Source organism: Cheilinus undulatus, linkage group 17 (assembly GCF_018320785.1).
Source record: "Cheilinus undulatus linkage group 17, ASM1832078v1, whole genome shotgun sequence".
NCBI classification, from domain to species: Eukaryota; Metazoa; Chordata; class Actinopteri; order Labriformes; family Labridae; genus Cheilinus; species Cheilinus undulatus.
In genome coordinates this window covers 42,725,210-42,786,157 of record NC_054881.1, presented here as the reverse complement: position 1 = coordinate 42,786,157, position 60,948 = coordinate 42,725,210, and the positions used below count along the sequence as shown (strand labels likewise).

The window sequence follows — 60,948 nt, the reverse complement described above, 5'->3', positions numbered from 1 at the left end:
GACTTTAAATGTCTGCAGCTGTTAAATCCACCCCAAATGAAATTCATATTCAAATAGTTTTAGAATGACTTCACATTTGATCTGTTTTACAGGAATTCACTTGTCATCCATTATTAGTAAATGTTTTTTAAAAAATGTGTTAAAACTGGCAAAAATGTCCAGATAAAGTGGTGAAAATGGGTTAGAGATTGGCAAAAATGGGCCATAAGATCCAAATGGGTTGTGGAGTGGCACAAAGGGACAAAAACTTGCAGCAAAAGTGGTGAGAAGAGGTTAAAATGTGGCAAACCATCAGTATAAAAGGATAAAAGGGGCAAAAGTAAATCAAAAATGGGTGAAAAGTGGCAAAAATGGTGACAACAGTGATGACAAGTGGCAAAAAATGGTGACAAATGTGATGAAAAGGGGCAAAAATGGAAAGAGGAGGGACAAGACAGGCAAGAAAAATGGTTTAAAGGAGTTAAAGAATGGCAAGAAGTTGTGTTATAGGGCAAAAATGGTCAAAAGTATCAAAAATGGGTGAAAAGTGGCAAAATGGTGCAAAAATGGCCAGTGGCAAAGTAGTGAAACTGCAGAAAAGTGGGTTAAAGAGTGATTAAATAGCAAAAATGGGTTAGACATGGCACAAAATGTTGCAGAAATGGCAGAATGAAGCAGTGAAGTGGTGAAAGTGTTAGTGTTAGTGTATAGATTTAATTTTTCTTTATTTAGAAGTCTGCCCCCCCAGAGACTCTGTCAAGAATAAATCTGGCCCTTGTGCAGATGGACTTGATGACCCCTGCACTAGACTGACAGTAGAGAGGAAGAAACTGTTCTAGTGGCAGGAAGTTTTGGTCCTGATGTACCTCAGACTCCTTCCACAGGGGAGGAATCCATGTCTTGGGTGAGAGGTTACCTGCATGCCAGTCACCCTCTCTGCAGAGCAAATAGTCCGCTGCAACCACGGCCAGGGACAGACACAGGCTGCAGCACACCAGACTCCAATGGATAAAGTGAGAGCTACCTAATTTCAAAAAGAAACACATAATATAGCATCATTTCACATTTCAGACAGACAGACAGACAGATAGGTAGACAGACAGAGAGACAGACAGACAGAGAGACAGACAGACAGATAGGTAGACAGACAGACAGACAGACAGACAGACAGACAGATAGGTAGACAGACAGAGAGACAGACAGACAGACAGACAGACAGACAGATAGGTAGACAGACAGAGAGACAGACAGACAGAGAGACAGACAGACAGATAGGTAGACAGACAGACAGACAGACAGACAGACAGACAGATAGGTAGACAGACAGACAGACAGACAGATAGGTAGACAGACAGACAGACAGACAGACAGATAGGTAGACAGACAGACAGACAGACAGACAGACAGACAGACAGACAGATAGGTAGACAGACAGACAGACAGACAGATAGGTAGACAGACAGACAGACAGACAGAGAGACAGACAGACAGAGAGACAGACAGACAGACAGACAGATAGGTAGACAGACAGAGAGACAGACAGACAGAGAGACAGACAGACAGAGAGACAGACAGAGAGAGAGACAGACAGACAGATAGGTAGACAGACAGACAGACAGACAGAGAGACAGACAGACAGACAGACAGATAGGTAGACAGACAGACAGATTTTATCCATCCTGGCAAACTGGGAAATTGTTTTTCTTACAGTAACTACTTATTGAGGAAATAAAGCAACAGAGAAATAAACACAGTGTTAACAAATACAACGTTTAGGGGAAAACTATCAGCCTTATATCAGCCCAACAAAGAGCAAGAACAGCTAAGATCAACTAGGCCATCAATTTACAAATAGAATTCAATTAAAAATTGGCATAAAAATGTTTTTATTAATACTTTCTGCAGAAACACAGATTAAAAAGTGGTTTATATTGTTTAAATGTGGTTAAAGTGTGAGTAATCACAAATTAATGCTGAAAAATAACGTGAGAAAACAGTTTTGTTTGGGTCTTGAATCACATAGTTTGTTTGGCCAGCTGGATGATTGAGTTTCCATCCGACCAATAGGAGCACGGTATTCAGCGTGACCGCGTAATGGGCAGCCAATGGGATCTCGAGGGGCGGGGCTTCACGCCCAGCTAACGTAAGCGTCGTTGGTAGGAAGAAGAAAGCCGATTCTGGAAGCCATTACGTTGCGCACATCAGTTAAGTAAATCTTACTATTTTTGCGTACAATACGCACAATTACAGCTCCAAAAGAGGAATTAGTGCAGTTATGGCATCGGCCGCCAAAAAGCGTAAAATGAATTTCTCGGAGCGAGAGGTGGAAATAATAGTGGAGGAAATAGAGAAACAAAAGCACACTCTGGTTAACCATTTCAATGCTGGAGTCACTCACATGGCCAAGAATAACGCGTGGGCAGACATCCTGAAGAAGGTGAACGCCGTCACCACCTGTCCCAGAGAGCTGCCCGAGGTCAAGAAGAAGTGGTCCGACATGAAGACCGAGGTCCGCAGGAAGGTGGCCCAGGCTCGGGCTGCCATCGAGGGGAACTCCTCGGACTGCACCCCGGTTCACGTCATCCTAACGGCGATGCAGCAGCGGATCTGTAACCTTCTGGGAGAGGCCACCATCATCAGCTTACCTGCTGGAGACTCTGATGCTGAGATCACCCTACCTGTGTCCGTGAACGCCAGCAGCACCGTCACTCTGACAGAGAGTAAGTAGAGTCAAGACTGCACACTGAGCATGCTCAGAACATCATCACAACACTGAGAGACTTAAACATGAAATTAATGAGAATAAATATATTAGCTTTGACAGCACTGTCTGACTGAGAGGTATAAACTCTTAATTAATAAAAATAAATATTATATTATTCTTTACAACACTCTGTCTGTCAGAGAGACTTAAACACCTGACATATAATGAAAATATTAGAGATATTCTTTGCAACACTCTCTGTCTGAGAGGCATTAACACCTTATTAATGAATAAAATAATAATGCTATTATATATGTCAGTCAGTCTGACTAAGAGACATTAATGCCTGATTAAAAAGAGAAATGTTACTAATATTCTCCATAGTCCTCTGTCTGACTGAGTGACATAAACACCTGATTAATAAGAATAAATATGAATAATATTTTCTCCTGGGTCCATCTGCAGAGCTCACAAAGTGAAAGCTAACAGTCCGTTAAATGCTGTGTTTCTGTTCATCGTGAGGTAAACTTCTCTAACCTATCAGCTACGGTGGCCTTTAAAGTGTAACAGATTTGTACCAGAAAACAGTAAATATAATCCCTAACCTCTGTCTCTGCCCTGGCACAGAGTCAGGCAGCTGAGCTCTGATCAGAAGCTTTTCTTTATTTGAGAGGATTGTATTCCTCGTCAGTGGGCGTGGCTTCTGCTCATTCAACGGACACACCCACACCATCCAAAAGCAGATTTACCGGCTAATTTTTTTTATGATTATGAAACTTAATTTATAAACTTAGAAATGTTTTTAATAACTGAAATTTGGCCTGGTGGTCCAGAACACAGTTGCCTGTCGAACAACAAACCTAAATACAGATTTTTATTTTGCATCACTTTACAGGGACTTTAATGAAATACAAAAACAATTTTTGAAATGCTAAAACTTTTCATAAAATGCTGCAGCATCTAGTGAACTGAAGAAATGTTCAATAAAACTCAGAAACATTTGTTTTTTGGGGGGAAATTTTTATAAAAAAATGCAGAAACAATTGTTGAAACTGTAAGACATTGAATGAAAGGTGAAGATTATTTACATTTTTTACTTTTATAATCCAGCTCTATTTGACATTTTTCTCCCTTTTTCTTTGTCATCTTTTTGCTCTTTTTGTTTCTATTTCTCAGCTCTGCCAGCTGCTGCCACAGTGTGTGATGACGCAAAAAATGGTACGTTTCTGTAAAAATACTCTGTAACAGGGTTGGAAATGAACTGTCACTTTGGCTGCTGGATTCAAAAATCTACCGGCCACTCACGTTTCTTACCAGCCACTTAATTTTAACTAGCAGCACCATGAGACGAGGTTTGACATGAAAATCAAGAAATATTTACTATTACAGTATTCAGGATCTTGTTTCTCAGGTAAGATCAGTGGGAGTTAGAGCACCAATGATCCAAACTTTTGCTCATTTTTAATGTTTTAGCCAGTTTGTTCTGTTCTGTCCATGCAAACATTTGCTGCACTGCAAATCCATGCAGCATTTTCCTGCATTCTGAGTGTCAGACTGAAAGAATTAAAGATTTTTGCACAGTTACTACAGTCTCACACCAGTATGCAGGCCTTGTTTAACTATCTTGGACTCAACCCTCAGGCATCAATAGGGGCATTTTTGTCCATTTGGTCTAATTTTTCCTCATTCTCTGCTCACCATGTTGGCTGTGTTAGTGCGTGTGGTCTCATTTTTTGCAACAAAGTTCCTTTCTAAGCAAATTTTTGAATTCAAATTTGAATTGCTCTGATAGGTCAGGGGAACACTGTGAAACAAATTTACTACCCTTTAAAGCCATTAAGGACAAAAATGTCCACTTCCAAAACACTGCTATAAAAACTTTAAAGATTCATATTTCTCTGCTTTTTTTGCATAAATCTCTTGAACAACTTCAGCTGTGCTTAAAACTACCAAACATTCAATCATTTTGAGCATTTTAACCCTTTAAATGCCAGTTTAATTACATAAAGTCAATGTTGTTTTTAATGAAAACAAGGGGAAAAAAGTGAAATCTTCCTTAAACCAAATGTTGGATGGCTGGGGCATTATTTCTTAATCCAGCTCTGACATGTCAGTGATTAGCCAAAATATTGACTTTGATGCTTTTTTAGTTTTTGTGTAGCATCAGATTTAAAATTTACTACCCTTTAGAGTCATTAAGGACGAAAACGTCCGCTTCCAAAAAGGACAATAAAAATAGCATACATTAGTGTTTTTTTCCTGTTTTTTTGGGTCAGATCTTTCAATCAGCTTCAGTTCTAATCAAAACAATCAAATAATTAATAATTTTGAGGATTTTAACCCTTGAAATGCCAGTTTGATTACAGGATGGTCATATTTTTTCTAAAAAAACACACAAAACAGTAATTATTTTCCAGATAACTAATGTATGGGGGTGGGGTGTGTGTCTGTAAATCAGTCCTGGGTATGTCAAACATTAGCCAAAATACTGACTTTCATGCATTATTAGTTTTTGTGTAGCATCTGATTTGAAATTTACTACCCTTTCCAGTCATTAAGGACAAAAACGTCCCATTGACTCCCATTCAAACCACATTTTTTGATCTTTAAGTAATCAAACTGGCATTTAAAGGGTTAAAATCCTCAAAATGATTGAATGTTTGGTCGTTTTTAGCACAGCTGAAGTTGTTTCAGAGATTCATGCAAAAAAAAAGCAGAAAAAATATGAATCTGTTAAGTTTTCATAGCAGTTTTGGGAAGTGGACATTTTTGTCCTTGATGGCTTTAAAGGGTGGTAAATTAAAGTGATGGCTGAGGGTTAAAATGAGTGAAACATCAGTGAGAAGACTCCTTTAGCGGGCAGAGCAGCTGCAGCATTACTCTAATGATACTATGATGGGGGTACGTGACTGCTGTTCTCCGGTAAAAGTACCGTTACTTTGGTTAAAGTGACCTAAGCCGAAGGACAATCCTGGTCTATAAAACTCAGAATAACTTGCTAGGGCTCTCTCTGCTCCTCACTTAAATAAAAGTGAGAGCTGTTTTGGTGGGAGGCAGAGCACAGGCTGGGCTGTAAAGGAACAGTGGCTGTTAAATCTCAGTTATCTCGTTTTCATGATGGTTCCATGATACTTAAACCTGCTGAATTGCCCAGCTCTATTTAAGACTCTCCATCCTGCCCTGTCTCCAGCTGACACCATGTACACCACCCTGGAGGACGGCGGCGTGGTGGAGTACTGTACCACCACCGTTGGTGACTCCACCCCCACCGTGGTGGCGGCCGTCGAGGCTCCGGTGGAAATGCTCGCGTCGTCCTCAGCGTCCCCGCCCCCGCCCCAGGGCCAGGCCAAACCTCAGGAGCTGAAGAGCCGCATCGCCCTGAACTCGGCCCGCCTGCTGCAGGAGCAGAGAGTCACCAACGTCCACATCCGCCAGATCGCCCAGCACCTGGAGGGCCAGAACGAGCTGCTGCAGCTGATGCGGCGCTCCCAGGAGGCTCAGGCGTTCGCTCAGGAGAGGCAGGCTCAGGCTCTGGAGGGGATGCAGGCCGCTCTGCTCGCTCTGGTTCAGATGCTCCGACCGGCGCTCAAAGACCTCAGGAAGTTCCTGCAGAGCGGGACTGAAGCCGCTCCGGCAAACTCCAGCAGCTCTGCAGGAACCACAGAAGAGCAGAACCGAGCTAAAACGCCGCCGCCGGCTCCACAGCCAGACGAGACGCAGTGACTCTGTGTGTCAGGACTCATCAGAAGTTGCCTTAGAGAGAGCATGTACAGGATCTGACTTTGTTTTATGATTTGGATGCTCACGGACGCTCACAGTAGTGTTTTTTGTTATTTAATACTGTTGATTTCAATCATGTTTTTAATGATGCACATTTATTTTAGTCTCCACTCACCCAGCAGTATCTGTCCTGTTTTTAAGAGCAGACCTTGTGTGCGTCACGTCCTCACAGCTCAATAAAGTTTGAGGAAAAGTCCTGAGCTCTCTGCAGGCTGTGTTACTAGTAACCAACCACAAGAGGGCAGTAGTTACCAGGATTCACCAGTGATGGAGCAGCAGAGGGCTGATTCTTTTACAAGTGTGCGATAATTGATGACAGCAATAAAGAAATCCAGTTAAATGTGCTGTTTATAATTCACAGCCAGGGGACTATCAGTCAAAACACTAATGAAATGTGAAGTGGGAGTGGTGAAACTCTGACTAAACCACAGTAAAATTGAGAGGTGGGCGACAGGACATGCAGCTGATGTCAGAGCATAATTACACTCCATCACAAGTAGCGGCCAGATCAGACTGCACAAGTTTAGAGACTTTGACCCAGATGCATCGTTGCGTGACCTAATCAAGGATGGCCCACAACCTGATTGGACAAGGCTGGCTTGTCAGAATTGCTCATGCATCGTGGGTCTACTCCGACGCCCTGACCTGAAGTCATGAATGTACAACCTCACACCAACCAATAGGAGAGCATCTGCTCTCAGGGGGGCACAATATTGGATTCTTGCAGACATATGCAAATATTCTCAAACTCATTTTAGCTAAAGCACACATACATCATTATAAAGAACACCAGGTGTGTCCTGTTCAGACACAGGCTGAGAGGATCAGAGCTGAGAAGCGAGGAAGCAGACGGCCTGGTAGTTAATTCATCAGCTGTGAATAATGTTAGACTTCATAGCTAAGACACGATGTGCACACATGTCAGGATGCCAGGGAACTGAAATAACCAAGGGAAAGATAATGAAATAATGGGACAAAGAAAAAAATAAAATGGGTTAAAAGAGCCAAAATTGTGTCAAGGAAGGAAAAGAGCAGCAAATGGGCAGGAAAATTGTACAGTGGCTAAAAGGTGGCAAAAATGGGTCAAGACAGGCACAAAAGGGCAACATGGTTAAGAAAAATACAGGAAAGTACTTAAAAAGTGGCTAAAGTGGGCTGAAAGTGGAAGAAATTAGCAAAGAAAGGCAAAATGTGTGGGAAATGGTCAAAAGTGGGTCAAAATAGGCACAAAGGGGAAACATAGTTCTTAAAGTGCTGGAAAGTACAGAAAAAGTGGCTAAAGTGGGCCAAAAGTGGAAAATATGGGCAGGAAACCGGGGCAAAGTGTATAAAACTGGGTCAAAGAATAGTAAAGAACAGCAAAAATGGGAACAAAAATGGTGAAAAGTGGCTAAAATGTGGCAAAAAAAATGGGTCAAGACAGGCACAAAGGGGTAATGTGGTTGAAAAAAATACGGGAAAGTACAGAAAAAGTGGCTAAAGTGGGCTAAAAAATCGAAAATATGGGCAAGAAACTGAGGCAAAGTGTATAAAACTGGGTCAAGGAATGGTAAAGAAAGGCAAAAATGGGCAGGAAAATGGTGAAAAGTGGCTAAAAGGTGGTAAAAATGTGTCAAGACAGGCACAAAGGGGCAACATGGTTAAAGAAAAATACGGGAAAGTCTTTAAAAAGCAGCTAAAGTTGGCTCGAAGTGGAAGAAATTGGCAAAGAAAGGCAAAATGTGTGAGAAATGGTGAAAAGCGGCAAAAATTGGTCAAAATAGGCACAAAGGGGAAACATGGTTCGGAAAGTGCTGGAAAAGTGGCTAAAGTGGAGAAAAAATGGGTAAAGAAAGGCAAAATGTGTGGGAAATGGTGGAAGTGGTTAAAAAGTGGCAAAATGAGCTAAAATGTGGGGAAAAAATCAGCAGAAACAGTGAAGAAAAGCGGTTAAAGAGTGGTGTGAATGGGTTATCTGACTATCATAACCTAGCGATAGCCTCACATACTTTTCAACTCCAAAATGAGCTAACTGTTAGCCAGCATGCTAGCACCAGTGCTCTGACCCAGTATTAATATGCTAATGAATCACAGCTGGAAAGGGCCCACTCACTGGGGGTTTTCAGGGGTCCAGTTCTGCTTCAGAATCTAAATCCACTATGTAGTCCTGGCATGTTGGTGTAAAACAATTATTTTTTTAACAGTACAATTAAGGATATATAGTTCCCTCCATGTTTGCATGGTCTTTATGCTGAAACGATCATAAACTGAATTTGTTCACCCCTTATAAATGATTAAAATTTCTATTATTAGCTTTTCGTTGATTTTCCCACTCCTACCCCTGCTGACACTTTGTTGACGGTCCCTAGCTTCCCCATGGTGCGTTCACGGCCCCTCTGTGACTGCCGGAGTGACTCTTGAACTCTCCGTTGGGGAGGGAAAACTGGCTCAGGATGAAGTCAAGCTGAGAAAACCTGTCAGAAGTCTCAGTCCGGATCTGTGCAGCGGGTCTCCGCTCGTCTGTTTCACCGAGGATGAGCAGCCAAAGCCGGACTGAACCGTGAGTTAGTCTGGAAGTTTCTACGAGAAAGTTTGAGGAGAGAGAGTCGGGGTGAGTGTTTGCGTGGCAGCTGTCTGAGAGAAGGGCCGATAATGTTGGAGCAAACTCACGGATTTATGGAAACAGAAGCTCAAACAGGAAGAATATTCCTTTATTATCGTGTGTTTGGAGTGATTTAGGAGGAAAGCCCTATCATGCAGGATTCCTGTAGCTCTAAATAATGCATTCACGTGTTTTCAAAGCTTACAGCTTTAAAAAATGTCTGTTTTTGTGACTTCCAGGGCCAAAGATCTCTCCAAACATGATTCACCTCGAAGCCAAAGCGGATTGTAACCCCCCACTGTGAACCCGGACTGTCCCGTGTTTTTTGAGAACCATGAGCACCCTGCAGCAGCTGGGCTCCATGACTTTCCTCATGAAGAAGAAGAAGTTTAAGTTCCAGGTGTCTTTCACCTTAGAGGAGCTGACAGCTGTGCCTTTTGTTAACGGAGTCCTTTTCTGTAAGATCCGCCTCATGGATGGAGGGGACTTTGCCATCCTGTCCTCCAGGTATGTCAGAACACCTGGGCACTTCCTTGTTGTCTGCAGTCACCTGCTCCGTGGTAAAGAGCTGCTATGGGGCTTTTTCTCTGCAGTAGTGGAGTATAAAGTTAATTTTTCTACTCTTTAAGCACCACTAGTCTCTGACATAGAGCTCTGAATAGCTGGCACGTCTTTGTTGGTAGTTTCGTCCTCAGATTGAGGAGATAGAGCTCTGGTTTTAAACAGGAACCAAACTGCATGTGTGAGGCAGTATTTCACCCTCATGTCTCCTGGGAAAGGCTGTACTGATGTTGTGTTGCTCCACCCTGGGAACTGGCCAACATGTTTCACCCATGACTGATAAAGCTGCTGATCAGCCAGTTTATGTGTTCAGTCTTTATTTAAGTGGATTTTTGCACAAGTAAGTAAATGCAGGAGTATGATGGGAGTGGCGTGTTTAAAACAGATCTATATCAGCTTTAAAGCACCACACTCTTCTCTCTGAGTAGTCATCATCACTGCCTTATTCTGTACATGTTTCAAAGTCAAAGCGGCTTATATCTAGGGCTGGGTATTTTTCACCGCTTCAGGATACAATCTGGACACAAGACATGTTGATTTTTTTTTTTTAAAGATTTATTTTTGGCCTTTATTGGATAGGACAGTGGATAGAGTCGGAAACAGGGAAGAGAGTGGGGAGAGACATGCAGGAAACAGTGCCACGGGCCAGATTTGAACCCAGGTCACCTGCGTATATGGCGCACGCCTTAACCACTCGACTACCAGCGCGCTGAGACATATTGATTTTTGATAAGAAACGCAGCGTCCACTACAGCAGCTGGTCTTTGTTTAACAGAATAACAGCTACGGCTGTTTTTTAGGGTAAAGCAACACACTTCAAATCAGATCTCGCTGGCAGCTGTTAGACTTTCTCATCCACGTGACCGGCAGTTTGTTTTGATCTGAAGTGAGCGCTGCACCATGCACGTTAGCCTCTGCTGCCACCTACTGGCTGTTTTTGCGGGTTGTGTATTTAACAGAGCGTATTCTATGGTGCACCATCGCTGTCAAAAGTCTGTATGCATAACTTTGACTCTATAGCCGTGTTTCCATCGGGGGTCCGGTTTGATTCAGTTCGGTTTGGTATGGTTTGGTACGCTAAACCCCCAAATAGTTAGTGTTTCCACAGACACCCGTGCTCTCACTTGGTGGGCGGGGCTGTAAAAGCATGCATGTAAAGTCACAGACAGCCCGAGTCAGCTGTTGCAGCAGCAGAGATATAGAGAGGATGAGTGACAGAAGTCAGTCAGGAATAAGCAGTAAACAGCTTTATTTCAGCTGAAAGTGCTTTTAAAAAAATAACTACATCTTAATGATGTTAACCGCTGTCAGTACAGCTCCTCAGCTGATGGAATATGTGTACAGAGATGGTTTGAGTCGTAACGCTACGTTAATATGTGAATATTTCTAGTCTAGAACAGTTTATACAACAAAATATGAAAGTTTAGAGCTGTACTGTGAGAATTCGCCGCATTAAAAATAAAGTAAAAGTTCAGCTGGTAAATCAAGCTAGATTAAGTCAGAAATCTGGGGTGCGCTGATCTCGTTGTAAAATAGTCTGCAGCCTGAAGTTTTTCGAGCCCGTTCAACAACCACAGAGTGATGTTTTCACAGGTTATCTAACATAAGACGTAGATTAATAACTAGTTACTGATGAGAATGAACTGTTCAAAGGCTTCGTATTCACCAAACGTCTGCATTCATTTAGTTTCTCATCCATCGCGGATGGATCAGGCTGATGTGAGCCTTTGGGCTCTGCTTTGTGTTCTTAAAATCATCCAGATAAACGTCAGCAAACTTGATTTGTGGTCAGATACCAACATCCATAGACTAGGAAACAGTCTGGATCTCCGTTGAGTCCAAATATTTCCCATTTAGGCAGATATTAGTCCATTTTTCTCTGGTTTTCACCCGCTTCTCACAGCACAGACTTCCGTGTTTGAAGCCTGGAGGCGAGCAGCTGAGTCGCGCGCTGACATGACGTCAGTGCAGCCCCTATTGTTGTGTGTGTAGCTCCAACTTTTTGGTACGGTTAGGTAAGATTGATACCCCTACGGAAGGGTGCAGAAAAGTGGGACGGTACGGGTCGTTTTTTTGGCACCCTTTCTCTATGGAAACGCCAAAAAAAGCGTGCCGTACTGCACCAAACTGAGCCGGACCGCTTGGTGGGAATGACCTATTTGTATCCGTGTTTGAAAACTTTGTGTCTAAATAAATGCTTTGTACCCCCTAAAAAAAGGTTTTGTATATATGAGTCAGCAAATTATGAGTGTTTTTATGTGAGTATGAATCTGAAAGCTATGAGTAGTCATGAATACGAATGTGATTTCTACACGTATAAACTCGAGTCCTTGGGTATGAGGCGAAAAACGTTGAAATGACATCACCGGGGTGACAGGCAGGGAGACTAATCGAGCCCCGATTCTGCCGGTCGCACATGTGCAATGATGGCTGACAACATCTGACACTTCACCATATATTCTACCAGCGACTCTCGTGTGCTGGAGTGGATGGTTGAATGAATCTACTCACAGATGGCTTTAGAGTTTTGTGAGTTGATTTCTTCGCTGAAGAAAAACACACAGCCACATGCAAATGTCAGAAATCAGTCAGGCTATGAATGCTGGCTCTGGAGGTGTTGAAACTTGTGAACTCTTTGGTGTGGTCTTTAAGGTTTGTCTGATAGTCTTTGAACCTGCAGACCAGCCTCAACATTTCTCCACGGCTGACTCACAGAGCAGTTATTATCTGTGATTATAAAGAGGGTGTAGAAACGGACCAGGGTGTGTGGTTTCTCAGCCTTTTAACTGGGATGTCAGAGCTAATTCTTACATAATCAAAGAGTTAGTTCACACAAACTAACAACAGCAGACTTTCAATGCTATCAGTAGGAAGTCAGCGTGTTTATAAAGGTGTTGAGCTCACTAGAGTTCACATTTCTGACTCTTTGCTTTTAGAAACCTGCTCATGTTTCATAATCCAAGGACCTTAAGGTGACCAAACGACTTCCTACCAGATGTTTTTGTGTAACATCTGTTTCTGTTATGTTTCTGTCTACATTTGCTCTCACTGAAATGTCAAATTCTGGTTTGGGGACATCTGCAGTGAGTTTATTGGAGTCCAAAGGTTGTTTTTGTTGTTGTGTGGTGTCTAATAAAATCTCAGAGGTGAACTTCTCTCCGTCTGTAGCGTTGTGGCTGACTAACTTTGGCCTCAGGAGAAGATGTGATGTTGCTGCAGTGATGAGATTCACAGCCAGGAATCTGTGCGTTATGAAGCTGGCTGGATGCTTTGTGTTGACTTGTTCCTGTTTGAAACATGTTGGCGGCGTCCTCGACTGCTAACAGACCGTGCAGAGTGGCGTGGTGCTTCTGGCACACGCCACAGCCTGGACGAGTGTTGTGGTTTTGCAAAGACTGACTTGAAAGGGAGCAACGTGGTCTGGAGCTCACAGTTCAGCTCACCGATCGACCGCGGTCCCCCTGTGATGTAGAAGAAAACATAGACGACATTTTCATCATGAACATGTGCTTTCACACTATTCTGAACACGTTCTCAGCATAGATACAAAGCTGAGCGTGTCCCGGGTTAAACTCCAGTCTGCAGTCATGATGGATTTGTAACAGGACATAAAGCCTCCAGACTCAATAAAGACATGAATGAAATAAAACAGAGTTTAAGAAGACACAATTATCCAGAACGGGAGAAAGCAAACACAGAAAATGAAAACCGAAACTGTCAGGCTCTTCGCACTGCTGATTAGATGTTCTGTGACCTTTGACCTGAGGTTTTAACATTCTGAGTGGATAACTGAGCCGACAGTTCTCACTGAACCCTGCAGACCTCGGCACATTTACCTGCATGCAAATCACCAAACTCTCTTACCACTGACCGTTCGCTCACTGCTCCTCACGTTTCTGAGATTTTTCTCTCGCAGGAGACTCAAACACGCCAGAGAGCGGCGTTACAATGACTGACCACTGATACTCAACGTGTGGCTTTTTTATGTCTTATTTTAAATGTTATTCCCCCAGAAAACCTTAAAAAAAGGAAACTTTTTGCCCTTTTTCACCATTTTTTGCTAATTTTTATCCATTTAAGCTACCTTTTACCACTTTTTCCTACTTTTTTGCTCATTTTTGCCACTTTTTCCAATTTTTGCCACTTTTATCCCATTTTTGCCCCTTTAAGTTACCTTTTACCAGTAAACACCAATTTTTTCCCTACTTTTTGCCAATTTTTCACATTTGTTTTGCAATTTTTACCCATTCTTTAAAAACTTTTATACCATTTTGTCCTTTTTCACCATTTTCTCCCCATTGAAGCTACCTTTTGTCATTAAATACCACATTCTTCCTTGTTTTTGCCAATTTTAGCCACTTTGTTTTGGGAATTTTTTAAAATTATTTTTGCCCTTTTTCTCAATTTTTTTGCCACTTTTCACCCATTTAAGCTACCTTTTGCCACTAAATACCACTTGTTTCCTTTTTTTTCTGCCCATTTTTTATTTTTTATTTCTGTTTTTTGACACTTTTACCCCATTTTTGCCCATTTAAGCTACCTTTTACCATTAAATACCACTTGTTTCCTTTTTTTTCTGCCCATTTTTTATTTTTTTTTTCTGTTTTTTGACACTTTTACCCCATTTTTGCCCATTTAAGCTACCTTTTACCATTAAATACCACTTTTTCCCCCTGCTTTTTGCCCATTTTTGAATTTTTTTTCCAATTTTTGCTACTTTTATCCCATTTTTTTTTGCTACCTGTAACTAATTTTTTTGTCACTTTTAATCCATTTTTACCACTTTCATCCATTTAAGCTACCCTTTGTGATTAACCACCACTTTTTTTTTCCCTATTTTTTTTTTGCCAATTTTTGTTACTTTTTTTGCAATTTTTACCCATTTTTTTTAAACACTTTTATTCCATTTTGCCTTTTTTCACAATTTTTTTCTCCCCATTTCACCCATTTAAACTATCTTTAGTCATTGAATACCACTTTCTTCCTCGTTTTGCCCATTTTAACCACTTCTTTTTGGCAATTTTATACATTTTTTTGCCTTTTTCACCATTTTCTGCCACTTTTTTCCTATTTAAGCTACCACTCTTGACTGCTTTTTGCCCATTTTAGTCACTTTTTGTTCACTTTTGGACCATTTTCTGCTACCTGTAACTCATTTTTTGTCACCTTTCACCCATTGTTACCACTTTCTGACCCTTTTTTCCACATTTTTCTCCCCACTTTCACCACTTTCATCCATTTTAGCTACCCTTTGCAAGAAATACTACTTTCCCCCCTACTGTTTTGCCAATTTTTGACACTTGCATTTTTTACCCATTTTTTAAACACTTTTATCACATTTTTGCCCTTTTTCACAATTTTTTCTCCCCATTTCACCCATTTAAGCTATCTTTTGTCATTGAATACCACTTTCTTCCTCGCTTTGCCCATTTTAACCACTTCTTTTTGGCAATTTTATACAATTTTTTGCCCTTTTTCACCATTTTTTTGCCACTTTTTGCCCATTTAAGCTAACCTTTGCCCCTTAGTACCTCTTGCTTCCTTTTTTTTGCCCATTTTTGCCACTCTTGACTGCTTTTTGCCCATTTTAGTCATTTTTCACTAATTTTTGCCACTTTTGGACCATTTTTTGCCACCTGTAACTCAAGTTTTTGTCACTTCTCACCCATTTTTGCCACTTTCTGTCCCTTTTTTCCACATTTTCTCCCCACTTTCACAGCTTTTCATCCATTTAATCTACCTTTGTGATTAAACACCACTTTTTTTTTCTAATTTTTGCCACTTTTATCCAATTTTTGCCCATTTAAGCTACCTTTTACCATTAAATACCACTTTTTCCCTACTTTTTTGCCACTTTCACCACTTAGATTGTGGCTCTTGCAAAGGTAATTTTCAGCAGTTGTCACTTTTAATCCATTTTTACCACTTTCATCCATTTAAGCTACCCTAAAATCAGGATCAGCACCAGCTGAATGCAGTCTGCCTCATGCTGCTGTCTCTGCAGGAGCTCATAAATAATAACCCCGAGTATAAGAGACTAAAACAGAAAGGGTTTGTAGCTAAAAACAAGAAAATAATCATAGAAAATAAAGATAAATAACAACAGAGATGAAGATGGATTTATTTCAGACCTCAGTGGTTAAACAATCCTGATCATATGATCTTGTTTCCTTTTTCAATCAGAGATCATTTCATGAAACATCATGGCACTTTTCTCTTTAAGGACAGGTTTTTCTTAAAGACTTAAATGTGAAAGGAGGAAGTGAACCAACAGGCTGATTAAATCAAATCTAATGAACTTTTTAGGCCCAGATTTCTGTCAGACATCCTCCTTCTGCACGGATTTATGTCTGCAGACACACAGACGTGTGTGAGCGTTGGACAAACCCTAAAGAAGGACAAAGACTGACCAAATCTGCACCAGAGAAGTTTGCACAGAAATCAGTCCACTCTTCTTGAATGTGTCTGCAGAGAAAGCCTCACCTCACCTCCACCCATCCTCCTCCTTTCTGACCCTTTTTCCACATTTTTCTCCCTCCACTTTCACCACCTCATCCATTTTAGCTACCCTTTGCAAGAAATACTACTTTCCCTACTGTTTTGCCAATTTTTGACACTTGCATTTTTTACCCATTTTTTAAACACTTTTATCACATTTTTGCCCTTTTTCACAATTTTTTCTCCCCAGTTCTCCCATTTAAGCTATCTTTTGTCATTGAATACCACTTTCTCCTCGCCCCATTTTAACCACTCCTTTTGGCAATTTTATACAAGCCCTTTTTCACCATGCCACTTTTTGCCCATTTAAGCTAACCTTTGCCCCTTAGTACCTCTTGCTTCCTTTTTTTTGCCCATTTTTGCCACTCTTGACTGCTTTTTGCCCATTTTAGTCATTTTTCACTAATTTTTGCCACTTTTGGACCATTTTTTGCCACCTGTAACTCAAGTTTTTGTCACTTCTCACCCATTTTTGCCACTTTCTGTCCCTTTTTTCCACATTTTCTCCCCACTTTCACAGCTTTTCATCCATTTAATCTACCTTTGTGATTAAACACCACTTTTTTTTTCTAATTTTTGCCACTTTTATCCAATTTTTGCCCATTTAAGCTACCTTTTACCATTAAATACCACTTTTTCCCTACTTTTTTGCCACTTTCACCACTTAGATTGTGGCTCTTGCAAAGGTAATTTTCAGCAGTTTGGCTGTTTGGTTGTGTAGGGTTGAGTAACACTGATATAGACAAATAACCGATACCAGCCCATGATCATAGGGGGTCAGATCGGGCCTAAAATCAGGATCAGCACCAGCTGAATGCAGTCTGCCTCATGCTGCTGTCTCTGCAGGAGCTCATAAATAATAACCCCGAGTATAAGAGACTAAAACAGAAAGGGTTTGTAGCTAAAAACAAGAAAATAATCATAGAAAATAAAGATAAATAACAACAGAGATGAAGATGGATTTATTTCTGTCCTCAGTGGTTAAACAATCCTGATCATGTGATCTCCTAGTGTTTGGTTTCCTCTTCAATCAGAGATCATTTCATGAAACATCATGGCACTTTTCTCTTTAAGGACAGGTTTTTCTTAAAGACTTAAATGTGAAAGGAGGAAGTGAACCAACAGGCTGATTAAATCAAATCTAATGAACTTTTTAGGCCCAGATTTCTGTCAGACATCCTCCTTCTGCACGGATTTATGTCTGCAGACACACAGACGTGTGTGAGCGTTGGACAAACCCTAAAGAAGGACAAAGACTGACCAAATCTGCACCAGAGAAGTTTGCACAGAAATCAGTCCACTCTTCTTGAATGTGTCTGCAGAGAATGAATCTTTCCTCTCCCTGCAGACACTCCGCTGTTGGCCAGATTCCTCCTAAACCAAATAATAAGAGGCAGGCATTGTCAGTGCTGTCCCACCACGGACGCATAGCAGAGAGAGTTTGAATTAAGACAGAAAGTCAGTCCCAGCAGGATAGTTCACTCAAGTCCGCATCTGAAGAATATTTCTGTTTTCGTAGGCTCGGACCAGCCTTAGTGATCAGGAGATGATAGGCTTCATTTTGCTCTTTCTTTTATTGATTCATTTTAACCGGTAAAGATGTTAAAATGAAGCAGCTGAGTCAGACACAGTCATATCAGACACCCAGGCTTTAAACCTAACATGCATACACTTACTCTGAAGCAGCAGAGGATCCAGGAGAGTCAGAGGTACTAGCACATGTGAAGGAGAGAGACTATCAGTCTCCTCTACCACAGCCTCCTCCTTTATGGACTAAAGCTTCACCTCCTCCACCCCAGCCTCCTCCTTTATGGACTAAAGCTTCACCTCCTCCACCCCAGCCTCCTCCTTTATGGACTAAAGCTTCACCTCCTCCACCCCAGCCTCCTCCTTTATGGACTAAAGCTTCACCTCCTCCACCCCAGCCTCCTCCTTTATGGACTAAAGCTTCACCTCCTCCACCCCAGCCTCCTCCTTTATGGACTAAAGCTTCACCTCCTCCACCCCAGCCTCCTCCTTTATGGACTAAAGCTTCACCTCCTCCACCCCAGCCTCCTCCTTTATGGACTAAAGCTTCACCTCCTCCACCCCAGCCTCCTCCTTTATAGACTAAAGCTCCACCTCCTCCACCCCAGCCTCCTCCTTTATAGACTAAAGCTTCACCTCCTCCACCTCAGCCTCCTCCTTTATGGACTAAAGCTTCACCTCCTCCACCCCAGCCTCCTCCTTTATGGACTAAAGCTTCACCTCCTCCACCCCAGCCTCCTCCTTTATAGACTAAAGCTTCACCTCCTCCACCCCAGCCTCCTCCTTTATAGACTAAAGCTTCACCTCCTCCACCTCAGCCTCCTCCTTTATGGACTAAAGCTTCACCTCCTCCACCCCAGCCTCCTCCTTTATGGACTAAAGCTTCACCTCCTCCACCCCAGCCTCCTCCTTTATGGACTAAAGCTTCACCTCCTCCACCCCAGCCTCCTCCTTTATGGACTAAAGCTTCACCTCCTCCACCCCAGCCTCCTCCTTTATAGACTAAAGCTCCACCTCCTCCACCCCAGCCTCCTCCTTTATAGACTAAAGCTCCACCTCCTCCACCCCAGCCTCCTCCTTTATAGACTAAAGCTTCACCTCCTCCACCCCAGCCTCCTCCTTTATAGACTAAAGCTTCACCTCCTCCACCCCAGCCTCCTCCTTTATGGACTAAAGCTTCACCTCCTCCACCTCAGCCTCCTCCTTTATGGACTAAAGCTTCACCTCCTCCACCCCAGCCTCCTCCTTTATAGACTAAAGCTTCACCTCCTCCACCCCAGCCTCCTCCTTTATGGACTAAAGCTTCACCTCCTCCACCCCAGCCTCCTCCTTTATAGCTTTAAGCTGTTACACCCTCATATTCAGTTTCATGCCTCTAAACTAAGTTCATTATATTAGATAAGCATTTACATTCATGTTTCTATCTCTGTGGGGGTTTTATAATAATAATACTTGAAAGTCAAAGCTCGCTGCTGGTCTGTCAGAGGGAGAATCTTTTCAGCAGAGTTTATGCATGATGAGAATGCTGGAGACTTCTCTTATGGCTGTGCATGAATTGTACCTGTACATCTCTGCTGCAGTATGAAAGTGGATCTTAGACGCACATTTCACCTTAAAGAGACAACACAACTGCTACAATCTGAGAATGTTGTGATTGCTTGTATAAATCATGTATTGGGCCTTAAATATCACCATGTATCATGCATACCTGCTGAATGATGTCATAATATCTGAAAGGCTGTCGCTGCACAATGACCAAACCCTCAAAATGCACTGAAATGTTAGCCTTTAGTGCTAAAATGCTGCGTACTGTACCTTTAATTCCCTCTGACTCAGCAGTTTAAACTGGTTTATGGTCTCATTAATAGTTTCATTGATGCTGCTGCAGGGATGGACCGCTTCATCTCTAGCTAACAGGAGTGTAAACTGGTTTTCTTTGGCATCGGGAGAACTGGTTCTAGTTGCAGTATGACTAAAAAAGAGAAGTGTAACCAGTCTGATGTGCTGGTTTCTAACCAGTGACCCTCCTGTCTGCTTTCACTGAGAATGTTCCTGTTTACTCACCTCGGTTAAGTTTCAGGTGTACGTAGGAAAGAGCTTCTAAAAGCAGGATTCAGAGCAGACAGAAGCTGTGAGTTCTCTATCTTTGGACAGTTTTCCAGTTCCTTCTTCTGTTTTCAGCGCTGGAAATGTTTGCTGAGATGTTAAAAAGCTGCATCACTGCAGCGATGTCTGAACTTTGTGTTTTCTCAGGAGTCAAAGATCTCCATCCTTCATGTGGCGTCCTGTCAGAGCAGCAGCTGTGGTCGCTCCACTTTCACATATCTAATGTCAGATTGTGATGTGAACGTAAAACGGAGGGTTCGGTCATCGACAGGCTGCTTCATTCCTCAGATTCTTACAGCAGAAAGCGGCCAATGGGAGGATGGGAATGTTGAAGTGGGAGTTTTGAGCCCAAACAGACTTTAGCATTTGTGAAAAACACAAATACTCGACATGAGTGAGGATTTCCTGTGTTGTTAAACGGACCAGACGTCTCTGTAGGACTACGATGGGTTCATAAAAATAATCCCACTTTACAGGAGCTGCCACTAAAAATCCTAGGACGTCTAACCCTGCTTTGAATGGTTGATGTTTTATATTCATGTAGCGCAGAGAAGAAGAGCAGCTGACAAAGATGGCTGCTGTGTGTGAAGATCACTGAATATAAACACATCTATGTGTGTGTTTATGTGGAGACCAACCAGGATTGACCCCCGGTTAACACGCTGACGTAGCTGCAGAGATCTGTGCAGGTTTGCATGGAAGAGATCCTTAAAGTGTGATGTGATCAGTGTGAATGGTACCAGATAAAAACTGTGGAGTTTATAACAGGATTTATATCTGTTTAAGGCAGTGATTCTCAACCTGTGGCTCTGGGGCCACATGTGGCTCTTTGTGATTATTTGTGGCATTTTATGTCTTAATTTGAAACATTATTCCCTTTTTGGCCACTTTTTTAAACACTTTTATCCCGCTTTTTGCAAATTTTGGCCCTTTTTTACCCCTTTGTTGCCCATTTAAGCCGCCTTTTGTAATTAAATGCCATCTATTTCCCATTTTCCCAGAATTTTGCTGATTTTTGCCCCTTTAAGTCACTTTTCACTCATTTTTTGCAACAGTTTTGCCACTTTTTTGTCACTTTTCACCCATTTTGACACTTTAAGCCTGCTTTTTGTAATTTTTTGCCCCTTCTTGCCTATTTTTGCCTCTTTTACCCCATTTAAACTGCCTTTTGCCGTTAAATTCCACTCATTTCCTATTTTACCACCTTTTTTTCTGATTTTTGCCCATTTGAGTCACTTTTCACTCATTTTTTCCTCTGTTTTTGCCTCTTTTAGACCATTTTTGCCATCCGTTACAAATTTTTTTTTGCCACTTCTGATCCATTTAAGCTTCCTTTTGCAGTTTAATGCCACTTTTTGCTGATTTTCCCGCCTTGTTTCAGATTTTTGCCACTTTTTGACAATTTTTTTCCACCTTTAACTTATTTTTTTGGTCACTTCCCACCTATTTATGCCATATTCAGCCCTTTTTCGCCATTTTTCTCCCAGTGTTTGCCCCTTTTCTTCCATTTTTTGCCCTTTTTCGCCCATTTAAGCCGCCTTTTGTAATCAAATGTCATCTATTTCCAATTTTCCCACCTTTTTGCTGATTTTTGCCCATTTGAATCACTTTTCACTAATTGCTCCCTTTTCCCAGGAGTACTTGAACTTGACTTTTCAACATCTGGTTAATGATTATTGCTCAGTATATGGAATTGTCAGCAGTTTAAAAGAAAAACACAAAAACAGATTTGTTTTTCATGGCTTTTATGAGAAGAAATGTTGTTATTGCTCATGAAGTTTTGATTGGACATTTGAAATGTGAACCTATACATGTTTAGAACAATCAGCAGTCATTTTTGGAGTCTAGGACTCTGGGTGTGCAAAACAACGTGCAAAAGATAACTTTATACATAGGCCACAGTTAGTGCAAATAAAGGAGGAAAAATGCATTCTCAACATTCTCAGTAACATAAAACACAGAGCCGGGGCTGGGTCAGTAGGTAAAGGGTTAAACTGCCTTTTGCATTTAAATTCCACTAAAGTCCCATTTTTCCACCTTTTTTCTGATTTTTGCCCATTTGAGTCTCTTTTCACTCATTTTTTTCTACATTTTTGCCTCTTTTAGACCATTTTTGCCATCTGTAACTATTTTTTTTGCCACTTCTCATCCATTTAAGCTGCCACTTTTTGCTGATTTTCCCACCTTTTCTCTGATTTTTTCCACTTTTTGACAATTTTTTTCCACTTTTAACTTATTTTTTGGCCACTTCCCACCCATTTTTGCCATGTTCTGCCCTTTTTTACCATTTTTCTCCAAGTGTTTGCTGCTTTTTGACCACTTTTGCCACTTTTCATCACTTAGATTGTGGCTCTTTCAAAGTATTTTTCAATAATTTGGCTCTTTGGTGGAGCAGGGTTGAGTAAGACTGGTTTAGGCATTCATACAGAGTGGTAATCCTTAATACTTTTATATCTGATAGCTCAGACTGATGCAGAGGATGTGTGGGATGTCCTCATGTAGTTTAGGACTGGTTGTGCCGACAGTGAGTGCTGACATGCATTATTAACGGCCCTGTCAGCTGATGTGATCTGCTAGTAAACAAAAAGGATGGCAGATTAAAACAGGTCCTAATTAGAGAACCTGGGAACAAGGAGAATGGGGAGTGTGAGCTGGATGGGCGGGTTGGTGCAGCATCAGCAGTACTGTGGGCGTAACGCCGGTCCGTTGAGGTGAAGAAGAACTTGAGCTTTTTGATTTACTTCCTTATGCACCTCCCAGCCCTCACCTATGGTCAGGAACTCTGCTTAATGACTGAAGGAGATTTCTTCAGAAGGTGTCTGAGCTCAGAGACAGGGTGAGGAGTTCAGACATTTTAATGGAGCTCAGAGCAGAGCTGCTGCTCATGGTATTGAAAGGAGCCATCTGAGGTGGTTCAGGCATCAAGCAGGATGCCTCCTGGTCGACTCGCTTTGGAAGACCCAGAGATATATCCTGGTCTGGGGACGCCTCAGGATCCCCTAGAACAGTGATACTCAAATGTGGCTCTGTAGCCACATGAGGCTCTTTTATGTCTTAATTTGAAATATTATTCCCCAGAAAACCTTAAAAAGGGGAACTTTGACCTCTGAAATTATTCACATAAATCCATTTGTTTCCCAGACTTATAAAAAAGTGTTGTCAAACTTAATTGTCCCATTTTTGCCACTTTTCACCCAATTATGATACCTTTGCCATTAAATACGACCTTTTATCTGTTTTTTCCCATTTTTGTCACTTCTTTTTGACACTTTTTCCCAGTTTTGCCCACTTTAATCCCATTTTGCCCTTTTCACCATTTTTTTTGGCCACTTTTTGCCCATTTAAGCTGCCTTTTGCCATTTAGAGCCCCTTTTTTTCCTATTTTGTTTGCCCATTGTTGCTACTTCTTTTTGACCCTTTTTTCCATTTTTTCGCCACTTTTCGCCCATTAAAGCTGCCTGTTGGTATTAAATACCACTTGTTTCCTCTGTTTTGCCGTATTTTGCTAGTCTGGACTGCTTTCTGCCTATTTTAGTCACTTTTCTCTCATGTTTTTGCCACTTTTGGACCATTTTTGCCACATCTAACTTATTGTAATTGCTACTTCAAGCCATTTTCACCACTTAGATTGTGGCTCTTGCAAAGGTATTTTGGCTCTTTGGTTGAGCAGGGTTGAGTAACACTAGCCTAGAAGAAACTGGAAAACGTTGCAGAGGGATGTCTGTGCTAACTTGCTTAGCCTGCTGCTGCTGCGACCCGGCCCCAGGATAAGGAAGAAGATGAATAAATTAGTGCAGAATGTTTTTTTAAATGGCGTTAATATCTTAAAAGTAAGACGGCATCTAGGCTGTGACATGGCTTGCTTCTTGTTTTGGAGGTGGTGCATGGTGGTGCAGGGGTTAACGCTGTTGCCTCAGTAAGAAGGTTCCTGGTTCGCTAACCGGTCAGGGTTAACTGGTGACTAAATTGCCCGTAGGTGTGAGTGTGAGATTGTCTTCCTCTGTTAGCCCTGCGTTTGGTAGGCAACCAGTCTCACCCAATGACAGCTGGGTTAGGCTCCACCCCCCTGAATGGATGGATGTGAAGTTAGGGCTTTCAGTGGCCTGCATGAGCACTGCATCTCATGTGTGTATACGTTCATCTTAGGGGTGGAGAATCCAGGGAATAGAGGGCTCACCTATGTTTTTCATATTTACATTGTTTGCCCTCAATGAGTCAGATCAGTCTCTCCACTGCCATTGTTGTTGACAAAGCTGATATCAGAAGTCCCGCCTCTTCCTGCTTTGCCTGGGTTCCTATCATTTTATGGTACTGATGTCTGTGTCTTGCCTGCATCCTGATGTTCATGATGTCTTAGCTGTGCAGTTCATGTCTGCACTCTGATTGACGTCTGTGATGTCTTAGTTTGCATGGCATCACAGGTCATCTAGGTTTGGTTCTATATTGTCGCTCTTTATCGATGTAGATGAATTATTATCTGTCTAGATGTCACGTTCTGTTTCTGTCTTTTGTCTGGGTTGTTGCTTTGTTTTTGTACTTGCTTCTGCACTTGTCAAAGCACTTTGTAAACCCATGTTTTTAAAAGTGCTATACAAATAAAAGTTATTATTATTATATTATTATTATTCTTGATTTTGATTGGCCAGTGAGGAAGAAGTGACATTAAGGAGGTTGCAAAAGTATTTTTAATAAAGAGTATAAAAACAAAACGAAGGCTGACACTGAAGAGCCAAAGAGGTGCAGGAATACATGAGTGTAGAATGAAAAAGGCAGCTGACTCAGGCTCTTATCTTAGTTTTTATGAAGTTATGTCAGTTTAAGAGTCTTTGTCATTGTCACATGACACGAACTATTTCAGAAACCTTCCCCCGCCGGTGTAAAGAAGGAGAGCTGTATTCATGCTTTAGTGTGGTCTGCCTCTGTGTTTTATTGGCAGTTTAGCTGGTGAGTAGAGGAAATGGTTCTGAGTGATATAACCGTTCTAAATCCTCACTGATCCTGTAGTTTGACTGCTGTAACTGTCAGAACGAAGCGTTCAGAGGAGCAGCTCTCTGCAGCTCTCGTCTGCCCGCCGTACAATGGTGTGTTTGTGCAGGTCTCCATGTTGTAAGAGAAGAAGTGGAAGAACCGGTCGGGGCGTTCTCGGCCTGCAGGCTCTCTGTTTAAAGAGCTGTAGACTTCAGGTCACACTTCAGATAAGTGCAGGGGGAAACGGTGTGATAATAAAAAGTGTGTGAAAGGTTGTGTGGTAGAAAATGCCTGAAGACACTGACTGGAACTCAGACGACTGCTGGCATGAAGAAAATCTTAGAAAGTAAAAGTAATCCTTTCAGGATTTCTCTGTGATCATCTTCTCTCCTACTCTGTTAGAGAAATAGTGAGCTGCACGCTTCTGCTCTTTAGACAACCGAGACATAAAGAAGGAGATTAAACAGATATGAAGGGTCTGAAAAGACCAGAAGGCCTCAAATCAGTGAGGACATGATGCAGCATGAAGCCCTCGCATGAGTCTTTAGGAATGAAGAAATCCTCAGATCAACTCCTTTAAAGTCCCAGTAGAGCTGTAGAAATATGTGTTTTAAGTTTGATATGCAAAAGGAGACTGTTACTGAGCACCAGAACAAGTCTGAGTTTAAAAAAAGGGTCACCAAGAATGTAAAAATAGAGATTTTTGACCATCAGACAGGACGCCAAACACTGACATTACCACAAACACACCATCCCCACTGTGGAGCACGCTGGTGGCAGCATCGTGCTGTGGGGATGCTTCTCAGCCGCATCATGCTGTGGGGATGCTTCTCAGCAGCATCGTGCTGTGGGGATGCTTCTCAGCCGCATCGTGCTGTGGGGATGTTCCTCAGCAGCATCGTGCTGTGGGGATGCTTCTCAGCAGCCGGCCCTGGAAGGCTTGTAAAGGTAGAGGGGAAAATGAATGTAGCAAAATATACAAAAATCCTGGAAGACAATCTTATTCAGTGTGACAGAGAACTGCGGCTTAAGAGAAGGTTTATCCTGCATGGCACCAAGAAAGTTTTAGTTTATATGATCCTTACTGGTCTCACAATCCTTCCTCTAAAGTCTACATCACTGTGTTCAGCTGCTCTGGCTCTAACTGTCAGCTACATAACTCCACACTGCCCCCATGATTCTGGTTTCCTGACAGCCCTCAGGTCCATCATGTGTGGGTTGTTTCTAAAATTCTGAACATGCAGAGATCTGAGTTTGGTGTTAGATTTCCTCTGAATGAACGAGAAAAGAGTGATAAGATCAGCCGAGTCCAGACAGGCCCAGTGTGTGTGTGTGTGTGTGTGTGTGTGTGTGTGTGTGTGTGTGTGTGTGTAGAGCTGTTAGAGAGCCTTGATAAAGCTCTAGTTAGTAAAACACTAGTCGTGTTCTCGTGTTCTTTCTTCATTAGGTCAGAGAGATTCATGTTTACTCTCAGAGGGAGGGGCTCGGTCGTTACTCCCATGAGGACTTGCTCCTCTCCTCAGACTGTAAATTCCTCAAACAGAGAGACAGAGCAGCGTTAACGTTTCCTGACTCCACAATCAGAGAGCCGCTGGAGAGAAAGAGACTTCCTCCAGGCAGGATCAGTGGATCACAGATCACTGTTTGTTGTTTCTGTTTTAGATTTAAAGGGTCAGGTTTCATCACAGCTCATCTTTATTAGAACTTCATCATTTATAATGATCCTCATTCATTCATATTTATTTAGAACATTGTGAGGAAAAGGTCTGATTAGGGTTAGATACCTAGACTAACATGAGTCCATCCATCCATCATCCATCATCCATCCATCATCCATCCATCCATCCATCCATCCATCATCCATCATCCATCCATCATCCATCCATCCATCCATCCATCCATCCATCATCCATCATCCATCCATCATCCATCCATCCATCCATCCATCCATCCATCATCCATCCATCCATCCATCCATCCATCAATCCATCATCCATCATCCATCATCCATCCATCCATCCATCCATCCATCATCCATCCATCCATCCATCCATCCATCCATCCATCCATCATCCATCATCCATCCATCCATCCATCCATCCATCCATCCATCATCCATCATCCATCCATCCATCCATCCATCCATCCATCCATCCATCCATCATCCATCCATCCATCCATCCATCCATCATCCATCATCCATCCATCCATCCATCCATCCATCATCCATCCATCCATCCATCATCCATCCATCCATCCATCATCCATCATCATCCATCATCCATCCATCCATCCATCATCCATCCATCCATCCATCCATCATCCATCATCCATCCATCCATCCATCCATCCATCCATCCATCCATCATCCATCCATCCATCATCCATCATCCATCCATCATCTATCATCCATCCATCCATCCATCCATCCATCTATCATCCATCAATCCATCCATCTATCATCCATTCATCCATCCATCTATCATCCATCCATCCATCCATCCATCATCATCTATCATCCATCCATCCATCCATCTATCATCCATTCATCCATCCATCCATCTATCATCCATTCATCCATCCATCTATCATCCATCCATCCATCTATTATCCATCCATCCATCCATCTATCATCCATCTATCATCCATCTATCATCCATCCATCCATCCATCTATCATCCATCTATCATCCATCTATCATCCATCCATCCATCCATCCATCTATTATCCATCCATCTATCATCCATCTATCATCCATCTATCATCCATCCATCCATCAATCCATCCATCCATCCATCCATCTATCATCCATCCATCCATCCATCCATCCATCCATCCATCCATCCATCCATCCATCTATCATCCATCCATCCATCCATCCATCCATCCATCTTCCTTTTTAGGGAGAAAGAATAAAATCAATGAATGAGTTAAATGTAACTTCTTATTTATTAATTTATTGCTGTGGCTGAGTCTAAGTCTTTTTTCTGTGTCTTGATAATCTCACGTTCATCTTTTGTTAACTCTTCGTCGTTTAGCCTCTTCTCTGTTTGTACACAGGACTTCCTGTGGATATTGAAAGCACATATTTAACCCTCTCCTGCCTCCTGTCAGAGCAGAGCTGTGGTCTCTTTAAGGTGTCTGATCCTCTGTTAGAGTTCAAGGAGACGTGCAGAGTCACAGACGTCCTTCACAGAAAGTCTGCTTTCAGTCAGAGGAAACCCCCTCCATAGAGCCAGATGAGATCATCTGAACCATCTGCTCTTCATTTGTTCTTGGAAAACCAGGATGGGTCTGCAGTCATGTCCTGTATGAAGCAGAGATGTTTTACTCCTCACTGGACAGAAACGAGCGTGATGTAGGGATGTTTACAGACAAAAACAGGCTTTAGCTGAGAAAAGGAGAATAGAAATAGCTGATTTTAGATGAAAATAGGTAGAAAAGATGTTTCTGATGGCCTGTTTTGTGTTTTTTCTTCCTGCAGAGAGGAGGTTCAGCAGAACTGCGTCCGATGGAGGAAGAAGTTTTCCTTCGTGTGTAAAATGAGCGCCAATCCCATCAGCGGCGTGTTGGACCCGTGCATCTGCAGAGTGTCTGTACGCAAGGTAAACCACAACTCCCAGCATGCACCTCTGCTCTAGTCCTTTTATATGGGACATACCAGGGTAAGTTTAGCATGCACTATGCTGCAGTGACTAAATCCTTGTTAAAGGAATGAGTTATTACTTCTATTACTGAGTCTGATGCTGTGTCATGAATGGTGAAGAACCCCTGCAGAAACAGTTTTTTTTAGTATTGTTCCTTAGTCTGGAAACACCTGAAACTGAGAGAAAACCACAATCCAGAATGGACTGATGTTCATGTGTTTATCATGCATTGTATTTGTGGATCATGCCTGACAGCTGGATTTCTACAAAAACATTAAGCCAATCTGGATAAAGCAGCTTCTATCACAATTATTTGAGGGTTTATTTTTTAACTATGGGAAATTTAAAAATAGATTTACCAGATATACATCAACATGTTTGTCCTCTGCATACTTCTGAGATGGATCATTTCCTTTAAAGGAATTCAGCTACTTTTGCATTCACTCCAAGACCCTGCTTTAATGCAGAAATGATGCTCTGCATGTTAAAATCTGGTTCAGCCTCCCTGGGGTCGACCTCCAGGTTCCATGTTTGATGCATGTGATGTGATGTAACCCGTTTATGGGCCTGACTGTAAAAGGATGGTGTTAGAATAAGCAGACTTTTATTCCTTCATGGTTTTTGTTTTTGTGTGTTTGCAGGAGCTGAAAGGAGGAAAAGCTTTCTCAAAGGTACGCATATTTTCTGATCTCCTAAAATACTTCTAGGTCTGAGCGGTTTATCTAATATGTTTAATGTGTAAACTCGTAAATTTTAAACTGCTCTGTGTTCTTATAAAACGAACCTTTAACGGCCTCAATGATGTCAAAGTGACAGCGAGTGTGTAAACGTCACACGGTTCAGTCAGAGCAGCATGTGACCGACGGTGTTTACTGTGGTGTGTGTAGTCAGAGAATCAGCTGTCTGAGCCGTCGGGGCTCATCAGATTCCTACACGCTGAGTAATCACACTACACCGCTTTAATACTGTAATACCACTGTTTATATGTGATTCAGCCTCTGATTCTTTTATGACATAATGGAAAGTAATAGGCTGCAGTTACATTTCTAACTACAACCACAGAGGACAGCTGTGGGCAGCTTGAATTTACAGCGTGGTAAACACTAGGGCCGAGTATTTCCTACAGCAGCTGCTGGTTGTTGTAGAGAGTCGGGGTGTAACAGTATCAGAATCTCACAGTGTGGTTTTAATCACAGAATAAAAAACTCACTTAGAAAAATGACATCTGCGTTTATTAAACAACAATTGCACTTTAAATATAACAATATGTGCAAAAAATTGTGGCAAGTGTGTAAAGTCTTAAAAATGATTGAACATCCTGAAAGCTCTATTAACAAACAGATCAGTGATACTGAACGTGTGGCTCTGGAGCCTCATGAGGCTCTTTTATGTCTGAATTTTAAACATTATTCCCCTTGAAAATCTTAAAAAGGGGAAACTTGTTGCTATTTTCACCATTTTTGCTACTTTTCACCCATTTAAGCTGCCTTTTACCATTAAATACCCCTTTTTTTAATTATTTTTTTGGCCATTTTGCAACTTTTTTTTCCACTTTTATCCAATTTTTGACATTTTTAACCATTTTTTTTGCCACTTTTTGCCCATTTAAGCTACCTTGTACCAATAAATATCCATTTTTCCTATTTTTTGCCCATTTTTGCAACTTCTTTGTGACAAATTTTTTCCAATTTTGCCACTTTTAGCCCTTTTTTTAAACCATTTTTGCCACTTTTCATCCAAATAAGCTACCTTGTGCTATTAAATACCACTTGTTTCCTTTTTTCCAAAATGTTCGCCTCTTCTTTTTGCCATTTTTGCCCTTTTTCGCCATTTTTTGCCACTTTTTGCCCATTTAAGCTACCTTTTGCCATTACATACCATTTGTTTCCTATTTTTTTTCCCCCATTTTTGCCACTTAACTGCTTTTTCCCCATTTAAGTCACTTTCTACTCCATTTTTTGCCATGTTTTTGCCACTTTGGACCATTTTTTTGCCACCTGTAACTCGTTTTTTTGTCATTTCTCACCCATTTTTGCTACAATCTCACCATTTTTTTTTTCACTTTTTCACCCCTTTTCACCTGTTTTTAGGGTTTTAGGGTTAGGGTTACCGTTTTTGCTGCATTTTGACCATTTTTGACACCTTTTTTTATTGCACTTCATCCCATTCATGTTTGCAAGAATGCCCCAGCTAGCAAGCCTAGCTATCGATGCTAACTGCTTATTAGCCTGGTGTCTTGTAATGTGTTCATCAGTGGTTCTTGAATGTTGTGGCCAGAGGCAAGGCTAGGTGTGCTTTGGGAATGTGTATAATATTGCATCATTACTATAACTGTGACTGAAGATGCTATAACAAGAATTAGAGAGGCTATTTCTGGTTTTGCATGGTGTGCTTGAAGATAAAGAAGACGAAGTGCTGCTGGGTTTCTGTTCACATGCGGGCGCTCTTTGGAAACTGTGGGCTTGATTTGCTCAGTTCATCTGGTGAAGGGTTGGTTGCATAGATGGGTTTAATCCAAAAGTTTATAGTAAAAAAACAAATTGAAAACCTGCAACTGTCCTTCAAAAAGCACTGTTGGTGTTAATTAAAATGCTTTATTTGACACGTTTTTAAACCAGCCAATGTAAATATGGTGTGCCTCAAGATTGTTGCTCGATCTCAGCTGTGCCTTGGGTGAAAAAAGTTTGAATGCTACTGGTGCAGGTGAAGGTTGGTCGAGTTGTTTTTACACAGTCATGTTGCATGACTTCGTGTCCAGCTCCTGACCTTCTATCTGTGCTTTTACTGGTACTTCTTGTTGTCTGAAGCATGTGCTGCATCTTGCAGTTTACTGTCTGCTGCCACCTGCTGGCATTTTTGTTAATTGCACTGTAGATGATGTGCATTTCATTACTGGTTTCATAACATCTGCATGGATAAGGAGTGTGTGACTGTATACTCGTGTCGTGGACAGTGAAAGTACAGGGGTGTGCAGGGCTGGAGTGGTTTTTGTGCTCGGCCTTGCATCCTTGTGTCGGTCAAAGTTTAGGGAAAACTCCTTGAGGGGTTCTTGAGACATGGATGGAGGGACAACCTAAAACCTTCATGCCTCCAGACCCGGATGTCACCAGCATGGGTGCATGAAAACTGCAGGAGTTTGCCTGCAATTTATGGTGATTAAGACACAAACAGGTGCCGGGACTTTTGTTCCCATGTTAACAACGCAGGTGCCAGAGTTGATTTTTATTAAAGCATACAATATAAAAAAATTCTATCTTAGCTGAAACTTAAAAAGCTCTAACTGATGTCAAACATTAGAGTCAGTGAGGAGTTCATTACTCTGTCGCTGTTTCAGCTCAGTTATTTCTAAGATTGTACAAGTGGCAGTAGGAAGGTAAGGAAGTACAGCCAGGATCTGTTGAACACCACACAGTTATTTTGATTCCTGAGAATGCTCTTGAACGCAGCACAGTCTCTGCAGACAGTGACTCTTTAAGAGAGCGTTTGTGCTGACAGAGCAGAAATCATGAATGAGGAGGTTAAAGGAGTTTATCACCTCCAGAGCCGTCTGTTTCTCTTATTTACTTCCTCACAGAGCAGAAACAAAGTGATACATTAAAAATGAGATAAAGCCACAGAAGAAGAAGACAGAAATCTGCTGAGTCAGACTTTACCTGTGGTATCTACAATAATCTCCTCATCTTTCTCCTGTCTGTTCTTTGTGTTTTATTGTCTGTCTGTGTTCGTGGGTTCAGCTGGGTTTCGTTGATCTAAACATGGCCGAGTTTGCTGGTTCAGGCTCGACTGTTCGCTGCTGCATCCTGGAGGGTTACGACACCAAAAACACTCGCCAGGACAACTCCATACTCAAGGCAAGATGACAAAAACTCAACCAACAAGAGGGAACCATTTAACCATTTTTTGCCCATTTTTAAACCCATTTTTTTCTAAAAATGTAATTCCACCACCCTTTCCACCTATTTTTGCCATCTTTAATCCATTTTAATTCTGTTTAAAGAAAAGGGGTTAACATTTTTAAGAAGGTTATATCCTATGGCATAAATAAACACATGTTGCTTTGGAAAGTGTGGGTGTTATTCAGGTTTAAAAATATATATGGTTATCACAGCTTAAGTTTACAACATACCATGATGTTGCTGACCTCCATGGGGGGCCGGATCTGGCCCCCCTTTATCCCCCCTCATGGGCGGCCCTGTGTGTGCCAACTCTCCCTGTCTTCTTGCAGAAATGTAACGTAGAGGCTGGCAGGAAAAGCCTGGGTTCGGTCAGGATATGGAGTGTTTAAAGCTTTCTGTTGTTTTTCTCTAGGTAACTATTGGAATGACTCTACTGTCTGGGGATCCCTGCTTTAAAACGTGAGTTACTGAAGCTGCCATCCCTTTATTTTATGAGGGTCTGCACAGATTAGTTTGTTTAATATTTAAGATCATGAACATTTAAAGCTGCCTGAGGCGCTGTATCATCTGGAAAAGTGAAATGCACTGAATCTAAAAATGTATGTTTTATGATGGAGTAATTCTTCAAAGATTAGAGTTATTTGGTGCAAAGTTTTGGTTGAATTTCACTTTATAAAGTTTTAAAACACCTGAATTTCCCTGTTAGTTTCTTGAAAACCCTTCTCCTTTTCTCAGACTGATCCAACTATAGAATAAGGGGTGTTTTTGATTATATTTATGTGTCTCTGCTAACTTCTTCCCTACCAGTCCTCCCAGTACGGCCAAATCAGTCTCGATCAGTGACGAGGACCCGACCCTGCAGCTGGACTGTAAGGGAGAGAGCACTGAGGCGTCAGCGCCTACGCCGACACGAGGAAGCTTCAAGGAGTCTCCTCGCTCCTTCAAACCCAAACAGTCGTCAGTATGCAGCGCAGGTAATGCCTCACTGCTGTCTTTGTTGTCCGCTGTGTATTATAAATGGACGTAGGCACCATGGTGTTACTGAACTGTCTGAAGCCTCGAGTTCTGCATTTCTCTGAGCTTTTATTTTGACCTCTTGCTTCTTAGATCGAACCCATTCTGTTCGGTGCCTTTTATACGTAGTGGTGCTTTTGAAGGTAAACTTGTTAGAATATCTTGTGTGTTCTGCAGGTCTGCCTGAGGAGGGAGAGGCCGTGTCCAGCCCAGACGACGTCTTTTACAGCGGTCACGTCCGCAGCTCGAGCTACGCCAGCCAACACAGCAGGATCTCAGGTCAGAGAGCTGTGGCTAGATGAGGAAGTAGGAAGAGCGTCAATGTTGGCATCTCTAAGATCATAGAAACCTCCACAGTAGCAGGATGGACCCGTCTGCACGGAGCAGAAACTAATGTGGACCTGAGTGGTTGCTCTGGTTGTGTCTTTACAAACCAACTAAATGCATACCGCCACCTACTGTCTCAGACTGTGAACAAAAACTACAAAACTTTTATGTAGTCTCAGGAAATAAAGTCCAGTTTTCCACTAACATCTGTCGTCTCTATCCAGGTTACAGCACGGCTCACTCTCGCTGCTCCAGCCTCACCGACCTCAGTCACCATAGAAATGCCTCCTCCAGCAGCAGCGCCTCCTGCGGCCTGGCCCCCTCCTCCTCCTCCTCCTCTCAGCCGCCCCCGTCCACCCCCACAGAGGCTCCCCAACAGGCCACACCCACCAAACCAGAGAGGCCGCCTCCCCCCTCTGCAGCCGCCCTGTCCAACAGACCGTCCAGGTAGACAGTTGCATGTTTTCACCATCACATCTTCTCCGTGTTGATGTCAGAGCGAGGCGTGTTCGGACGCCGTCGCTCTGATTAAAGTCTCAGGTTTAGTCTCAGGTATGTGTAAACTCACATGCCAGAAATTCTCCAGGAATTCGCCGCTGTCTGAGAGGAGTGTGTGTGAGAGTGTGTGAGCATGCTCAGTGGAAGAGCATCCATCTGCTGCTGTTACTGACCCAGGATAAAGTAGAATAAAACACTGAGGGTCTGGTTCACTAGGAGTGGGTTGTGGCTGTTAATGCCGCCATAATTAGCACATCATTGTCTTCCGTACGTTCATAGTATGTAGCTCTAAAAAATTCAGACACAGCCATCATTTTGTTTCCTCTCAAAGTGGACAGAGTGTCTCTCATCAGGCTGATTAGAGCTTCAAGCTGAAACAGTTGTTCCTGATCAGAGAATGACTGGACCAATCAGAGGTGGTAGAGACAAGAGTGGTTAAGCTGAAGCTACTGCAAGCCTGTAAACTATGGCTGCCAGTGACAAGGTTAGCATAGATAAATATCAGTCTATATCAGCTGTAATTATCAATTTTTATCAGCTGTAAATACCAGCCTATATCCGCTGTAAATATCAGTCTATATCTACTGTAAATATCAGTAGAAATCCGCTGTAAATATCAGTCTATATCTGCTGTAAATATCAGTCTATATCCGCTGTAAATATCAGTCTATATCTGCTGTAAATATCAGTCTATATCTGCTGTAAATATCAGTCTATATCTGCTGTAAATATCAGTCTATATCCGCTGTAAATATCAGTCTATATCAGCTGTAAATATCAGTCTATATCAGCTGTAAATATCAGCCTATATCAGCTGTAAATATCAGCCTATATCAGCTGTAAATATCAGCCTATATCAGCTGTAAATATCAGTCTATATCAGCTTTAAATATCAGCCTATATCAGCTGTAAATATCAGCCTATATCAGCTGTAAAAATCAGTCTACATCAGCTGTAAATATCAGTCTATATCAGCTGTAAATATCAGTCTATATCAGCTGTAAATATCAGTCTATATCTGCTGTAAATATCAGTCTATATCCGCTGTAAATATCAGTCTATATCTACTGTAAATATCAGTATAAATCCACTGTAAATATCAGCCTATATCAGCTGTAAATATCAGCCTATATCAGCTGTAAATATCAGCCTATATCAGCTGTAAATATCAGCCTATATCAGCTGTAAATATCAGTCTATATCAGCTGTAAATATCAGTCTATATCAGCTGTAAATATCAGTCTATATCTGCTGTAAATATCAGTCTATATCTGCTGTAAATATCAGTCTATATCTACTGTAAATATCAGTATAAATCCACTGTAAATATCAGCCTATATCAGCTGTAAATATCAGCCTATATCAGCTGTAAATATCAGCCTATATCAGCTGTAAATATCAGCCTATATCAGCTGTAAATATCAGTCTATATCAGCTGTAAATATCAGTCTATATCAGCTGTAAATATCAGTCTATATCAGCTGTAAATATCAGTCTATATCAGCTGTAAATATCAGTCTATATCAGCTGTAAATATCAGTCTATATCAGCTGTAAATATCAGCCTATATCAGCTGTAAATATCAGTCTATATCAGCTGTAAATATCAGCCTATATCAGCTGTAAATATCAGCCTATATCAGCTGTAAATATCAGTCTATATCAGCTTTAAATATCAGCCTATATCAGCTGTAAATATCAGCCTATATCAGCTGTAAATATCAGCCTATATCAGCTGTAAATATCAGTCTATATCAGCTGTAAATATCAGCCTATATCAGCTGTAAATATCAGCCTATATCAGCTGTAAATATCAGTCTATATCAGCTTTGAATATCAGCCTATATCAGCTGTAAATATCAGCCTATATCAGCTGTAAATATCAGTCTATATCAGCTGTAAATATCAGTCTATATCAGCTGTAAATATCAGCCTATATCAGCTGTAAATATCAGCCTATATCAGCTGTAAATATCAGTCTATATCAGCTGTAAATATCAGTCTATATCAGCTGTAAACATCAGTCTATATCAGCTGTAAACATCAGTCTATATCAGCTGTAAATATCAGCCTATATCAGCTGTAAATATCAGTCTATATCAGCTGTAAATATCAGTCTATATCAGCTGTAAATATCAGCCTATATCAGCTGTAAATATCAGCCTATATCAGCTGTAAATATCAGTCTATATCAGCTGTAAATATCAGTCTATATCAGCTGTAAATATCAGCCTATATCAGCTGTAAATATCAGCCTATATCAGCTGTAAATATCAGTCTATATCAGCTGTAAATATCAGTCTATATCAGCTGTAAATATCAGTCTATATCAGCTGTAAATATCAGCCTATATCAGCTGTAAATATCAGCCTATATCAGCTGTAAATATCAGCCTATATCTGCTGTAAATATCAGCCTATATCAGCTGTAAATATCAGCCTATATCAGCTGTAAATATCAGTATAAATCCACTGTAAATATCAGCCTATATCAGCTGTAAATATCAGCCTATATCAGCTGTAAATATCAGCCTATATCAGCTGTAAATATCAGTCTATATCAGCTGTAAATATCAGTCTATATCAGCTGTAAATATCAGTCTATATCTACTGTAAATATCAGTCTATATCCGCTGTAAATATCAGTCTATATCTACTGTAAATATCAGTATAAATCCACTGTAAATATCAGCCTATATCAGCTGTAAATATCAGCCTATATCAGCTGTAAATATCAGCCTATATCAGCTGTAAATATCAGTCTATATCAGCTGTAAATATCAGCCTATATCAGCTGTAAATATCAGCCTATATCAGCTGTAAATATCAGTCTATATCAGCTGTAAATATCAGCCTATATCAGCTGTAAATATCAGCCTATATCAGCTGTAAATATCAGCCTATATCAGCTGTAAATATCAGTCTATATCAGCTGTAAATATCAGCCTATATCAGCTGTAAATATCAGCCTATATCAGCTGTAAATATCAGTCTATATCAGCTTTGAATATCAGCCTATATCAGCTGTAAATATCAGCCTATATCAGCTGTAAATATCAGCCTATATCAGCTGTAAATATCAGCCTATATCAGCTGTAAATATCAGTCTATATCAGCTGTAAATATCAGTCTATATCAGCTGTAAATATCAGTCTATATCAGCTGTAAATATCAGTCTATATCAGCTGTAAATATCAGTCTATATCAGCTGTAAATATCAGTCTATATCAGCTGTAAATATCAGTCTATATCAGCTGTAAATATCAGTCTATATCAGCTGTAAATATCAGCCTATATCAGCTGTAAATATCAGCCTATATCAGCTGTAAATATCAGTCTATATCAGCTGTAAATATCAGGCTATATCAGCTGTAAATATCAGTCTATATCAGCTGTAAATATCAGCCTATATCAGCTGTAAATATCAGTCTATATCAGCTGTAAATATCAGCCTATATCAGCTGTAAATATCAGCCTATATCAGCTGTAAATATCAGCCTATATCAGCTGTAAATATCAGTCTATATCAGCTGTAAATATCAGTCTATATCAGCTGTAAATATCAGTCTATATCAGCTGTAAATATCAGTCTATATCAGCTGTAAATATCAGCCTATATCAGCTGTAAATATCAGTCTATATCAGCTGTAAATATCAGTCTATATCAGCTGTAAATATCAGCCTATATCAGCTGTAAATATCAGTCTATATCAGCTGTAAATATCAGTCTATATCAGCTGTAAATATCAGTCTATATCAGCTGTAAATATCAGTCTATATCAGCTGTAAATATCAGCCTATATCAGCTGTAAATATCAGCCTATATCAGCTGTAAATATCAGTCTATATCAGCTGTAAATATCAGTCTATATCAGCTGTAAATATCAGTCTATATCAGCTGTAAATATCAGCCTATATCAGCTGTAGATATCAGTCTATATCAGCTGTAAGTCTGGGGCTTTGTCAGATGTAAATCAGCCATATGCAGGGATAAGTTTGTAGAGGTTTTGGCAGGACTCACACACCTATATCAGCTGACGTCTTCCACTTTATTTCCTTTCCTTTCCCTCTTTCTACTCCTTTTTTTTTTTGACCTTGTCCAGAAATGTTTCATATTACTTTTAGGGCAGCAGCCTTGTCCAAGCTCAGCCCTCCCCATGTTTTATCTCTTCAAATCTAGTGGTAGGGGGTCTTGGTCCTTGGAGGAGGAGGGTTGCGTTTAAGAGCATGGAGATTGGAGTGGAGGTTGAATATTAAATTGACTTTGGCCTTTGTTGTTGCTTAAACTGGCTTTTTGTCATTAGAATAAACTCAGTATAGTTACACATGCTAATATGTGATGATAGCATTTGGTCTGACACGTTTACTTTCTGTTTTTTTTCTCCATTGTCAGGAGGAAGAAGGACAGCGTGCAGCGCCAGCCGAGCTGTGTGGACGACACTCGGATCGATGCCGACGACATCGTGGAGAAGATCATCCAGAGCCAGAACTTTTCCGACAGCAGCAATAATGAAGGTCAGAGGTCGACTTTTAGGTGGGAGATGATTTTTAACACGGCATATTTGACGATTTTTTCTTCGTTCCTGCAGACAGCAACCTGAGACTCTTTGTCAGTAAAGACGGGACGACGGCGCTGAGTGGGATGCGGCTGGCCAACAGGTACTCTCTTAACCCCGATCTTTTTACCCGCCTGGTTTTTCTCACCTCATGTCTGATGTTTTCGTGTTTCTGCAGAGGAACTCCGGGGGCTTTTGAGCCGGTCGTCATCGAGACTCACTGAGAGGAACTCTGACCGTCCACGATTCTGTGACGTCTGATTGTACGAGTGTTTGTGCAGACACGTCTGTGTGCACATAGCTTCAGATAAGACTACTAGAATATAAAGACGTATTTACCCTCACTCATGTATTTAATAAGGTGGTGGGAGGTGTTTCAAGTATGATTATTTTATCTTCTCACATACAGGAGGGGACCGTTTAATATATATTTTTTTTTTTTTACCTCAGATGCAGAAAAACCAAGCTTTAAAGGAGTCCTGTTTAAATGTGGAAATATTCCCACTGGCTCTCTTAAACTTGCTTATTTTGAGGCTTATTTTAAGCTTCTTTTAGGCCTTATTTTAGCCTTCTTTTAGGCTTTTTTAGGCTTATTTGAGGCTTATTTGAGACTTATTTGAGGCTTATTTTAAGCTCATTTTAGGCTTATTTTAGGCCTTATTTTAGGCTTATTTGAGGCTTATTTGAGACTTATTTGAGGCTTATTTTAAGCTCATTTTAGGCTTATTTTAGGCCTTATTTTAGGCTTATTTGAGGCTTATTTGAGACTTATTTGAGGCTTATTTTAAGCTCATTTTAGGCTCATTTTAGGCTTATTTTAGGCCTTATTTTAGGCCTTATTTTAGGCCTTATTTTGGACTTTTTTAGGGCTTATTTTAGGTGTTAGGGGTTTTTTACTATAGAGGAGGAATGTTGAGAGAAACAGGGATGAGAGAGCTGTGGGAAAGGAGCCACGGGGCAGACTAAAACCCGGGCCTCCTGTGCACACGGGATGTGTCTGAATCCCAACATAAGTGCACAGATTACTTGAACGAAGCCCTGAAGACCACTGCATTGTGGGAATTGTAGTTCAACACTGAAAAATGGTGCTTTCAGGCTCTTGTCAACTCGTAAATTTGAACATTTCTGAGAAAAAGTGAATCAGGATGTTTCATCTGATCAGCATGAAAATGGTAAAGTTCCATCGACCCGGGACATTCTAAGAATTGATCTGTTATTTTTAGGGATCCATGATTTCGGATTTTTCTCAGTATCCCATATGCCAATATTTCCAAATCATTTAAGACAATATTTAAGTTGTAATTCTAAGATTAAAGTAGGAATTCTGGGATTAAAGTAGGAATTCTGAGATTAAAGTAGGAATTCTGGGATTAAAGAAAGAATTCTGAGATTAAAGTAGGAATTCTGGGATTAAAGTAGGAATTCTGAGATTAAAGTAGAATTCTGACACTAAAGTCAGAATTCTGAGATTAAAAAACAGAATTTCTTAATAAGTCAGATTCCCTATATAAAATCAGAATTCCGAGATTAAAGCCAAAATTCTGAGTTTATAGTGTGTGAGTTCTGAGATTAAGTCAGAACTCCGACACTAAATTCAGAATTCCGACACTACATTCAGACTTCCCAAATTAGTCAGATTCCCAATACTTAAGCCAGAATTCTGACACTACAGTCAAAATTCCAAGATTAAAGCCAGAATTCTGAAAGCAAAATCGGAATTCTGTGATTAAACCAGAATTCCCAAATTGGTCAGATTCACCATACTTAAATCAGAATTCTGACACTACAGTCTGAATACCAAGATTAATGCCAAAGTTTCTTAATAGGTCAGATTCCCAATACTAAAGTCAGAATTCCAAGATTAAAGCCAGAATTCCTTAATTAGTCAGATTCCCCGTACTAGAGTCGGAATTCCGACACTACTGTCAGAAGTCAAAGATTAAAATCTGAGTTCTGAGATCAAAGCCAGAATTCCTTGACTAGTCAGATTCCCCATACTAGAGTCAGAATTCCAAGATTTAAATCGGAATTCTGAGATCAAAGCCAGAATTCCTTGACTAGTCAGATTCCCCATACTAGAGTCAGAATTCTGAGATGAAAGTCAGAATTTTGTGATCAGTCTGAGATTATTTTCAGATTTTGAAATTGACATCGTATCTCAGCACAGATGGTTTCCAGTGTCCCTAATCCTCTTCCGTATCGTCCCGGTAATCCCATACATCCCCACGTATCTGATGTGATATTTTCTGCTTTTTACGAGTTGATGAGGAACGAGTGCAGCCGTCAGACGCTCTTATTTTGGTGAACAGACTGGAAGTGAAGCTTTTATTCTGATATTTTTATCCTAATCACTTATTCTATAAACAGACATTTTAACTGTTTTGCACATTTGTGTTCTCGTCGTTCTGAACCACTAAAACGAAATGGAACGTTTGTCCTGATAGACTTCCTTAGCTTTTACTCCTCTCTTTGTTATATTTAGAACTAAAGGTTTTTTCTTTAAACAGCACAAACTCTGCGATCATATGGCCGGCCGTATGTGACTGTCTGCACTTCTTTATTCCCTCTAAATGTCGATGCTCTTATCGTTTCATACGTGTTCTAATGCTAACGTTCATAGCTGCAGAGAGGATGAACAGATTAGCCAGAGATTGGAGGCTTCTTTGGAATTCTCCTGCAGGAAAGCTGCAGACAGAGCAGAGCATAAGCGGGGATGTTCTTACAGAGCCTCTCTGCACATCCAGCAGACAAAGATCATCTTTAACTTTTATTTTCAGTCTGCAGAACCTTTCATCGACCTCGTCCCACTCCCGCCATCGCACTTTAAAGTCTGCAGCCGTTTTTGTGTAGATAAATGTTTTGGATAGTGTGTGAATCTGTGTGAGCTCAGACCCACAGCTGCAGCAGCACAAAGCTTCTGTTGTCCTCACACTCACAATCAACAATAGATCCTCCTCTGTACCACTGCATGTTTGTCTGATCGCTGTCTCAGATAGTGGAGAGAGCCTCCAACCTTTCCTCCTCAGACCAGCGGGCTGGTCCACACGTTTGTTCTTCAAGTTTAAATGTTTAAATGTTTTTATGTTCTGCAGTAAAGGGAGCTCTTATATCACTGTGATTTATTCTATATTCTCCATGTACTTGACTGTGTTTAACCCACTTAACATGAATTTGGTGAAAGGGTTTTTATTTCTGATCATACATTAAACTGAATAATTGCATCGTTTTATTTGTGTTTGCATTTTAATCATAATTTTTATTTTATGTGCAAAGATTGAGATTTAGCAGAGAATATAAAAACTATGTAAACTCTTGTAATTTATTTAATGGAAAAAAAGGCTTTAATAGTTCTGTCATTGTTCGAAAATGCATGTTAACACATCTCTGTACGGAAGCCTGAAGTGGACATGCATCCATGCGTTTTATTTTAGAGGGGTTCTGGGTACTCATGGCTGAAAGTCTGGCTTGATGCATTCTAAATGCGCTCTAAAGGTCTCCTGTCGTATCTGTGCAGCACGGGCCCGTTTCATCCTCCCAGATACATGGTGGATGCAAGACAGTCTGGCTGCAGACCTCCACTGTCAGGCTCCTTGAGAGACTGATTAGTTAATGCACGTGTGCAGATGTATGTGATGAAAAAGGGTGACAGGAGAGAGTGTGACATTAGAGGTCTGCAGGCTGCAGCTTTATGAAGAGGGGTCTTACAGTGGGAAGGCGGCTCATTACCACCATCAACTGTGGAATAACCACAGTCTAAGTCTCTCTTCAGGCCTGGAGAGGGGGCCTGAGGCTGGAGATCTGCAGCCAGACCCCTCTCAGTAGATTCACAATTAGGGAGCGGGTCTTAAAACGAATAAAAACACTCATGGTTGCAGGATGGACGCCGCTGTCTGCATGGAACAGGAACAAATGTTGCCCCTAGCGATGAACGTGATCGTCCCCTCCGTAATTCTAAACAGATTTGTGTGTATGCCTCCATCCTGCTGAATGGGTCAGTGTACGTATGCAACTGTGCTCCAGCACAGGACCATGTTAGTGATGTGAAAGCAGACCAGCAGGGGGAGCAGTCGTGCGGTCCAGAACATCTGTTCCTGATGTGGAAAAGTGCTTACTATTAAAATCTTCTCTGGATAGCAACGCTGGCTTTCTCATCATGAGGAGTTTTTTCTTAAGATTTCGTGGAAATGATTCAAATTCTGTTAGAATCACAGGAAAATCAGCATTTTTATCCCTTGATAACAAGAAAAGTCAGTCATAAGAAAAAAATCACCCAGAAAAGACTGGAATGTCTATGGATGCATGTCTGCTTCGGGCTTCCGTATCTCTAAAGACTTTTTCATAAACACTCTTCTGTGAAAACTTTTTTATTGAACTTTTGGATTTAAAATCAGACCTTTTCCTCACATGAATGTAACTACAAATAAGAATATTCTCTTATTTTAAAATGTTGGGAAGTTAGAGATGTGATTTTATATCAGTTGTTGTTTTAATGAGTGAACTTGTCCGTGTTTGAACTTCATTTTCACAAACATGCCAAATAAAATCTTGAAGCTGTTCTTGGTTTTTCATTATTTGCTTTATTTTTAGAGAATCTGCACTGGTTTGTTAGTCTCAACAGACGGTTTCTCCTGTTTTCCATGAATGCCATTACTCTGAGCTGCTCTGTACGGAGCCCGGGAGGTGACATGAACATGTTTGTTTTTTTAATATGTGCACGCGTTTTAGTATCTTGCACACACATTTTATTTGTATCTCCTTTGCTCGATTTCTCTGTATCTTTCGTGCAGTTTATTCGTATCTTGTGCATATCTTGTACGTATGTACGTATTGCGTAAATCGAGATACAGAGACATCGCATGCACGAAATATGAATAAAACGTGCACAAGATAGTAAAACAAACGCATGAGATGCTAAAATACATGCGCGAGATACTAAAATACGCACGCGAGGAACGAATAAAATGCGCGAGACACTAAATCGTGCATGCGAGATACTAAAAGGCGTGCGCAAGATACTAAAACGTGCACACAAGATTCTAAAATGTGCGTGCGGGATACTAAAACGCGCACGAAATACGAATATCATCTTGTGCGTGCAAGATACTAAAATGTGCGCACAAGATACTAAAACGCATGTGCGAGATACTAAAATGCGCACGCAAGATACTAAAATGTGCATGCGAGATACAAAAACGCGCACAAGAAACTGAAAAATGGCGCACAAGAGATACTAAATTGTGCGTGTGAGGTACTAAAATGCTTACACAAGAAACGTAGAAATGGCATGCACAAGATACAAATAAAACGCGCACACGATATATGTTAACGCGCGCGCCAGATACTAAATTGGCGCATGTATTAAGAAAATAAACACTTCCATGTCACCTTACGGGCTCCATAATTCTGCTTGTGAGAATAAAGATTTAAAAATAAAAAAATTTAAAGGCAAATATTTTAGAGGGAAAGTCAAAATCGTGACTTTTAAAGGTCAAAATATTAAAATAAAAATTGTAATCATGAAATTAAAAGTCAAAATATGATTCAAAATTTTAAATTGTGAGTCTAAAAGGTCAAACTTTTGGATTATGAAGTCAAAGTTTGTTGAAAATATGAGATAAAATAAAAAACAATTGGTCAAAATATCACTAAAAAATCTGAATTCTGAATCTTAAAGCTCAAAATATTATATGAGAAGTCAAAACTATGAGTTGAAATACCCAAAGTATGAAATTAAAAGTCAAAATCCTAAGTTTGAGTCCTAATTGTGATAACTCGAAAATGTGAAATTAAAGCACAAATTAATTTCTTTCCCCACGTTCCTGACTTCTTATCTAAATATTTTTACTCCTTACTTTTTCAGATTCTGTGACTTAACAAGGAAATCTTAAATCATCAGGATAAGTTCACATTTTTACTCTTGAGTAAATCTGCAGACCTCAGACTGATGGGCCAGTTAGAACAGAAATATCAGATCATCTTTGGGGCCAGATTTAAACGTTCCACAGGCCAGATTTGGCCCCCGGGCCTTGAGTTTGACACCCGTGTCCTAAGGGATGGATAGTGACTATTCTTCATCAGTATTCACTGCTTTGCTGTAAGGTTGACTTTCTGCTTTATTCTTGCCAGGTAACACACTATTCCACAGACTTTCTGCAGCCCTGTCAGACTGGAAAATATTTCTTTTAAAAGTGTAGTTTAACTTTGGTGTGGCCTAATATAGACACCTTTAAGTGTGGAATTTTACTCAATATAATTTTAAATAACACTGTCCCCCAAACACCCTGGTAGTAGTCTTAATAGTTCTTACTTTTACTTGAGAGGATTTATAGACCAGTACTTTTACCTAAGCACTTGTGTACTTTTTCCACCTCTGATGGTTGTAACTAGGACTGTCAGCATTAATGCATTACTCATGATTTTCTAAGCTCTATAATTAGTGCACTGACTTTTTTGAAATTGGGATCTGTCACATACTTTATTGTTCCTTCAAGCACACTTTATTTAAGCTGCGTCAGAGCCTCCCTACAGCCAGGGTGATGTAATCCAAGATGCAGTTTCAAATAACAAAGAATAACTACCAAAGAAACTAAATGTAACACCAAAATGAGTCATTGCGTCAAAAAAGAGGCAATAAAAACAATGTTATTATTCTATTAATATTACATATAAATGATTATTTATCCTGACATTTTAACTGTTAACTATTACGTATAATCATAAAAAATATTAAACATAATTTAATTTAATCCAGACTCCAAATCCAGCATGGCCTCAATGAAAACGGTCCTGTAAAAGCCTCATCTTGAATTTAAGCGTGCTGTGCAGCTCCACCAGCAGGGGGCAGCAGAGACCCTCCGCTGTATTTATTTACCAGAAGAAGAACTACCGGAAACGTCAGCAAACTGTCCGAGATGGTAAGAAAATAATAATCATCAACGATTAAACCGATTAAGATAGAGCATTTTCTTATAAATGCTGACTCATAACTAGTTACTTTGCGTTTACTTAGCGATTAAAAACTGAAAACTTCCGCCTGTTTAATCCTGTAATAAAGCTACGCCGGCTAACTCAAACTGTAGCTAATCTTTACGGTGTTATTATTTAAATAGTCACCGTGTTAACTGATGACTTTCATTAGGAATGTCGTGGGTACAACAGTTCACACTACAAATATTGTACCATCGTATGCCTTTTTTGTTGAGTTAGGTGGTGAGTAATTTTAGATATTAAAATAAAAACCTCTTCAAACAGACATTCATGTGGACATTCAGCGATTTCAACGTCTCCTGTAACTACGGCAGTTGTAGACACAACAGGCAGAAAGTCACCAGTTAACACGGCTACTCTGTAATACATAACACCGACTGTGTAAAATATGATAGTCTGAGTTTAGCTGGATATGTCGCTCATTTAAAGGCATTTCGTCTACGTCCTGTAGTTTTGTCAACTTTACGTTGACTTACTAATACAGGAGGCCATTTCTAAAGACTCTGATCATTTAAAAACGTAGAAACAGCTCAAACCAACATGTTTCTGTGTCAGATACAAACATTAGTAAAGCTTATACCACTAAAACTACACCAGTTAATAAAATCTTTGACGCCGAATTTACAAAAACGCCATAATTAATCATTTTTTGACGACACGGTTGTGTCAAATGTAAATAACGACAAATAATGCTAACAAATGTTAAATATTTGTCTGTTTGAATGGAGTCCGGCGTGACTTTTATTTCCAGGCTTTTAAAACTACTACCACTGCATGTCAGCTCAGCTTATTCAATAATAACGATCCAGATCACATAGATCTTTAAATAATTTACTCAACCCAGTGAAGCATCAGATTTACTCAGATCTGCAGAAGAAGAATGGAATCAGCAAAAATATCCACATTAACTCATGCAGATTGTATAAATTGTATACAAACATTGGTGAAGTGTTGCATGCTGGAGCTTGTAAGCACTTTTAAAGTGAATCCCAGCTCTTTTTAGAGATGCAGATTGTTTAACTGAGAGCTGACTCATTCTGCAAACAACCATCTCTTCATTCACTGGTATTTTAGCATCAGCCACATTAAGCAGTAAACAAACCAATGATTGATACGTATACACCTGTCTACTCAGATGGTGCTTCTTTTGTTTAAGTTTACAAAAATCTCATTTAATTTTCTTCCAGGTTTTCCAGGGATGCACAGTACTGGATTTTTGCCAATATCTCATAAACTGATATTTATAAGTTTATTTCTGCAGATACCTTTATTGATACTGATTTATAAGTATAGTTTAGACCTAAATCTCCAGTCCATGAAGCAGATTAAAACTGAGGAATGAGGAAAAAAACAAAGAAAAAGACTGCAGCAGACTAAAGCCTGCTGGTTCTGCCTTAAACCCCACAACATTATTTAGATATAATGTCAATATTTAGGCTGATATTTACAGCTGATATAATCTGATATTACTGCTGATATAATCTGATATTTACAGCTGATATAATCTGATATTACTGCTGATATAATCTGATATTTACAGCTGATATAATCTGATATTTACAGCTGATATAATCTGATATTTACAGCTGATATAATCTGATATTACTGCTGATATAATCTGATATTACTGCTGATATAATCTGATATTTACTGCTGATATAATCTGATATTTACAGCTGATATAATCTGATATTTACAGCTGATATAATCTGATATTACTGCTTATATAATCTGATATTTACTGCTGATATAATCTGATATTACTGCTGATATAATCTGATATTTACTGCTGATATAATCTGATATTTACTGCTGATATAATCTGATATTTACAGCTGATATAATCTGATATTTACAGCTGATATAATCTGATATTTACTGCTGATATAATCTGATATTTACTGCTGATATAATCTGATATTTACTGCTGATATAATCTGATATTTACTGCTGATATAATCTGATATTTACAGCTGATATAATCTGATATTTACAGCTGATATAATCTGATATTTACAGCTGATATAATCTGATATTTACAGCTAATATAGACTGATATTTACAGCTGATGTAGACTGATATTTACAGCTGATATAATCTGATATAACAGCTGATATAATCTGATATTTACAGTTGATATAATCTGATATTTACAGCTGATATAATCTGATATTTACAGCTGATATAATCTGATATTACTGCTGATATAATCTGATATAATCTGATATTTACAGCTGATATAATCTGATATTTACTGCTGATATAATCTGATATTTACTGCTGATATAATCTGATATTTACTGCTGATATAATCTGATATAATCTGATATTTACAGCTGATATAATCTGATATTTACAGCTGATATAATCTGATATTACTGCTGATATAATCTGATATTACAGCTGATATAATCTGCTACAGCTGATATAAATTGATCTTTACAGCTGATATAATCTGATATTTACTGCTGATATAATCTGATATTTACTGCTGATATAATCTGATATTTACTGCTGATATAATCTGATATTACTGCTGATATAATCTGATATTTACTGCTGATATAATCTGATATTACTGCTGATATAATCTGATATTACTGCTGATATAATCTGATATTTACTGCTGATATAATCTGATATTACTGCTGATATAATCTGATATTTACTGCTGATATAATCTGATATTACAGCTGATATAATCTGCTACAGCTGATATAAATTGATCTTTACAGCTGATATAATCTGATATTACTGCTGATATAATCTGATATTACAGCTGATATAATCTGATATTTACAGCTCGTATAATCTGACACTACATCTGATATAATTTGATATTTACAGCTGATATAATCTGATATTACTGCTGATATAATCTGATATTACTGCTGATATAATCTGATATTACTGCTGATATAATCTGATATTACAGCTGATATAATCTGATATTACAGCTGATATAATCTGCTACAGCTGATATAAATTGATCTTTACAGCTGATATAATCTGATATTACTGCTGATATAATCTGATATTTACTGCTGATATAATCTGATATTTACTGCTGATATAATCTGATATTTACTGCTGATATAATCTGATATTACTGCTGATATAATCTGATATTACTGCTGATATAATCTGATATTTACTGCTGATATAATCTGATATTTACTGCTGATATAATCTGATATTTACTGCTGATATAATCTGATATTTACTGCTGATATAATCTGATATTTACTGCTGATATAATCTGATATTACTGCTGATATAATCTGATATTACTGCTGATATAATCTGATATTTACTGCTGATATAATCTGATATTACTGCTGATATAATCTGATATTTACTGCTGATATAATCTGATATTACTGCTGATATAATCTGATATTACAGCTGATATAATCTGACATTTACAGCTCGTATAATCTGACACTACATCTGATATAATTTGATATTTACAGCTGATATAATCTGATATTTACTGCTGATATAATCTGATATTACTGCTGATATAATCTGATATTACTGCTGATATAATCTGACATTTACAGCTGATATAATCTGATATTTACATCTGATATAATTTGATATTTACAGCTGATATAGACTGATATTTACTGCTGATATAATCTGATATTTACTGCTGATATAATCTGATATTACTGCTGATATAATCTGATATTTACTGCTGATATAATCTGATATTTACAGCTGATATAATCTGATATTTACTGCTGATATAATCTGATATTTACTGCTGATATAATCTGATATTTACTGCTGATATAATCTGATATTACTGCTGATATAATCTGATATTACTGCTGATATAATTTGATATTACAGCTGATATAATCTGATATTACTGCTGATATAATCTGATATTACTGCTGATATAATCTGATATTACAGCTGATATAATCTGCTACAGCTGATATAAATTGATCTTTACAGCTGATATAATCTGATATTACTGCTGATATAATCTGACATTTACAGCTCGTATAATCTGACACTACATCTGATATAATTTGATATTTACAGCTGATATAGACTGATATTTACTGCTGATATAATCTGATATTTACAGCTGATATAGACTGATATTTACAGCTGACATAACCTGATATTACAGCTGATATAATCTGACATTTACAGCTCGTATAATCTGACACTACATCTGATATAATCTGCTACATCTGATATAATCTGATATTTACTGCTGATATAATCTGATATTACTGCTGATATAATCTGATATTACTGCTGATATAATCTGATATTTACTGCTGATATAATCTGATATTACTGCTGATATAATCTGATATTTACTGCTGATATAATCTGATATTACAGCTGATATAATCTGCTACAGCTGATATAAATTGATCTTTAGAGCTGATATAATCTGATATTACTGCTGATATAATCTGATATTACTGCTGATATAATCTGATATTACTGCTGATATAATCTGATATTACTGCTGATATAATCTGATATTACTGCTGATATAATCTGATATTACAGCTGATATAATCTGATATTACAGCTGATATAATCTGATATTACAGCTGATATAATCTGCTACAGCTGATATAAATTGATCTTTACAGCTGATATAATCTGATATTACTGCTGATATAATCTGATATTTACTGCTGATATAATCTGATATTTACTGCTGATATAATCTGATATTACTGCTGATATAATCTGATATTACAGCTGATATAATCTGACATTTACAGCTCGTATAATCTGACACTACATCTGATATAATTTGATATTTACAGCTGATATAATCTGATATTACTGCTGATACTACATCTGATATTACTGCTGATATAATCTGATATTACTGCTGATATAATCTGACATTTACAGCTCGTATAATCTGACACTACATCTGATATAATTTGATATTTACAGCTGATATAGACTGATATTTACTGCTGATATAATCTGATATTTACTGCTGATATAATCTGATATTACTGCTGATATAATCTGATATTTACTGCTGATATAATCTGATATTTACAGCTGATATAATCTGATATTTACTGCTGATATAATCTGATATTTACTGCTGATATAATCTGATATTTACTGCTGATATAATCTGATATTACTGCTGATATAATCTGATATTACTGCTGATATAATTTGATATTACAGCTGATATAATCTGCTACAGCTGATATAAATTGATCTTTACAGCTGATATAATCTGGTATTTACTGCTGATATAATCTGACATTTACAGCTCGTATAATCTGACACTACATCTGATATAATCTGCTACATCTGATATAATTTGATATTTACAGCTGATATAGACTGATATTTACAGCTGATATAGACTGATATTTACAGCTGATATAGACTGATATTTACAGCTGATATAGACTGATATTTACAGCTGATATAGACTGATATTTACAGCTGATATAGACTGATATTTACAGCTGACATAACCTGATATTACAGCTGATATAATCTGACATTTACAGCTCGTATAATCTGACACTACATCTGATATAATCTGCTACATCTGATATAATCTGATATTTACAGCTGATATAGACTGATATTTACAGCTGATATAGACTGATATTTACAGCTGATATAGACTGATATTTACGGTTGATATAGACTGATATTTACAGTTGATATAGAATGATATTAACAGCTGATATAGACTGATATTTACAGCTGATATAGACTGATATTTACAGCTGACATAACCTGATATTACAGCTGATATAATCTGATATTTACAGCTGATATAATCTGATATTTTCAACTAATATAGGGAGATGTTTGCAGATGGTAAATGCCAATACATAGAGCCAATAAAAGCTGATATTTTCAGCCAATACACAATGATATTTACAACCAACATAGGCCAATATTTACATCATTACTATATTTATTTATGTTTTATTTGATGGTCCATATAGGCCTATATTTACAGTGAACAGAGGTTGGTATTCAAGGCAGATGTAGGCAAATATTTCTAGTCAATATAGGGAAATGTAAAATAGATAGAGGAGGATATTTGCAGCTGATATAGGCTAAAATTAACAGCTGATTTAGGCTGATATTTATGGCCAAGAAAATAAGAAAAGGCCAGTGTTTACAGATGATAAAGGAGATGATAAAGGCCAGAATTTACAGAGAATATAGGGAGGTACTTATCACATATATGAGATAAAGGGATGTGTTTGTTACATTGGTAAGGCAATATATATTTACAGCCAATGTAGGTCAATATTTTTAGCAGATATAGGCCTTACATTTCAAATTTTAAAACACATCAAAATTATGATTATTTTTTTCAAGTTTTTCAATTGTAGTACTACGAGAAAATTAGTCACTTTATTGGAGCTTGACCTTGTGTCATCCTTTAAGCATAATATTGACCTTTTATTGGAGGAATTTTGCCAGATGTTTTTTGGTCATTATCTAGAAAATCCACAAAGAAGTAGTTGAACTTTAATGAATCATCAGTTTAGTTAAAGATATTTTCCCTGAACAGTTTAAATCAAAGCTTGGTTTAGTCATCAGAAATAAGCAAATGAGTCAACGTGAGTCTTATCTAAACACTGTTACTGCTCCTGACAGTGGTCTGACAGAGATAACACACTGACTCATGGGACATTTTACTCACAACATGCTAGTCTGAATCATGGTTTTTAAAAGAAGGGTATGTAGATAAGTTTACTAAGCATTAACAGTGCTGTGAAAAAGTATTTGCCCCCTTTCTGATTCCTGATGTCTTTGCATATTTATCACACTTAAATGTTTCAAATCATCAAACCAATTTTTATATTTCACAAAGACAACCCCAATCAATATAAAATACAGTGTCTGAATGATTAACAGCTACAGCTGATGTAGACTGATATTTACAGCTGATGTAGACTGATATTTACAGCTGATGTAGACTGATATTTACAGCTGATGTAGACTGATATTTACAGCTGATGTAGACTGATATTTACAGCTGATGTAGACTGATATTTACAGCTGATGTAGACTGATATTTACAGCTGATGTAGACTGATATTTACAGCTGATATAGACTGATATTTACAGCTGATGTAGTCTGATATTTACAGCTGATATAGACTGATATTTACAGCTGATGTAGACTGATATTTACAGCTGATATAGACTGATATTTACAGCTGATATAGACTGATATTTACAGCTGATATAGACTGATATTTACATCTGATATAGACTGATTTTTACATCTGATGTAGACTGATATTTACAGCTGATGTAGACTGATATTAAAAGGTGATATTGACTGATATTTACAGCTGATATAGACTGATATTTACAGCTGACATAACCTGATATTTACAGCTGATGTAGACTGATATTTACAGCTGATGTAGACTGATATTTACAGCTGATATAGACTGATATTTACAGCTGATGTAGACTGATATTTACAGCTGATGTAGACTGATATTTACAGCTGATGTAGACTGATATTAACAGCTGATATAGACTGATATTTACAGCTGATATAGACTGATATTTACAGCTGATGTAGACTGATATTTACAGCTGATGTAGACTGATATTTACAGCTGATATAGACTGATATTTACAGCTGATGTAGACTGATATTTACAGCTGATATAGCCTGATATTTACAGCTGATGTAGACCGATTTTTACAGCTGATATAGCCTGATATTTACAGCTGATGTAGACTGATATTTACAGCTGATATAGCCTGATATTTACAGCTGATGTAGACTGATATTTTCAGCTGATGTAGACTGATATTTACAGCTGATATAGACTGATATTTACAGCTGATGTGGACTGATATTTACAGCTGATGTAGACTGATATTTACAGCTGATGTAGACTGATATTAACAACTGATATAGACTGATATTTACAGCTGATATAGACTGATATTTACAGCTGATGTAGACTGATATTTACAGCTGATGTAGACTGATATTTACAGCTGATATAGACTGATATTTACAGCTGATGTAGACTGATATTTACAGCTGATATAGACTGATATTTACAGCTGATGTAGACTGATATTTACAGCTGATGTAGACTGATATTTACAGCTGATGTAGACTGATATTTACAGCTGATATAATCTGATATTTACGGCTGATGTAGACTGATATTTACAGCTGATATAGACTGATATTTACAGCTGATGTAGACTGATATTTACAGCTGATGTAGACTGATATTTACAGCTGATGTAGACTGATATTTACAGCTGATGTAGACTGATATTTACAACTGATGTAGACTGATATTTACAGCTGATGTAGACTGATATTTACAGTTTATATATTGAGTGATATTAAAAGGTGATATAGACTGATATTTACAGCTGATGTAGACTGATATTTACAGCTGATGTAGACTGATATTTACAGCTGATATAATCTGATATTTACGGCTGATGTAGACTGATATTTACAGCTGATATAGACTGATATTTACAGCTGATGTAGACTGATATTTACAGCTGATGTAGACTGATATTTACAGCTGATGTAGACTGATATTTACAGCTGATGTAGACTGATATTTACAACTGATGTAGACTGATATTTACAGCTGATGTAGACTGATATTTACAGTTTATATATTGAGTGATATTAAAAGGTGATATAGAGTGATATTTACAGCTGATACAGATTGATATATAGCTGATATTTACAGCTAATGTAGACTGATATTAAAAGGTGATATGGACTGATATTTACAGCTGATATAGAGTGATATTAAAAGGTGATATAGACTGATATTTACAGCTGATATAGGCTGATATTTACAGCTGATGTAGACTGATATTTACAGCTGATATAGACTGATATAGATAGCTGATGTAGACTGATATTTACATCTGATATAGGCTGATATTTACAGCTGATGTAGACTGATATAGATAGCTGATGTAGACTGATATTTACATCTGATATAGGCTGATATTTACAGCTGATATAGACTGATATAGATAGCTGATGTAGACTGATATTTACATCTGATATAGGCTGATATTTACAGCTGATGTAGACTGATATTTACAGCTGATATAGGCTGATATTTACAGCTGATATAGACTGATATAGATAGCTGATGTAGACTGATATTTACAGCTGATGTAGAATGATATTTACAGCTGATATTGCCTGATATTTACAGCTGATATAGCCTGATATTTACAGCTGATATAGCCTGATATTTACAGTTTATATATTGAGTGATATTAAAAGGTGATATGGACTGATATTTACAGCTGATATAGAGTGATATTAAAAGGTGATATAGACTGATATTTACAGCTGATATAGAGTGATATTAAAAGGTGATATAGACTGATATTTACAGCTGATATAGAGTGATATTAAAAGGTGATATAGACTGATATTTACAGCTGATACAGATTGATATATAGCTGATATTTGCAGCTGATGTAGACTGATATTCACAGCTGATATAGACTTATATTTACTGCCTGTATATATCATATATCGGCTCATTTACTGCAGATATTTTAGCCTAAGATATTTCCAAAATCGTTCATACCTGTCTATACAGATCCTCAATCCTGACAGCAGAGATATCATGCCGAAGTTTCTAATCTCATTTGCATAGAGGGGTATACACTCATCCCAACCATCCACCCCTGACATTTAAATGTTTAAACCTGAGACTCAGTGTTTGCAACTGAACATTTAAATGTGCTGATGAGGGTTTAAAAAGGCTGTCACTGGTTGGATACGATGGCAGCGTACCTCGTACTCACAGGTGTTTGGTTTTTGTTTCCAGGCGTCGGGAGTGGATCAAGCTGTGGGCATGAGTCTGGTGGTCTTCAGCCTGGTGCTGTTTACGTATTACTCAGTGTGGGTCGTCGTCCTGGTATGTTCTGTTTGTTTTCTAATGTCAGAAAAATTAGATCAAGTTTTTTTTCCTTTAGTCAGGTTTAGGAGAGGACAGTTATGATAACACTGAATTAGTTGGCAATGTTTTAGATATGTGGAGGAGTTTGTTTGCCAATGCTCATGACTGAAAAAAAAAATAACCCAGTATTTAGTGGCTAGGACTTGTGTTTTTGTGGCTGTAGTATCAAACTGGGTGTCTTCATCGTTTGATTTTTACCAGCATCATATTTCAGTTTAAAATCCTCATATAAAGACAACCCTAGCCCCAATTTCATATCGATCGCATGCTCTAGTTTCAGACCATAAACTTCGTCCTTCCTTTTCTTTTTTAGATGTTTGTTCTACTTCCTGTCTCCTTAATGATTCCTCTCATTAAAATAAACCTCATACCTAGCCTGGTTAACATATTTGTGCATCTACATGTGAAAATATCCTCTAATGTCTTAATGTGTTTATGAATTTAGAGTTTCATGTGTTTGAAATCATGTGGTGTTTTTGCTCTCTTCAGCCTTTCGTGGACAGCGATCATGAGCTGCACAAATACTTCCTTCCTCGGGAATATTCGGTCATTCTGCCGGGCATCGCCGCCGTCATACTGCTCCTCTGTATAGGTCAGTAACCATTCTCCTGAAACAAAGCTCTCACTCATGGTTTCTCTCATTGAATTTGGCCTCACACAACAATACAGGCCAACAACGTATCAACAGAAAGCCCTGACATAGGTGTGAGAGATCCATGTCTGAGGCTCCATCAGCTCCAAACCGCTGGAGACCAGCATCATCAGAAGCTGATGATCTAACAGGGGTGTCAAACTGAATCAGGCCTAACCTGAGGGCCTAACAGGGTCCACATTAAACCAAACTGTCAACCTCATTTTCTACAGTAATACATTATGGTGAAAAAAATAAACACAGATGATAAATAATTTGAGATTTAAAAAGTCAGAATGATAAGTTAAAATGCTCAAAATTTGAGATAAATGGTCCAACCTATTAGTGCAAAAGGTCAAAACATGAAATTAGGTGTTAAGATAATGCTTTTAAAAGGCAAATATATGAAAAAACAAAGTCACAGTCATGTTTTTAAGGCCAAACTATTACTTGAAATTTAAAATTGTGAATGTAAAAGGTCAAAATATGAGATAAAAAATCTAAACAATTAAATCAAAAAAGCCCAAATATTAGCTAAAGGTCCAAATAATAAATGTAAAAGGTCAAAATATGAGATAAAAGATCAAAACAATAAATCGAAAAAGCCCAAATATTAGCTAAAAGTCCAAATAATAAATGTAAAAGATCAAAATATGAGATAAAAAATCTAAAAAATAAATCGAAAAAGCCCAAATATTATGTTAAAGTCCAAATAATAAATGTAAAAGGTCAAAATATGTGATAAAAAAACAAAACATGAAATTTGGAAGGGCTTAATAATATCTAAAAGTCCAAATAATAAATGTATAAGGTCAAAATGTGGGATTAAATGTCAAAATAATGATTTTGAAAAGCCAAAATATTAGCTAAAAGTCCAAATATTTAATGTGAAGGTCAAAATATGAGATAAAATAAGTGAAAATTATAAATTGAAAAAGCCTAAATATTAGCTGAAAGTCCATAAAATAAATGTAAAAGTTCAAAATATGGGATTAAAAAGTCAAAATAATAAAAAGGTCAAAACTTAAGATAAAAGTCCAAATAATAGATAGAAGTCATAATTGTGCTATACAAAATTGAAAATATGAAATGAAAAAACAAATGAATTTCTTTTGATCTAATTATCTTCACTCTTTATATTTTTTTTCTCACATTTTTATGACTTTAGGATATTTGATATCATCAAGGTCAAGTTTACATTTTTATACTGAAGGAAATCTGCAGACCTCATTTTTTGGTGCCAGTTATAATAAATAGGATCTTGCGGGCCGGGTGTAACTGTACCACGGGCCGGTTTTTGCCCCCTGATCTAAACACAGGAAATGTTTGTGCATCCTCATTTAGAGATATACACTTCTGTTTTATTTTACAGGGGCCTTCACTGCTGTTATTTTGTGGAAGAATCGTAAACCAAAGAAAGCGGACTAATCTGAGGACGTTCTCGTCACTGCTGTGGACTCAACTCTCTCTGCAAACAGAAAAACAGGCTTTTTCTTCAGTAATGGACCCTAAAAGGTTACTGGCTGCACATTAGATGATGTTAGACACTGTGGGCCTCATGTCTGTGGAGTCTCCACTGTAAATACAAACTACGTGCATGATGGGAGGATTCTAATGTCAGAAATGGGCTGAAACTGTCCACATGCCTGTGGTCTCCCATGTATGTGGAGCTAGCTTCACTTCTCCAGCCCTGTGTGTTTATAGACCTGAATACTGTCTAGATTTAGTTTCTATTTTCTATAAGATTAGAGAAAGCTAGCTGCTGTTCTAAAATGTTTTTGTTAATGTCTGAGTTGAACATTTGTGCTGAAAGTAAACAGACTGATCCGGGATTCTCCTGTGTCGTCTAGTTTTTCTACAGACTTTGAATTCTTAAAATTCATGAGAATGAGAGTGTCCACATGGACCGGGTGTCTTGGTTTTGATCTGGGTCCAGCGCTGCTGGAGCAGTCTTATCAGTTTTGGCTGGGGTGCTGAGGAGGGGGTGATCGGAAGGGTTAAACTGTTCCAGTTCCTCCAGTGTTCAGCGGAAGAATGAAGCACAGTGAGAAATCAGCAGATCAGACGTCAGTGTGTTTTGGTTTTCATTTGATCATTCTTCAGTGGGGTTCTGCCGTGTAGAATCATGCATCAGTCAGGACGAGATCACAGTGTTACCTATCTCACCTCCTTTTATCAGGTATCCTGTTATGGCTTTTTTGTCCCTTTTTTGCTACCTAGAATACAGACTACCATGGTCCTGTACTGCCCCAGCCTCCTGATGGCCATGATCCAGGCCCATGTCCCATCTCCAGCCAGGTACCCCCCCATCTGACCCCTCCTCGACCCATCCCTGACGTCTGGTTGAGCCCACTGGATCCTGAGCACACAATATGCGGTGAGTTGGATCAGGCCCTGGAAAGTGCCCGAGGTAAAAGCCTATGTGCCGTCCCCGTATTAATCCCCGCTCTCCTGAGCGTGTCAGAATTAGACACATGGTCTAACAACGGTACCCCAAAATGAGAAGTCATCACAACGGAGCCAGCGCCTCTGGCCATCAGTCAGCATCCAGGCCTCACAAGAGTGATTTAAGACCAGAAGGACTCTGACTTTAGTCCAAAGGCTCAGATACTGTAAACGCCACACCACCTTGCCTAGCGAGTCCTTTGCCCTGTGTACGAGGCCGAGTCCTCAGTGATCTCAGGTTTGCAGTTGATGAATTACGCTGCCAAGGTAGATGAACCTCCCAGCTCTCAGCATCCACTGGGGCCTCAGGTTTAACGTGGCTCTGATGCCCGTTCTGTTAAAGTGTTCTTCTGTATTCAGCTCTGAAGAGTTGGGGGTGAATTTTACGGAAGCAGCAAGAGGTTAAGAAGAAAGGTCGTTTATTTAATGTCCTGTGTTGGTCAGGCCTGCCCACAGACTTGGATTGGCCCCTGCAAACCCAGAGAATGGGCCCCTAATAAGCCCAGTGAATGGATGGTGGCAGCATTATGCTGTGGGGATGCTTCTCCGCAGCATCATGCTGTGGAGATGCTTCTCAGGAGATGATGATGCTTCAAGGAGAATGTTCTGGAGCAGCCGAGTCAAAGCCCAGACCTGAATCCAACAGCGAATAGTGTCTGGGCTTGAAAAGGGCTGTTCAGTCCTGATCCCTGTGTAACCCTGACAAAGCTTGAGCAGTTTATCAAAGAAGAACGGAGGAAAATTCCAGAGTCCAGATGTCTGATCCTGACTGAGACCTATCCACACAGACTCAGAGCTGATACTGCAGCCAAAGGAGACTCTAATAAATGCTGACTAAAAGGGGGGAATATTTATGCAGCCACTTATTTTAAATGACAGATTTTTATTTAATGACATTACTTTGTAGAAATCTGTTTTTTTACTTTGACATTAAAGAGGGTTTTTTCTTTTTTTTGTTGCAAAACCAAATGAACAGTGATTGATTGATTGATAAAATAAATAAAAGAGTAAAACATTCTGCAGGCTGAATACTTTTTGGCACCATGTTTCACCGATATCCATATGGTAATTCTACCGCTCACTACCACATCCAAGCCTCCCTGCCTCTGAAGTGTAAATATGAAATGATTCCGGGCTGGACCATCGCTGAGCAGACCGGGGATCTTCTTCTCGGCATCTGAGAATTACATTTGGACATCTGGCTGTGGGTTTCTGTCCTCCTCCGTGTTTGTTTGTCTTCTGAAGTCATGTCTGAGACCTCAGCATGGGTTTGGTGGCTTGGCAGAGTTATCTTGTGCATGTGAACAGAGGATCAGATGATGGGTAAGCCTTTTAAACTGTCCTTAACATTACATCAAGAATTGAGAAATCTCCAGTAAACTTGGTCTTTAGAGGTTTAAATATTTGTGCAAAGTTTTTGAGAAAACTTCCAGAAATGTGATTGATGTTTTCTCATTTCGTATTAGCGTTTGTAGTCATCACATGCTGAGCTCCCAGTTCCTCAGAACCATCATGTCATCTCTCCACCAGAGCCACATGTAATGTTTACCTCCTAAATGTGTTTTTGAGCGTTTGGGTTTGATGCGCTTTTTCCTTTTGATTTTATTCATTTCTCAGCCATGATTCAGTCCATGACTGGTGTGAAAATGAGGCCAGATATTAGTGATATTCATGGTTTGATAAGAATCATGTGAAACGTGTTAAAGAAAATAAACTCTCGTTTGATCTCACAACAGTTAACTGATGTTATGACATTTAACCTACAAGTTTCCCATGATGAATCAGTCTCTGCAGATGTTCATGGCTTCGGTTCTCTCCACTTCAAAGGCACATTTCATGTTGAGGATGCAAATGTACACGTCGATGATGTTTGGAAGCCTTTTCTCATATATTCTGGTCATGTTATTGACAAAAACTCATTCCTGTTGTTCTATTGTTGAGTTTGCTGTCAAAATATCGAAATTTTGCATCACAGTTAATCTCAGGATTTCTGGAGTTAATCATAATTAATCCCCACTTTTTTTCTGATTTCAACATTTTTCATTGAGGATTTTTGTGTTAAACTGAGTGAGTTACTTCCTGTTTGGATACAGACCTGCTTTTATTTTTAAATAAGAATGAGGAACTACAGGTAGATTATGTCATGAACTTAACCACAGGAAAAGGAACTTCTTATGGATTAAAGTCTTGAGATTAAAGTCTGAATCCTGGTTTGTAGTGAGATTAAAGTCTGAATTCTGAGATTAAAATCCAAATGCTGGC

General features: G+C 39.1%; 3 protein-coding genes across 5 annotated transcripts; all 3 read left to right on the top strand.

The window, feature by feature from the left end:
- Window positions 1-2,144: 2,144 nt before the first annotated feature.
- naif1 (nuclear apoptosis inducing factor 1) lies at window positions 2,145-6,659 on the top strand. Of its 2 annotated transcripts, XM_041810374.1 has the most exons (4): window positions 2,145-2,699; window positions 3,860-3,901; window positions 5,874-6,282; window positions 6,339-6,659. In XM_041810374.1, the coding sequence occupies exons 1-4, from the start codon at window positions 2,255-2,257 to the stop codon at window positions 6,364-6,366; spliced, it is 924 nt and encodes a 307-aa protein (XP_041666308.1). In that variant the 5' UTR covers window positions 2,145-2,254; the 3' UTR covers window positions 6,367-6,659. The 2 variants fall into 2 exon arrangements, with proteins under 2 accessions (XP_041666308.1, XP_041666307.1); XM_041810373.1 differs by having other exon boundaries at window positions 5,874-6,659.
- A 2,205-nt stretch (window positions 6,660-8,864) lies between these two features.
- Window positions 8,865-43,196, top strand: fam102ab (family with sequence similarity 102 member Ab). Of its 2 annotated transcripts, none has more exons than XM_041811338.1 (12): window positions 8,865-9,002; window positions 9,284-9,551; window positions 28,189-28,309; window positions 28,993-29,022; window positions 32,086-32,202; window positions 32,660-32,706; window positions 33,055-33,221; window positions 33,439-33,540; window positions 33,813-34,035; window positions 38,478-38,599; window positions 38,674-38,743; window positions 38,819-43,196. In XM_041811338.1, exons 2-12 carry the CDS (start codon window positions 9,379-9,381, stop codon window positions 38,862-38,864), a joined length of 1,218 nt encoding a protein of 405 aa, XP_041667272.1. In that variant the 5' UTR covers window positions 8,865-9,002; window positions 9,284-9,378; the 3' UTR covers window positions 38,865-43,196. The 2 variants fall into 2 exon arrangements, with proteins under 2 accessions (XP_041667272.1, XP_041667273.1); XM_041811339.1 differs by having other exon boundaries at window positions 8,865-9,053.
- Window positions 43,197-45,489: 2,293 nt separating this feature from the next.
- On the top strand, window positions 45,490-58,073 carry dpm2 (dolichyl-phosphate mannosyltransferase subunit 2, regulatory). The gene is made up of 4 exons (XM_041810239.1): window positions 45,490-45,554; window positions 55,479-55,568; window positions 56,100-56,202; window positions 57,614-58,073. Exons 1-4 carry the CDS (start codon window positions 45,552-45,554, stop codon window positions 57,667-57,669), a joined length of 252 nt encoding a protein of 83 aa, XP_041666173.1. The 5' UTR covers window positions 45,490-45,551; the 3' UTR covers window positions 57,670-58,073.
- The last annotated feature ends 2,875 nt before the right edge of the window (window positions 58,074-60,948 follow it).

Coding starts and splice junctions, on each gene's coding strand:
- dpm2 (XM_041810239.1), top strand. Junction 55,569..56,099: donor CAGTGTGGGTCGTCGTCCTG/GTATGTTCTGTT, acceptor TGCTCTCTTCAG/CCTTTCGTGGACAGCGATCA. Junction 56,203..57,613: donor CATACTGCTCCTCTGTATAG/GTCAGTAACCAT, acceptor TTTATTTTACAG/GGGCCTTCACTGCTGTTATT.
- naif1 (XM_041810373.1), top strand. CDS start 2,255: ATGGCATCGGCCGCCAAAAAGCGTAAAATGAATTTCTCGGAGCGAGAG. Junction 2,700..3,859: donor CACCGTCACTCTGACAGAGA/GTAAGTAGAGTC, acceptor TCTATTTCTCAG/CTCTGCCAGCTGCTGCCACA. Junction 3,902..5,873: donor GTGTGATGACGCAAAAAATG/GTACGTTTCTGT, acceptor CCCTGTCTCCAG/CTGACACCATGTACACCACC.
- fam102ab (XM_041811338.1), top strand. CDS start 9,379: ATGAGCACCCTGCAGCAGCTGGGCTCCATGACTTTCCTCATGAAGAAG. Junction 34,036..38,477: donor CTGTCCAACAGACCGTCCAG/GTAGACAGTTGC, acceptor CTCCATTGTCAG/GAGGAAGAAGGACAGCGTGC. Junction 38,744..38,818: donor GGGATGCGGCTGGCCAACAG/GTACTCTCTTAA, acceptor GTGTTTCTGCAG/AGGAACTCCGGGGGCTTTTG.